Source organism: Macrobrachium rosenbergii, chromosome 10, assembly GCF_040412425.1.
Source record: "Macrobrachium rosenbergii isolate ZJJX-2024 chromosome 10, ASM4041242v1, whole genome shotgun sequence".
Lineage (NCBI taxonomy): Eukaryota > Metazoa > Arthropoda > Malacostraca > Decapoda > Palaemonidae > Macrobrachium > Macrobrachium rosenbergii.
The window spans coordinates 5,432,823-5,504,911 of NC_089750.1; the positions used below are offsets into that span (position 1 = coordinate 5,432,823).

General features: G+C 38.0%; 3 protein-coding genes across 8 annotated transcripts; 2 read left to right on the top strand and 1 right to left on the bottom strand.

Annotated features, from left to right (window-relative positions):
• Positions 1-13,336: 13,336 nt before the first annotated feature.
• On the bottom strand, positions 13,337-14,758 carry LOC136842977 (ELKS/Rab6-interacting/CAST family member 1-like). Its single transcript, XM_067110980.1, has one exon. The coding sequence runs from the start codon at positions 14,756-14,758 to the stop codon at positions 13,337-13,339; it is 1,422 nt and encodes a 473-aa protein (XP_066967081.1).
• Positions 14,759-16,267: 1,509 nt separating this feature from the next.
• Positions 16,268-16,633, top strand: LOC136842978 (uncharacterized). The gene has a single exon (XM_067110981.1). It carries the CDS (start codon positions 16,268-16,270, stop codon positions 16,631-16,633), a length of 366 nt encoding a protein of 121 aa, XP_066967082.1.
• A 23,574-nt stretch (positions 16,634-40,207) lies between these two features.
• On the top strand, positions 40,208-68,857 carry slmb (beta-transducin repeat containing E3 ubiquitin protein ligase slmb). Of its 6 annotated transcripts, none has more exons than XM_067109802.1 (13): positions 40,208-40,229; positions 48,498-48,852; positions 49,739-49,925; positions 50,053-50,137; positions 50,441-50,551; positions 51,308-51,385; positions 55,088-55,279; positions 55,443-55,586; positions 57,790-57,908; positions 58,475-58,585; positions 60,406-60,484; positions 60,638-60,798; positions 63,348-68,857. In XM_067109802.1, exons 2-13 carry the CDS (start codon positions 48,504-48,506, stop codon positions 63,349-63,351), a joined length of 1,620 nt encoding a protein of 539 aa, XP_066965903.1. In that variant the 5' UTR covers positions 40,208-40,229; positions 48,498-48,503; the 3' UTR covers positions 63,352-68,857. The 6 variants fall into 6 exon arrangements, with proteins under 6 accessions (XP_066965903.1, XP_066965900.1, XP_066965899.1 ...); XM_067109799.1 differs by lacking the exon at positions 40,208-40,229 and adding an exon at positions 40,570-40,867 and having other exon boundaries at positions 51,308-51,376; XM_067109798.1 differs by lacking the exon at positions 40,208-40,229 and adding an exon at positions 40,572-40,867.
• Positions 68,858-72,089: the final 3,232 nt, after the last annotated feature.

A 72,089-nucleotide genomic window follows, 5' to 3' on the forward strand; every position in this document is an offset into this window, starting at 1 on the left:
TAACATATAAGCAAGAGCCCGTGCTGGCACAAAGGCCAATCTAAATCTAAAACAACAACAATGTACATTTATCTCAGTAAGGAACAACCAATAAACCAGTAAACACCCAGCCAGTATGTCACTCATTGCCCAGTCCTTACATACTGTTGTCGAGATATTTACAGACAAACGTTGCTACCCTGATCGGATTAATTTATTTATTTTTTTTTTTTTTGTTCCAGTGCATCGTGGGAAAGGGTGGCTGGAGAATTTGTAACATGTTCTGTTATTTTCATCTTAAAATATAAACATATGGCCGATGCTGAAACCTGATTGGAACTGGAATAAACAATTTTGGCCAAATCCTAAGCACTGGGACCCATGGGGTCATTCAGTGCTGAAAGGCAAATTGTGAGTAAAGAAGGTTTGAAAGGTATAACAGGCGGAAAACCTTGCAGCTGCACCATGAATCAACTGTTAGAAGAAGGTGGAAAGTAAGAGGGAAGAAAGAGAATACAAATGGAGTCACAGTAAAATGAATAAAAGGGGCTGCAGCTACGGGCTGAAAGGATGCTGCAAAGAGCCTCAAGTAATGCCTACAGCGCACTACATCAGGTACACTGATGGCACTATTCCCCTAAGGAAATGAAACCTGATTGGTGGCTTTGAGTGTCACCAATTAAGTGAGATTTTGGAATTCAGTCATTTCTCGAAAAAACCAGCTTCAGTTCTTAGTCATGGCTCCTTTGGTATAGACATGTAATCTTTGTTCAGTGAATTATTTCAGCTGATTTGAATTCTTTTTTTAATGTGTTTTGAACAGTTCTGCTGTTTATTTTGGTAACAAATTAGTAGCTTAAAGACACTGGCACCCTTTATATCCTGCAATTGTGGGGACTAATGCGGGAAACGGGTTTCTGGGTGAGGGAAAATACAAAAGACTGCAGTACAAGGATGTATTCTGACACCCCATGATAGCCTAATTCTACGAGTTCTGATTCTGATTAAGGCAAAGTTTATTAGATGATTTTAACGGGACACCAAGCATTAAACGAATAAGCACCTGGCGCCCTACGTTAGGTTAAGTTAGGTATGTTAGAGTTAGGTTACAACCCCATTAATTTTAATTTACAGTTGAGGTTAGGTGGGGAGTCCAAGGGGGGTGAAGCTGCCAACCAGGTAAGAACCCGGCACCCTATGTTAGGTTAGGTTGGTCGAGATTGCGACCCCATTATGTATTTTAATTTACATTACCCCAGAATAGGTTAGGTAGGGGGTCCTGGGTGATTGCAGCCTCCAGTCGGGTAAGGACTCGGAGGCTCAGTTACTTTGGGTTAAATGTTACCTGGTATTTCATTCGTTTCGTGTTTTTCCCCACCAAGAATCCGTGGTTTTCCATAATTGTAGGATACAAGGTGGGGTCAAGTATCTTTAAAACAACTAGTTTGCTACCGAAATGAATGTCTGGAACGTTCAAAGCTAGCATTAAAACACGCGAACAAAAATTATTTGCGAAATGCGGTTACGGTATAACGTAAAACCTATAATGAAATGAATAGCCTACCAAAAGCGAATTTCAGCTCGCATAATCTTTGTGATCACAATTCCTAGATAACTTCCTAAATGCTGCTTCTTACTAATGCTATGGTCCCTATTTCAGAGCAGAATCAGCTGGTGTCCCTTCGGCACCTCAGATTTCTCGAAGCATAGTCTGGTATAGCCTAGGTCTACACCTCACGAACTATAAAATGCAAACCATTCGGGATACCACACCCGAGACAGTCTTTAAGAAATCTAGATTATCACAAGAATCAATATCCAATGAAGAAACCAATCTTAAGGCACTAAATAAAATGATAAACTTTTACAACACTCACGAACGTGAAGCTGTAATCCGCGAAAGAAATCCCCATAGTCCAACAGTAAAATAGCCGCAAGTCTCAAACAGCCCAATCTTCCACCTGAAATACAGCGACAAATCTGTCAACTCCGTGGCAAATCTCACTCAGTTAAAGAACGCAGAGATGCTATCCTCAAAATAAATTAAATAAATCACCATAATCCACCAGAAACATAAAGACGACGGTTAACACAATCCTGGAAAACACAATAGCTTAGTTTGTCCGCTGTAAACTGGTTACGCGCTGACCATCCCTACGATTCCTCAACGAATAAATTGTTTACCCCTCGTTAGCTGTTGCTCCAGAGATTCAAAAAAATCTATCTCAACTAAAATCATACGCTGCTTTATGAGCAAGAGCCCGTGCCGGCATAAGACTGGCTTTAACCAAAGCGATGGCTGAAGTCACATGGTGGGCGTGGAGAAATTATAGTACTAAGCCGTGTTTGTTTGCTTGAGAAATGCAAATTATTTTTTTAACATTTTAACATTTAGCATTGCCTGGTGGCCCTTAAACCGAATTAATTATTTTACGACATTTTAAGAGCGTAAATGTAAGCGCTTAGGTCAAATATGTCATGACATGTATTTATATTTCTTCTATGGTATTGTTAAGAAATGTACAAGAGTACTTCCAACTTTATTATTATTATTATTATTATTATTATTATTATTATTATTATTATTATTATTATTATTATTATTATTATTATATTATATTAGTATTATATTATTATTATTATTATTATTATTATATTATTATTATTATTATTATTATTATTATTATTATTCAGAAGATGAAACCTATTCATATGGAACACGTCCACAGGGGCCATTGACTTGAAATTCGAGCTGTCAAAGAATTTGGTGTTCATTAGGAAGAAGTAAGAGGAGATAAAAGAAAATACATAAAGAAGAGATCCCACTTATTAAAGAATAAAAATAAAATGATAAATTAATAAATAGATAAAAATGTACTAAAATGCAGGGAGAATAGTATTATATTCGCATAATAAATATAGCACGACTGGGATGATATTACTGAGTATTTTTTTATATTTTCTATTCAAATTGATGTTTTTCTTGTTATTTTGGTTGTAATATCTTCATATTTTAGTAGTAAGTAAAAAAAGAGGCTTATTTAATTTTAAGTCACGGACTATGATTAAAGAATATGGAAAATAGGATGACGTATCATGCACCTCATATGCAGAAAGAAAGCAAAGGTTTTATGGCAACAAGGCAGAGGTGGACAGTGCAATCAAAATAAACTGAAGTAAATGCTTTGCATTCATTCTAGAGACACGCACACGCTATAAAACCTGTGTGCTTGTGAATCTGCGTTCACCAGTATTACACTGGATAATTCGTAAGGTGAAGGACTTTCTGAAACATCATGAATATATTGTGACAATCATTTCACTATTTTATCGTATATTACGCTATGTGGGTGTTTTCATGGTATTAATTATATTATTTAAAAATTTACTCAGCATGGCTTCAGAACCTTGTACTCCTTTGTACCCATCAGTCCTGACTGTTTGCTAACAACCGCCCCCACCCCAACCCCTACCTCCTCACTGGGAACCCCCCTTCCCCAACAGCTCTCCAGGAATGACATGAGTCAACCTCACAGAGGCCATGACTCTCCGAGGCTATCTGCCGCTTGCTTCCGAGTCGGACCGTGGCCACTGCAATGGTGTAAGAATTTTTACAAGCCATTTAGATAAGTTATACGAAACTGGGCCTGTTGAACTAATGATTGGTCTATAGGGTTATTGATTTTGTGCGTCTTGACTAAACCGTAGAGATATGGTAGGGAGGGCACTGAGTGGTAAACTGTTTAATTAAATGGTCAGAGCCCTTAAAATGGATTTAATTTGTTTGCTAAAATGAGAGTTAGCTGTCTGTGTGGGATCTGACCTCAGTTTCGTATAAGTTTCACTATCATTCAATAATGCCATTATTTTATTTACGTAGTCACTTTTATTCATTATTACCACTGCATTGGACTTATCTGCCTTTGTTACTTGCAATGTTTCTTCTTTTTTTTTTTGTAGGCCTGGAGAAATCATTGCAGGAACATTTGGGGACAAGGCCTTGGCCATAGCACCATACACAATACCTTTACAAATATTGATGTCATCAGGACACAAATCATGACTTAATTTTTCCAAATAACAAAATGATTTTGAAATGTTAACATAGTCTAGGTTACCGTCAGAAACACCAAAACTTTAGGATATGGATTAAGTTTTGGTGTTTCTGACTGTCATTTGGAAAAATTTAGCCATGATTTGTGTCCTGATGACATCAATATTTGTAAAGGTATTGTGTATGGTGCTATGGCCAAGCCTTCTTCCCCAAATGTTCCCGTACGATTTCTCCAGGCCTACAAAAACCTTAAAAAAGAAGAAACATTGCAAGTAACAAGGGCAGATAAGTCCAATGCAGTGGTAATAATGAATAAAAGTGACTACGTAAATAAAATAATGGCATTATTGAATGATAGTGAAACTTGTACGAAACTGAGGTCAGATCCCACACAGACAGCTAACTCTCATTTTAGCAAACAAATTAAATCCATTTTTAAGGGCTCTGACCAATTAATTAAACAGTTTACCACTCAGTGCCCCTCCCTACCATATCTCTACGGTTTAGTCAAGACGCACAAAATCAATAACCCTATTAGACCAATCATTAGTTTAACAGGCTCAGTTTCGTATAACTTATCTAAATGGCTTGTAAAAACCTCTTACACCATTGTTAAAACATTTCTAATACGAATATAACAAATAATGTCGACTTTATAGACAAATTGAATAGTTTGAATTTGAAATTTGATTTTACTATGGTTAGTTTTGATGTTTTCTCTTTATTTACAAAAGTGCCGGTTGATGATTTACTGGAATTTTTAGAGGAAGAATTAGTAAGTTATGACATTCCCTTAACTGTAGCAAACCTCACAAAACTTATAAGGTTATGTATCAAAGATAGTAAATTTTGTTTCAATGGGGAATTTTTTGTACAAAAGTTTGGTATGGCTATGGGTAATCCTTTATCTCCTGTCCTTAGCAATATTTACATGGAATTTTTTTAGACAAAATTCTTACCAAGAATTTTGCCCCGAAAAGTTATATGGTTTAGGTATGTAGATGACATTTTTTGTATCTGGCCAGTTCACGAAAATCTCCAGGAATTTCTCGTTAAGCTAAATAATTTAGTCCCTTCTATAAAATTTACTGTAGAGGAAGAAAGAAATTGTAATTTGAATTTTCTTGATGTAACTGTCCATAGACATGATAGAAATTTCACCTTTTTCAGTCTTTCGAAAATCAACTAACATTGCCTCTTTTGTTCATTATTATTCCAATCACCATCAGAATGTTAAATTCTCTGTTTTTTCTGGAATGTTCTTAAGGGCTTTACGTGTTTGTAGCCCGCAGTTCATTGATGCTGAGATCAAAACTATTTATGATATTGCTTTGAAACTTAAATACCCAAGGACCTTTGTAGATGTAGCATGGAAAAGAGCCAGGAAAACATTTTATTTAACTAATAACAAACTTGAATTCAGTAAGCATAATATTCTCAAATTACCGTATGATGAAAGGTTTTTACAAATTCCTAGAATTTTAAAGCTTTTCAACATAAATGTTGTTTTCAGTCATTTTAATGTAAAGTGTTTAGTGATAAAAAATTCTCCTAAAGATGTTTCTGGCTGCATCTATGAAATTCCTTGTAAAAAATGTGATAAAATATATTATGGACAAACTGGAAAACCACTTTCACAAAGAATCAAACAACACCAATATTCTGTGAGAACTGGCCAAATATCGAATGCATTATTCGTACATATGAGAGATTTTGATCATCCTATTAACTGGAGTAAAGCAAGACCTTTAGTCCCGTGCAATGACACGGTTAAAAGGAATATCATCGAATCTTGTTTTATTAAGTCAAATAATGAAAGTGTTCTAAATTTAAGTCTTGGTTTATTTAAACTTGATGCTTTAATAATTAAAAAAGTTGTTGATAAATATAAGCAAAATTAATATACATGTTTCTGCAATTTGAATGTGTAAGAAGTCGCTTGCCTTATGGTTAAGTATATATTTGGATTAGTTTTTGACCGCGTGATCCCGGATTTACCGTGGATTAACCTTTTCTGTTTAACCCCTGGCAATTAATCATCTGGTATTCAAGGTTATGTTATGCACTTGAGTTATCAGGTTCATACCTGCTATCTGAGAATTCCTCCTGAGTGGCTTCTAGGCTTTTAAAAAGTAGTTTGTCTATCTTCTTCTATTTCTTCTATCATTGAATTTCTACTCACTGTCCTACCCTTTAGCATTAAATTCTATTTCTATCTGTTGGATGTCTACTTCTTCAGATGAGGCTGTCTCAGGTAAAGTGATCAAGTTTATCTGAAACTGTTCCTCTTCTTCAAGAGAGCAAACATTTCCTCTATCAATTTCCTTGATAGTTACTCTTCCATTGCTACAATCTAGTGTAATTCCACATCTTTTCATAGCCTGGAAGGAAAATAGAGCTTGAGCTGGAAAATATTTCTCTTCCAACACCACAAACTCTTCCCTATATTTCTTATTTAGAATTTCTATCTCTAAATTGACATTGCCTATAGCCCTTATTTGCTTTCCAGCGATCCCCTTTATGGTCCTATAGGATTCTCTCATTTGGGAAAGCCCACAACCTATATGTTTTGTTAAAGTGCCTTTATCTATGATACTTACAGTACTGCCTGTATCCAACAATATGGAACTCAGTACACCTTCTAAGTGTACTTGTATGATTGGCAACTCTTCCTGACACGTATTAAAATTCTTTACAGAAAACACTATTTCATTACTTCAGAGTAATGTCTGTTGAGGACACATCCTTATTCACTGTCACTATTTCTTTCTGTAAGGATGGACCTTTCTGCTGCACTCTCTGTGATTGTCACTGAGAATCCCCTTGATTTGGGTTACTGGGGAGGTATTCTGATTATTAGGCTGAGTACTTTGGTTATTTTGAGACCCTGAGAATTTCCCTGTTTGTTGTACCAACAGTTTTGGATCAAATGTCCTGTCTTATTGCAATTCAGAACACCATTTGTTTCTTCTACAATTCTGGGTTGTATGGTTGTTATAACCACAATTTCCACAACTTTGTCTCTGCCTATTGAACTGTGGCCTATTATTCCCTGAATTTTGGCCTTGACTAGCTCCCCTCTGTCCAGGAGTCCTGTTATTTCCACTGTTATTTCCATTAGTTCCAGTGGTATTCCCATTGTTACCTCTATTTGGCGGCCTACCTTGATTGTTTCTATTTGATTGATTAAATCTCCTATTGTTGTTCCCACCATTTCTATCAAACAATTTCTATTTCCCTGATACCTAGACCTAGCTTGCCCTGATTGGTTTCTATTGGACTGATTGCTATTATTTCTTGGGTTTCCACTAGCTACGGTTCCCGTAAAATCTGCACTACTACTTGATGAATTCTGTTTTACTTTCATTTCTATGTACATCAAGGTTTGTACAATTCCATCATTTGGCTTCCTATCACAGTACTTCTTTAAGGCTACTCTTTCTTCCCTTACCCAAAGCATCGTAGATTGGTCCTAATGACATATATCTAAGTACCTTGGATATACTAGCTAAATCTGTTTCATCATCATCAAATTCATCCTTCCTTCCAACAACAATTCCTACAGCTTTCATATCTGTCGTCACTCTATCTATAGCTTCTTCTACTCTAGTGGCTAAAACTAAGTGATTACCCTCATATTTCTGATGATGGAAAGTTCTATGTTATACCATGGATCTTTCTGTGCTTCTGGTTGCCAAAATTGTAACACTGTTTCTTGAATTCGTTAAACAGAGTAATATTCCTAAAAGTACTGAATGCAGAACTGTATGTGCATCACCATGTTCCATACTAACATACAAGAGTGCTTCATCTATTTTCTTTCTCATCTGTGATACCAGCAGCTGAAATTCTGCTTTCTGTGTCTGCTATCCATCGATTTACACCATATTCTTCTAATCTACTTTTATCTACATTACTTGGGTCTACCGTTCCACAAAATCTAGTGGCTTGGGTTATTACGGCGGCTTGCGCCATGTTGGGATTTCTAGGTACAATGGAAGTTATTGGGTTAGTGGTTACCACTGAAGGGTTAGGCGCACTCGGTAAACTAAGTGGGGACCTTGACTACGAGAACGTCTGGGTCTAGTATAACTAGGATCAATTGGTCTAGAAAGTCGTTCAGGTACAGGTCTTAGGTTATATGGAGTCTGGTCTTCGCTTCTTGTCTGTTGCAGTCGGGAGATAACTTCGTCCAAAGTGTTATTCATAGTAATTCATAAAATATTCAATGATTCCAAGAATGAAAAAAATGAAAAAAATAAATTTGAGAATCAGGTACTTACTTCAATTGCATGTTTGCTGAGTTGACTGTATCCTCTATACAAAAAAATTCAAATTTTTCTAACTCATTCCTTCATAGGACTCTCTCACAATCTGAAAAAGTCTGATATTAGTCTTATGTACACAATTGTTTGGGTTCCACTGCAAAATGCTGCATCAAGTGTTTAACAATAAAATTTATTATGATAGAATTATTTAAACAGACATTCATGTCCTCAAGTTTTGCTCTCAGACAATGCTGCTGAATTTACTAGTGACATTCTAACAAAATTGTGTGACTTTTATGAAATACAGAAATGTCAAATAACAGCATATAAGCCAAGCTCAAATGGAGCAGTAGAAAGAACAAATCAAAGATAAAGGATGTTCTGAAAACATTGGTAACCCCTAGCACTGAAGACTGGGACTTGACTCTCGAAGACATACAATTTACTCTAAACAACACAGTAAATGAATCAATAGGAGAAACTCCTCATTTCCTATTGTATGGCTACCAAAAGAGAATGCCAAATTCACTTTTGGATGATGCCACACCACCCAGACGTACGTACAACTACGAGGACTATATTGCTTGGAAGACAAGACGTACGTACGAGACCGTTAAAGTCACCAGGGCTAGATTAAAGGAGTTACATAAAAATCTAGTAAGTATTACAATAACAGATCCACCATACCCTCGTTAAAAGGTAGGACAACAAGTTTATGTACTCAATCATGTTCTTGAAGGACCTAATATTAAAGTATCACCAAAATTTCGAGGTCCATATAGAGTTTTAGAAGTTTTGAAGTTGAATAAATTCAAGTTAATGCATGAAATTACCTTGAAAGAATCCATTGTACATTGGAACCACATTAAAGTAGTTCATTCAGAACCTTGGTCGTCTACCCAGTTAAAGGATTTGTCCAATAAAGATAAGATAGATAACAAAATAGAATCTTCAATGACCCCAAGGTATAATTTGAGAAGAAGGTAATGGCAAGTGCAATGGTAAACAAATGTAGTTGATAAGATTTTTACTGCTTGATAACATTATTTCAGCAAATGGATTGTATGGTGGTTGGCAGTGAGTCAAATTGTGAACTCACTCGTACAACTAAGGAAGGGAGCCATCATCAAGGAGCATGGCAAGGTAAAGATGATACAGGACCTAGCCATTGTTAAGATCCAGACGGACTCCATTATCGATCAGAGAGAGCAGTTAGTCCAGCTGAGCAATCAGATACAGGCAGGATTACAAAGTGTCCAAGATAGAAATTTGTACGACGTGCTCTCCAAGTTGCAGAGGGACATCGATAGTGTTATGCCAAGGAAAGTAGTAAAGCGATCACTCATACCCTTTATAGGCGTCGCTTTTTACATAATCTCTTTGGAGTGGCGACCGATGGTAACGTTGAAAGGCTAAAGGAAAGAGTGGCACAACTTGAAAATTGGGCTTCTGAGCAGGGTACTGTCTATAATAAAGTAATAGGAAATGTCAATCAAAATCAGAAAATGATCACAGTGCTGAAAGAATTTGTGAATAGTGCCCTCCATAATGTTTCATCAGAAATTGCTAAAATCCATCAAACAGAAATGATGGAGCAACTGCTCATAGAAACAAGTAATTTCCTTCTGGAATACAAGGAATTACTCAATGCAATCATGATGGCAGGTAAAAACCTGCTGTCGCTTTTTCTGATAACCCCTAGTGAAATTGAAGCCATTATTCAGAAATGTGTTGTGAACAATCACTTGAAGCCACTAGTAGAAAATATAGTGGACTATTATGGCCTGATAACAGTGAAAGTGATAGCCAATCAAATCATACTAGTGATCCTTTCAACAATCCAGACGTCAACTCATTGATGTCAGTCTATCCATTCCCAATGGTAGTAGATAATAAGTCCATTGTACTAGAAGGAACAATTCGACACTTTGCCTTGCAGCATGATTCTTTCCTAGTGACTGAAATTCCCGAACATAAATTCAGGGAATGTGTCATGCTTAATGATGGTGTATATGTTTGTAACATTGTGAAATTCTATGAACCATTGAGTGCTCTTCATTGCCTAGATGATCTTGTAAACAACAAGAATGGTAAGAACCATTGTAAATATATACCGTTTACAGAAACTTTCAAGGCTCAAATCATTGATGATGAAATTTTTGTGTTCTCAGCAAACAGATTGAATGCTAAGATTGACTGTAAGTCAAACAAAACAGAAGTAGTTTTCATTAACGTACACTCATTTTCATCTGCTTGTGAACTGGTCATTTTACATAATTTGTATTACAAACCAACAGTTTTCACGACATACAGTTTGAATTTCAGTAAAAGTGTACATCAGTTTGCAGTTATTAACGAATTTCAACTTTCAGAACTGGAATTGGAGACATTCACAAAGCTAGAAGAGGTTCATACTTTCTTTCATACATATAAGACCGAGATTTCTCCTATTATGTCATTCATAAATGTCATTCTTTTGGTACTGTTTGCTTTTATTTCTTTTATAATTGTTAGGAAATTGATACTGAATAAATTTGCACCATAATCAAGGACATGATGGACAGAATCCTTCCTAGACAACCAAATTTTCAGTGATAGCGTTTACCATTGACTTGCACTTTTACATGAACATTTGATGATTGATTTTTTTATTTTTACAATTTATGATTGATAATCAGAGAGTAATAGGCATTTGATATATTTACTTTGCCATAATTTTCTGCATTTAGTTTGAAAATTTGATATATAATTCATGCAAATATTGTTTGTGTTAGCACTATGATGCATTATAATATTTCTTGCAGTTATTGCTTGTTAATAGAAATTATTGAAATTGACGTAATTGACTATAGTCAAGTTGAGTTGGTTATCTACTTGCATTGTAGTCAATGCAGGTAGGTGACGTGACTGAGTGATGTTATGCAGTGAATAAGTATGAGATTCACTGATCGGGATTATGAAAGAGAGAGAGAGAGATGAGACACGATGTTGATAGTTTAAAATGATGAGTCATGGGACCAAGTAAATTGAAGACTAACCATAGCAAACCTCCAAGATGTGGGAAAGGAAGGAGGAGTTAGAGGATAGGTTATGAAGCGAAAAGGTCAGCAAAATTGACCTGATTTGTCCTTATAAAAGTGGGAGTTAAGATTGAACCATTAAGAGTAAAGTAGACGTCCTCAAGGAGGCGGAGTTTTATTCAACATAGGTCCAGAGTTCATTCTGATCAATTTTTAGCCAGAGTTACTTGAAAACCAAATTGGGTAGGATTGTGTCACTCGCTCCTCTCTTAACATCAAGAAATTTCTAAGTCCAGGGTGGCTGGCCGTGTGATATAGTAGAGTTAGAATAAAACTTATGAAAAACCATTGTGGCAATTCTTACCCCCTCCGGGAAAGTAAAAAATATTAATAGACAATTTCAACCTAACTTACCGAGTCCCCTGCGTTACTATCAAGTGAAGTCTACAGACACGGTCGTTCATATGTGGTGCAACGCAAAACAAATACAAAGAAGAGAAAAACTGCAAAGCATAATAGTTATACATGTTTTTGGATTTTGTAAGCCTAAACTTTAGTATTTCTTTTTGTGTGGTCTTAGGTTCAGTTTGTGATAGCTCGATCCGGGATTATCCTGGATTAACTTTCTGTTTATTACCCTTTGACAACTGACCTTCTGGTATTCTTGTTTTTTGTTTACTTTGTAAACTTCTTCATATTTTTTGTCTCATTCGTACCCCGATGATGCGTCAGTAAACGTGAAAGCGCTTGGTACTACTGAACTTCTGCCTGTCTTTTTCCTGTGGGATTCGCTTATATATATATATATATATATATATATATATATATATATATATATATATATATATATATATATATATAAATATATATAAATGTATATATATATATATATATATATATATATATATATATATATATATATATATATATATATATATATATATATATATATATATATGGGCCTTTAACGATCAAAAGCGATCTCACCCATAGGGCATCCTCGCCAACAGAGCTTCGTTGAATGGGGTTTATTTTTGCCAGGGTGGACCCTTCCCCATTCTCAGCTCCATCGGCTAGCCAAGAGAGATGGAATCCTCAGTAGAAAACAGATTTCTTGACAGTCCAAAATGCAGCCATTTCTCTGCTCACTGTTGGAAACGTCTGGTTCCTTGATGACATCCGCAATCCAGTCAGTCCTCTGCTACAGACAGGAAACTTTCGATCTCCAAATGCCACGACGGTGAAATACAGCGACTCCTTCGATGTCTTGGTGCCCCTGCCGTACTGGGATCAAATATTTTGCATATATAGAAGGCATTGAACTTACGGGTTTTTACGCCGCGCCAGAGGTTGCCACTAGAGTATATGCAAGAATTTGATCCAGTATGCACTGCATAAGCCATATTTTGCATATATAAAAGGCATTAAACTTACGGGTTCTTACGCCGCGCCAGAGGTTGCCACTGGAGTATATGCAAAAATGGAATCCAATATGCAATGCATAACCCATATTTTGCATATATAAAAGGCATTAAACTTACGGGTTTTACGCCGCGCCAGAGGTTTGCCACTGGAGTATATGCAAAAATGGGATCAATATGCACTGCATAACCCATATTTTGCATATATAAAAGGCATTAAACTTACGGGTTTTTACGCCGCGCCAGAGGTTGCCACTAGAGTATATGCAAAAATGGGATCCAATATGCAATGCATAGCCCAGTTCACATATGAAGTGGGCATGAAACTTACGGGTTCTTACGCCGCGCCAGTGGTTGCCTTCCTAGCATATGTGAGTGGGCATTGATACCCCATCCAGAGGGTATCATGTGGCAGTCGCTGTAATCTCTTCTTCGCCTAGGGATTCTTCCACAGCTGTGTCCAGGAATGATTTCCATCAAGCTTTCTCAGCATCAAAGTCCTGTCTTCTTTCTTCCACTAGCAAACCAGCCGTCTTCCTAAAATTGCGGAGTCCTCAAGTGACAGAGTTGATCTTGTAGAGATTTTTGACCATTTTAGCGTCTTCCTCCAGTCTTCATTAGTCTGGCTGCAGACTCCATCCTCATTGTCTTATGTACGTCTTCTGTACTTAGAGGCTTCTTGATTGCTGGAGTTTTAGCCAGGGCTTTTGCGCGTCTCTTGGTAGCAGCTGAAGGTTGCGTCTGTGCCCTGATTTGACGAAGCTCTTCCTCGATGCTGTCTATCTGTCGGTAGAGGGCTTTGCAGTTGACCTGAGGTTTCCTCAGACATCGAGTTTTACCCAGAGACTTTTTCTTTTCATCTTTCTTTCCTGAGGCAGACTGTTCTTCCTTCACTGTGCCATTCGTCTTTTCTTCTTTGAGCATTTTCACTTGACTTTCCAAGGATCTGATCTTCTGATCCTTTGCGAAGTTGTCTTCCTGGAGTCTTTCAATTTCTACTGTTGCCTCCAGCTTTTCAAACTCCATCGTGTCTAGGTCCTCTTTCATCTCAGCCAGTTCGAATTCCAGCTGGATTTTTCTCCTTGTCATTTCATTCAAATTTCTATTTTTCTTCTCTGCTTCAGCACTTTTCTTTTCGTTCAACAGACCAATGACCAAATTTTGCTTCTGGGAGCATTCATTCTCCAGTCGGAGAATCTCCCTATCCTTCTGGAAGTTCTGTTCTTCCAGTTTTCCTACCTCCTTCTGTGCCTCTACCATTTCCTTCTTACATTGTTCGAGCTGTTTCAAATTTTCGTCAGCTCTCTGAGAAACATTGTTGAGAATTTCTAATTTTTCTATTAAACCGTTTATCCTTACGTCTTTGTCTTCATTTTCCTTCTGCAGATTTTCAAAGTGATTCTGCTTCATTTTGTTATCTTGACGGAGTCTTTCCAAGTTCTCGTTCAGCTTGTGTAGTTGGATGTGGGTTCTGTTTCTATCACTTTCCATTTCCTTCAAATTGTGATATAACGTCTCCTTTTCCATCTCGAGAACTACTGCCGTACTTTCCAAAATAATTATCTTGGAGTCTTTATCTTCGTTTTCCTTTGTGAGCCTCTCCGTATCTTTCTCCTTGAGGGCTATTTCTTTTCGAAGACTTTCCATTTCAGCTGGCAATGAGCAGATTTGTTTCTCCTTTTCTTGAAGAAGTCGTTCCAGGTCTCTTATGTTTCGTTCCATGTGCAGTCTTCCTTCAGCCAGCCTCTCTACTTCCTCTTTCAGTTCTTCTATGATTCGAGCCTTAGCTATGTTCTCTTCCTCAAGCCTCAAGATGTTTCCATTTTTCTTAATTGCGTCGTCTGACTTTTGGTTGATTAATCGTGGCATTTCTTTCCATTCTGAATCATCGACTTCTTCATAGTCTGGACTGTCGTCTTCACAATCTGAATGATCGTCGTATTCGCAATCCGAATCATCATCTTCTATACAATCTGAGTCGTCGTCTTCTAAACAATCGAAGTCGTCGTCTACCATAGCTTATCCTTGTCAGTTCGAGAATCCTCCGGACGCCCAGAGTCGTCAGAGCCATGAAATAGGTAAAGAATTGAAGAATGTCCATGCACATTTCACGAAGTATAAATACTTCGATGAATAGCATAACAAGACTGATATAAAACGTAATCCCGCGGGGGAATCTAACCCCGGAGCCAAAGCACTGTTTGAGCACGAAAGTAAGCAAGCTTAGGAACAACATCTTTTGTCAAGTACAGATTAAAACTCTTCGCTCTATCCCTAGATTTCAAAACCGACAGGTGGCGGTGTCAGGATTCCGGAGGAATTTTGTGTCTCCGAGGAAGCTGCTACTTCCACCTTCAGGGATTCTTGGGGATTCCCTGGAGAAGCTGTTTTGTTCAGTGAGTGGTCATATATTTTGAATAATTCTTCTTCCCTCTCTAATTATATGTATATATATACATACATACATACATATATATATATATATATATATATATATATATATATATATATATATATATATATATATATATATATATATATATATATATATATATATATATATATGTATGTATATACATGTAAATATGCTTCCTCGGAGACAAAAAATTCCTCCGGAATCCTGACACCGCCACCTGTCGGTTTTGAAATCTAGGGATAGAGCGAAGAGTTTTAATCTGTACTTGACAAAAGATGTTGTTCCTAAGCTTGCTTACTTTCTGTGCTCAAACAGTGCTTTGGCTCCGGGGTTAAATTCCCCGCGGGATTACGTTTTATATCAGTCTTGTTATGCTATTCATCGAAGTATTTATACTTCGTGAAATGTGCATGGACATTCTTCAATTCTTTACCTATTTCATGGCTCTGGACGACTCTGGGCGTCCGGAGGATTCTCGAACTGACAAGGACCAAGCTATGGTAGACGACGACTCCGATTGTTTAGAAGACGACGACTCAGATTGTATAGAAGATGATGATTCGGATTGCGAATACGACGATCATTCAGATTGTGAAGACGACAGTCCAGACTATGAAGAAGTCGATGATTCAGAATGGAAAGAAATGCCACGATTAATCAACCAAAAGTCAGACGACGCAATTAAGAAAAATGGAAACATCTTGAGGCTTGAGGAAGAGAACATAGCTAAGGCTCGAATCATAGAAGAACTGAAAGAGGAAGTAGAGAGGCTGGCTGAAGGAAGACTGCAATGGAACGAAACATAAGAGACCTGGAACGACTTTGTTCAAGAAAAGGAGAAACAAATCTGCTCATTGCCAGCTGAAATGGAAAGTCTTCGAAAAGAAATAGCCCTCAAGGAGAAAGATACGGAGAGGCTCACAAAGGAAAACGAAGATAAAGACTCCAAGATAATTATTTTGGAAAAGTCACGGCAGTAGTTCTCGAGATGGAAAAGGAAACGTTATATCACAAATTTGAAGGAAATTGAAAGTGATAGAAACAGAAAGACCATACATCCAACTACACAAGCTGAACGAGAACTTGAAAGACTCCGTCAAGATAACAAAATGAAGCAGAATCACTTTGAAAATCTGCAGAAGGAAAATGAAGACAAAGACGTAAGGATAAACGGTTTAATAGAAAAATTAGAAATTCTCAACAATGTTTCTCAGAGAGCTGACGAAAATTTGAAACAGCTCGAACAATGTAAGAAGGAAATGGTAGAGGCACAGAAGGAGGTAGGAAAACTGGAAGAACAGAACTTCCAGAAGGATAGGGAGATTCTCCGACTGGAGAATGAATGCTCCCAGAAGCAAAATTTGGTCATTGGTCTGTTGAACGAAAAGAAAAGTGCTGAAGCAGAGAAGAAAAATAGAAATTTGAATGAAATGACAAGGAGAAAAATCCAGCTGGAATGGAACTGGCTGAGATGAAAGAGGACCTAGACACGATGGAGTTTGAAAAGCTGGAGGCAACAGTAGAAATTGAAAGACTCCAGGAAGACAACTTCGCAAAGGATCAGAAGATCAGATCCTTGGAAAGTCAAGTGAAAATGCTCAAAGAAGAAAAGACGAATGGCACAGTGAAGGAAGAACAGTCTGCCTCAGGAAAGAAAGATGAAAAGAAAAAGTCTCTGGGTAAAACTCGATGTCTGAGGAAACCTCAGGTCAACTGCAAAGCCCTCTACCGACAGATAGACAGCATCGAGGAAGAGCTTCGTCAAATCAGGGCACAGACGCAACCTTCAGCTGCTACCAAGAGACGCGCAAAAGCCCTGGCTAAAACTCCAGCAATCAAGAAGCCTCTAAGTACAGAAGACGTACATAAGACAATGAGGATGGAGTCTGCAGCCAGACTCCGAAGACTGGAGGAAGACGCTAAAATGGTCAAAAATCTCTACAAGATCAACTCTGTCACTTGAGGACTCCGCAATTTTAGGAAGACGGCTGGTTTGCTAGTGGAAGAAAGAAGACAGGACTTTGATGCTGAGAAAGCTTGATGGAAATCATTCCTGGACACAGCTGTGGAAGAATCCCTAGGCGAAGAAGAGATTACAGCGACTGCCACATGATACCCTCTGGATGGGGTATCAATGCCCACTGGTTATGCTAAGGAAGGCAACCACTGGCGCGGCGTAAGAACCCCGACGTTATAGATCATGCCCACTTCATATGTGAACTGTACTGATGCATTGCATATTGGATCCCATTTTTGCATATTACTCTAGTGGCAACCTCTGGCGCGGCGTAAAACCCGTAAGTTTAATGCCTTTTATATATGCAAAATATGGGTTATGCAGTGCATATTGGATCCCATTTTTGCATATACTCTAATATGGCAACCTCTGGCGCGGCGTAAAAATAACGTAAGTTTAATCCTTTTATATATGCAAAATAGTGGACCCATTATTTTGCATTGATATTGGAATATCGCAAAACCCGTTTTCCTCCATATATATGCAAAATATGTTTTATTTGAATTTACATATTGGATTCCATTTTTGCATATACTCCAGTGGCAACCTCTGGCGCGGCGTAAGAACCCGTAAGTTTAATGCCTTTTATATATGCAAAATATGGCATAAAGTGCATACTGGATCAAATTCTTGCATATACTCTAGTGGCAACCTCTGGCGCGGCGTAAAAACCCGTAAGTTCAATGCCTTTTATATATGCAAAATATTTGATCCCAGTACGGCAGGGGGCACCAAGACATCGAAGGAGTCGCTGTATTTCACCGTCGTGGCATTTGGAGATCGAAAGTTTCCTGTCTGTAGCAGAGGACTGACTGGATTGCGGATGTCATCAAGGAACCAGACGTTTCCAACAGTGAGCAGAGAAATGGCTGCATTTTGGACTGTCAAGAAATCTGTTTTCTACTGAAGATTCCATCTCTCTTGGCTAGCCGATGGAGCTGAGAATGGGGGAAGGGTCCACCCCTGGCAAAAATAAACCCCATTCAACGAAGCTCTGTTGGCGAGGATGCCCCCAGTGAGATCTGCTTATTTAAAGGCCCATATATATATATATATATTATATATATATACATAATATAAGTATATATATATATATATATATATATATATATATATATATATATAAATAAATATATAGTATATATATATAAATATATATATATATATATATATATATATATATATATATATATATATATATATATATATATATATATATATATATATATATATATATATATATATATATATATATATATAAAGCGAATCCTACAGGAAAAAGACAGGCAGAAGTTCAGTAGTACCAAGCGCTTTCACGTTTACTGACGCATCATCAAATACGAATGAGACAAAAATATGAAGAAGTCTTTACAAAGTAAACAAAAAGAACAAGAATACAAGATGGTCAGTTGTCAAAGGGTAATAAACAGAAAGTTAATCCAGGATAATCCCGGATCGAGCTATCACAAACTGAACCTAAGACCACACAAAAAGAAATACTAAAGTTTAGGCTTACAAAATCCAAAAACATGTATAACCTTGAATACCAGATGGTTAATTGCCAGGGGTTAAACAGAAAAGGTTAATCCACGGTAAATCCGGGATCACGCGGTCAAAAACTAATCCAAATATATACTTAACCATAAGGCAAGCGACTTCTTACACATTCAAATTGCAGAAACATGTTTATTAATTTTGCTTGTATTTATCAACAACTTTTTTAATTATTAAAGCATCAAGTTTAAATAAACCAAGACTTAAATTTAGAACACTTTCATTATTTGACTTAATAAAACAAGATTCGATGATATTCCTTTTAACCGTGTCATTGCACGGGACTAAAGGTCTTGCTTTACTCCAGTTAATAGGATGATCAAAATCTCTCATATGTACGAATAATGCATCCGATATTTGGCCAGTTCTCACAGAATATTGGTGTTGTTTGATTCTTTGTGAAAGTGGTTTTCCAGTTTGTCCATAATATATTTTATCACATTTTTACAAGGAATTTCATAGATGCAGCCAGAAACATCTTTAGGAGAATTTTTATCACTAAACACTTAACATTAAAATGACTGAAAACAACATTTATGTTGAAAAGCTTTAAAATTTTAGGAATTTGTAAAAACCTTTCATCATACGGTAATTTGAGAATATTATGCTTACTGAATTCAAGTTTGTTATTAGTTAAATAAAATGTTTTCCTGGCTCTTTTCCATGCTACATCTACAAAGGTCCTTGGGTATTTAAGTTTCAAAGCAATATCATAAATAGTTTTGATCCCAGCATCAATGAACTGCGGGCTACAAACACGTAAAGCCCTTAAGAACATTCCAGAAAAACAGAGAATTTAACATTCTGATGGTGATTGGAATAATAATGAACAAAAGAGGCAATGTTAGTTGATTTTCGAAAGACTGAAAAGGTGAAATTTCTATCATGTCTATGGACAGTTACATCAAGAAAATTCAAATTACAATTTCTTTCTTCCTCTACAGTAAATTTTATAGAAGGGACTAAATTATTTAGCTTAACGAGAAATTCCTGGAGATTTTCGTGAACTGACCAGATACAAAAAATGTCATCTACATACCTAAACCATATAACTTTTCGGGGCAAAATTCTTGGTAAGAATTTTGTCTCAAAAAATTCCATGTAAATATTGCTAAGGACAGGAGATAAGGGATTACCCATAGCCATACCAAACTTTTGTACAAAAAATTCCCCATTGAAACAAAATTTACTATCTTTGATACATAACCTTATAAGTTTTGTGAGGTTTGCTACAGTTAAGGGAATGTCATAACTTACTAATTCTTCCTCTAAAAATTCCAGTAAATCATCAACCGGCACTTTTGTAAAAAAAAGAGACAACATCAAAACTAACCATAGTAAAATCAAATTTCAAATTCAGACTATTCAGTTTGTCTATAAGGTCGACATTATTTTTTATATTCGTATTAGAAATGTCTCCTACCAATGCACCGGTCTGACACCACTTTCTCTCTCTCTCTCTCTCTCCCTACCAGTGCTGGAAAGCATAATAAGGGTAGCTGGGCTGTCCATCCCAGAAACTGAACAGCTTTTGCTGTATATATGTTCATTATTATTGTCCTAGTTAAGACAAACTAATCCTTTCCTTTGTAAGCGCATGGCGCATAGATTTGTCAATAAATATCAGCAAAGAATAATGAAATCGCCCAACCTTTTAGATGTACACGCAGTTTCATGGAAATTTCTCTTCGTTTTCTTTTCACAAAGTGTTAGGTTGGTACCCCAGCTTTGAGATGGTGGCAGACTGGTTGGTACCCCTGTCTTGAATGTGTTTAGGAAGCCTTTTCTTCGTTTTTTCTTTGCTTGTGGAAATGGATTTACTTGGAAAGTTTTGTCAACTCTTGGCAAAGGCAAGATAAAACATCCAAAAGGATGCCTATGGTGTTGCAATAAGAGAGAGAGAGAGAGAGAGAGAGAGAGAGAGAGAGAGAGAGAGAGAGAGAGAGAGAGAGAGAGAGAACTTTTTTTTTGGAACTAGTACTATAGTCGTTCTGCTGAAAAAACTTCATCTTCCAATGTAATTCTTCTTGTTACCTTGTTTACAGATTGGCTGATGACAACCAACATCCCCTTGTTTCAGGTTTGTGGATAGATTCCCTTACTCGATGGCAGACTTAAGTCTAATTGCCAATCTTTTTCAATGGTTCTCTTATTCAAGTTGTGTTGGATAGGCCTACTAGAAACCAATAATTGCTAGGCGGATTAGCAGGACAATGTCTGATTCTTCATTCAATTATACCCTGTTCATATATAATTTTTTGACTCCGGAATGCCGTTCAGGTCATCTAGCATATATGCCTGGTATTCTCGAGGCTTTTCTGCCTACTGAGACCAGTGTTAGGTCAGTGTCAAGGTTGACGTCATACTTAGCGGCCACTTGGCCAAGCCAGCCCAACTCTGGGCTGGTCCCAAGTCCGGATAAATAGGGAGTTTGGAGTCAGGAAACGTCTGTCAAAAGTAATTGTTAAATGAGCCTTTCTATGTAGAAACAGCTGGAGAAGGGTCATTATAAATAGCAACCTCGACTAGGGATTAAGCTCAGAAGAAGACTAAGATTAGTCTCACTGTTCTTCTTTAGTTTGGTGTTTGTAAGTTGAATATTTTTTTAATCTATTATTTCATGGCTCCTATCCTTTTCATTCTAACAGTAACTCGTTTGAACTGAAACATGCAAGACATTTTTTTTTTTGCGATTGTGCAACTCTCCACGGTAAATTCACTTGATCTGCAAAGGTCAAGGCTTCTAAGTATGCCTTGAATTTTCCATCTGATACATTTGTTTCTGAATTCATTTTAAACGGATTTCTTTTGAACCTAATCGTCAGAAAACATAAAATGTTGTCTGGAGTGAATTGAGATGCTGAACACAAAAATTGGCCTAGTTAGTACTAAACAGTATTTCAGAACACAGCATAATTTCTGTGAGTATATAGATATTTACGCCCATTGGGCCATACGAATTGACATGCCAGTGAACTAACTGTCTTAATATTACTTAAAAAAGAAAAAACTGTGACTTCACCTATTAGACCCACCCCATTAGAAAGTGGTTGCTCAGTGACTATTGTCTGACCTTAGTACTAACTCTGTCACAATCACATAAAACTTAGTAGCGTTATCGTAAATTTGAGAGAGAGAGAGAGAGAGAGAGAGAGAGAGAGAGAGGTCTTATTTTGGCGTTGGTTTTATTCACGGCCAACGAACTTATCCCACACTATAAATTAGATTCAAGAAGAAATTACCAACAGGAAGAGCAGTTTGTGGCGGGAGAATTATTCTCATTGCCTGTTATGTTTCTTTTTTCCACTTTTCGGCAAAACGCGTTATCTGTGAGTGCATAACTTTGTTCTCCCGAAGGTCAGAGATTGTGACAAAAAATCGCGACGGCTTCGGAAAAATGAGAAGAAAAAATAAAAAGGACTGCACGGGCGATCGCGACGCCTAACTTCACGCTGGTAGTAGGTTTCGTTACACTTCTATTCACGGCTTTGCGTAAATACTCGCCCGTGGTTTCCCTGATTGTAAAAGGTGGTTAATAGCTACCTGGACGCCACGTTTAGAGGACAATAAATTACCATATATATATATATATATATATATATATATATATATATATATATATATATATATATATATATATATGTATATATATATATATATACATACATATATATATACACATATATGTATATATACATACATAGCCTATATGTTTGTATATGTATACATATATGAATATATATATGTAAATTTATATATATATATATATATATATATATATATATATATATATATATGTATATATATATATATGTGTGTGTGCAATATGTATATATATATCTTTTTTTTTCGTGTTGGGTAGCAGCCTTTACCCAAGTTAGCCACATTTCCTGCCCAGTCAGGGCTAATGTCTATAGGGGCTACTGGGCACAAATGCTCAAATTCAGCGAGCGTGCCAAATTTCCGCTCATGACCCTGGCTGGGTGCCGCCTCTTCCAAGGTCAAAAGACTGGGCTATTCCTTCATACTACATCGTGCGCGACATAATCACTATTCAGTTCATTATTATTATTATTATCATTATTATTATTATTATAGAAGTAGTCGTCATAATAGCAATGATATTAATAGCCTTCGCAACACTGTTATTATTATTATTATTATCATTATTATTATTATTATTATATTATTATAGAGACGTAGTCGTAATAATAGCAATGATACCATAGCCTTCGCAACACTATTACTATTATTATTATTATTATTATTATTATTATTATTATTATTATTATTATTATTATAGAAGTAGTCGTAATAATAGCGATGATATTAATAGCCTTTGCAACACTATTATTATTATTATTATTACTATTATTATTATTATATGAACGATATAACAGCCTTCGCAACTTTATTATTATTATTATTATTATTATTATTATTATTATTAATAGCCTTCGCAACTTTATTATTATTATTATTATTATTATTATTATTATTATTAATATTATTATTATTATTAGCAGCAACAGCAGCAGCAGCGATGATATTAGTAGCCTTCACAACTGCCACATTCATTCAGCAATGCTAATAATTTAGCCGCTTATGCAAGAAACGCGAGTGAACGCCGCGCATGCGCCAGCGTAACCAAAAGCAGGAAACCGAGTGATTTCCCTTAAATATTCGTCCGAAATTGTTTTACGCACCAAGGGCACCGTCGAAACCTCTTCACCTTGTTTATCATTTCCTCGCAATTCCTCCTCGCTGCATATTCATGGTCATACAGTTATTTCTCTAGCAAAATAAAACTGTTTTCTATATTCGTGAAGTGTCATATTGCATTCTACAGCAAATTGTAAATATTATTATTAGGTGTTTGTAAACGCAGGCATCCATATGAGAATAGTAATAGAGAAAATATATGAAAACTCCAACTGGCCACACTAGTAGAAAAATCTTCTGGGCTTTAAATTCCAAAATGGCGGCTATTTTTCCAATATGGCCTCTTTTTTGCGTAGAGGCCGCTGCAGAGATTAAGAGTTGCTTTGGAACGTTCTTTGTCCCGTCGTGTCTCTATTGTAGTCCGAATTTCAAAGCTCTATTCCGGAGAGAATGAGAAGAGAAATAAAAGGAGTAGGTACAATAACCCTTCCTGTTTCACCTGACTCAACTTATCTCCCTTTAAGTAGCAGTTCTATGGCTTCCTACGTAAGTGAGCCTAACCATTCTTCCTTATTCCCTCCCTTCCTTCCTTCTCCCATTTTTCTCGTCTCACTTGGACCTGGGCAACTAAAGGACATCAGGTCGCACGTTCCACTGCAGGACTTCGGCCCCAAAGACGTTCCATTGCAGGATTTCGGCTCCAAAGGCATTAAACAGCAGGACTTCGGCTCCAAAGACGTTCCAAGGCAAGACCACGGCCCTGAAGACATTTCACAGCAGGACTCTGACCCTGAAGACGTTCCACCGCAGAACTTCGGCCCCGAAGACATTCCACAGCAGGACTTCGGCCCCAAAGACATTCCACATCAGGACTTCGGCCCCAAAGACGTTCCACAGCAGGACTCCGGCCCCAAAACGTTCCACAGCAGGACTTCGGCCCCGTAGACATTCCACAGCAGGACTCCGGCCCAGAAAACGTTCCACATCAGGACTTCAGCCCCAAAGATGCACCACAGCGGGACTCTGGCCCTGAAGATGCTCCACTGCACGATTTCGGTCCCAAAAACATTCCACATCAGGACTTCGACCTCAAAGACGTTCCACAGCAGGACTTCGGCCCTGAAGACATTCCACAGCAGGACTTCGGCCCCTAAGACATTCCACAGCAGGACCTCAGCCCCGAAAACATTCCACAGTAGGAATTCGACCCTGAAGACATTCCACATCAGGACTTCGGCCTAAAGACGTTCCACAGCAGGACTTCGACCCCGAAAAAGTTCCACAGCAGGACTTCGGCCCCAAAGACGTTCCACAGTAGGACTTCGGCCCTGAAGAAGCTCCACAGTGGGACTTCGGTCCTGAAGACATTCCACAGCAGGACTTCGGCCCCAAAGACATTCCACAGCGGAACTTCGGCCCCAAAGACGTTCCACAGCTGGACTTCGGCCCCAAAGAAGTTCTACAGCGGGACTTCGGTCCCTCGAAGACGTTCCACAGCAGGACTTCGGCCCTGAAGATATTCCACAGCAGGACTTCGGCCCCAAAGACATTCCACAGCAGGACCTCAGCCCCGAAAACATTCCACAGTAGGAATTCGGCCCTGAAGACATTCCACATCAGGACTTCGGCCCTAAAGACGTTCCACAGCAGGACTTCGACCCCGAAATAGTTCCACAGCAGGACTTCGGCCCCAAAGACGTTCCACAGTAGGACTTCGGCCCTAAAGACGTTCCACAGCAGGACTTCGACCCCGAAAAAGTTCCACAGCAGGACTTCGGCCCCAAAGACGTTCCACAGTAGGACTTCGGCCCCGAAGAAGCTCTACAGCGGGACTTCGGTCCTGAAGACATTCCACAGCAGGACTTCGGCCCCAAAGACATTCCACAGCGGAACTTCAGCCCCAAAGACGTTCCACAGCAGGACTTCGGCCCCGAAGAAGTTCTACAGCGGGACTTCGGCCCCCCGAAGACATTCCACAGCGGGACTTCAGCCCCAAAGATATTCCACAGCAGGACTTCGGCCCCAAAGACATTCCACAGCTGGACTTCGGCCTCGAAGACATTCCACACCAGGACTTCAGCCTCAAAGACATTCCACAACGGGACTTGGACCCCAAAGACATTCCACAGCGGGACTTCGGCCCCGAAGACGTTCCACAGCAGGACTCCGGCCTCAAAGACATTCCACAGCAAGACTCCGGCCCCCTAAACAAGTTTAAAATGATGATAACGAGGTCTGTAGTCCCTGGATGATAAAGGCGCGGTAGGATACTTGCTCAGCGGACCGTAGGAACCCTCGGCCGCTAACGAGGTCCTTCGTCGCTCGTCCCCCTTTCGCTCAAGTAGGATATCCTAGCGACGTCCATGATCTCTCACCTGCGGGAGGATGTCGGGGCATCCTGTGATTTTCCTAGGTGTCCTACGCCAGGCTAGAGAGAGAGAGAGAGAGAGAGAGAGAGAGAGAAAGGAAAAATGTCTTGTTCAAGTATCAGAGTAGTATAACTAGAAAGAGAGAGAGAGAGAGAGAGAGAGAGAGAGAGAGAGAGAGAGAGAGAGAGAGAGAGAGAGAGAGAGAGAGAGAGAAAATATCTTGCAGGTAAAAATATCTTGAGAGAGAGTATCAGAGAGAGAGAGAGAGAGAGTATAAGTATCAGAATAGTAAACTAGAAAGAAAGAGAGAGAGAGAGAGAGAGAGAGAGAGAGAGAGAGAGAGAGAGAGAAAGAAATATCTTGCAAGTATCAGAGTAGTATAACTAGAGAGAGAGAGAGAGAGAGAGAGAGAGAGAGAGAGAGAGAGAGAGAGAGAGAGAGAGAGAAGGAAAAATATCTTGTGCAAGTATCAGAATAGTATAACTAGAAAGAAAAAGAGAGAGAGAGAGATCAGAGTAGTATAACTAGAGAGAGAGAGAGAGAGAAGAGAGAGAAAAGAGAGAGAGAGGAAAATATCTTGTCAGAATAGTATCAAGAGTAGTATAACTAGAAAGAGAGAGAGAGAGAGAGAGAGAGAGAGAGAGAGAGAGAGAGAGAGAGAGAGAGAGCGAGAGAGAGAGAGCTTTACCTGATGAACAAAATGCATAACAAGAGTCACCTCATTAAACTATTTATAGATCTCAGAGTCTAAGCATGAAACATGGAGAAATATCCAATCATAAAAATAAAAATATACAGAAATGGAAATGCGAACAGGAAGACAGGAGAATGATAAGACAATAAACAAAGAAAAATACACAGAATGAAACTAACTATAAACATGAAAAAGGAACAATCAACGTCCCCAGAAGTACGTAAAAGAGTTGTCAATCACGCAGCGTCAAAACTATAACAAGGTAATGCTCGTGCGCTACTGAGAGAGAGAGAGAGAGAGAGAGAGAGAGTGGAGAGGTAGGGAAATTCCCTAGGAGCAGGAGGGGGAGGAGGAGGAGATGAGAAGAAAAGGCGTTGAGGAACATAATGATTATAAAGGCCCCCTGTTATTGATCTGTCTTCCACTTCTTCTTCTTCCGTTTTTTTTCTAAAGTAAAGATCCTCACTCAGTGTGAGTCTCTCTCTCTCTCTCTCTCTCTCTCTCTCTCTCTCTCTCTCTCTCTCTCTCTCTCTATATATATATATATATATATATATATATATATATATATATATATATATATATATATATATATACAATTTCCCCTCGATAAAAAAAAAGTCAATACAAAGTTACGAAGAGAGAGAGAGAGAGAGAGAGAGAGAGAGAGAGAGAGAGAGAGAGAGAGAGAGAATGCTACATTCCATTAAATGACATCCTCTTTACCAATGTGATACTCTTATCGTACTTATCATGTCTTTTTATGCCCCATAAAAGCGTTGATGGGGAGAAAATAAAAGTACCAAATAAGGTGATTAAAAAAAGGTTATCCGGGCTGGTCCACTGCCTTACCGAAGGCTAGCTAGTCACTGAAGTCAGAAACTTAATGATGCTCATTAAGTTGGTTAACGAGCATCAGCTATGGATTTCAGTAAAGTGTGTTGGAAAACGGATGAATAAGACCACTTGAAAGTAGAGATACGGCCAGATGTAGCTTCCTCTGAAATAGTAAAAAGCGGCAACGCGAAAGAGAGAGATTAGCGGGTGAGGAGAATTAGACTCACCCTAAGCATCGTAAGAAATATCAATATTAATGACATGAAATATCTAGGAAGGCTTGTTTTGTTCAATTTTCAAGAATATGGATCGCAACTGAGCAAAATTTTTAAAGGATATATGACCCAGACCTGTGAATGGTGTGCCGATATTAACTCATCGAACACACGATAAAGTTTCCAAGCTAAACACTGTCCGAACTATGCAGACTCTGTTATGTTCTTGACAAGTGTTCACTTTTTATTCTAACAAGAATGATCACTCATTTTCAGTTCCAATTTACAATAAACTGAACATCATCACGAGCACCTTGTCTTCGTCATAAAGTAAGGTTATGGAAAGTTAGATCAATAGAAATTCAGCTTACCTAAATGTGATTTACACGGTGTACAAAGTAAGAACCAAGAGCCGTAGCCTATAGTCTCATGTGGGGAATCTCATTATTCCCTTCTATCGTTTCTTTACCTTAATTGACTGTGTGGTCAGAGTTTCTTTTTCGTGGCCTCTGAATCATAACGTATGTTATATTTAATTGTCTCACGCCGGATGGTGGCCAAAAAACCGGTTTAAAAACTCGTGCGTTTGAGGTCTATCGGTCTATCTCTGGAGGGTACAGTACACTCAACCAGTGTCTTGTTCTCTGCATAAAATTGACTTATAACAAATGTATTCTCTTCTGTGAAAGCTCATCATGTTTGGGCATGGCATTTCTGTCTTTTAGATGAGAAAAAAGCACGTTAAAACGAAGATGATGAGAAATTACGTTCGCATTGAATAGTTATAATTATGAAGTACTAATTATTTCATAAGCTTTGTCGAGTATTCAAACTTTGGACAGTTCATTTTGAGGCGAGAATGTCATCCACATTCCCTTTCTGAATTACAGTGTTATGGTATTTGAAAAGTTGTTTAATATTACTTTTTGTATTTATCATCTCTTGTGTCCACACTCTTTTTCGTTTCGAGTAGATATCTGTGTATTAGTCTATTTCGTTCATGTAACTTTAGGTTGACATGCCAGTTCAAATAAAAATGAATTGTTGGCCCTAATTTGGGTTTCTTAATAAAAACTGATGTCCGCCTACATAATTTTGTTGTTTCTCTCTTTAAATAAGCTTAGATACGACCAAGTGATTTACAGGAGAACAAAGCTTTGCGTCTCCTCAAAATATAACGGAATATACCCAGCTGAAGCTCTCTTTTCCTTACCAATTCGTACAGACAGACAGACGAGCAGTAGACAGAACTCACCCTGTGCTTCACGTGTCTAGCTTCCCCCTACGGCTAACTAACTGTCTTAATCTTCTTCTTCTTCTTCTTCCCGTTCCCCTTCGCTCGCGCTTTCTCTCCCTCCCTGACCCACGCGTCGTTGTTAGACGTGATTTGTCACGTTATGTCTTCTTGTGCTTTTACACGCCAGTGCCCTCTCTCTCTCTCTCTCTCTCTCTCTCTCTCTCTCTCTCTCTCTCTCTCTCTCTCTCTCTCTCCCCCCCCATTTAGTTTTCGCTGATGCACAGAACACCTTTCCATTTATAGACCGGGAGCCCGTTGTGTGTGGAAGCAGGTATGTGCAGTAATGGTGCGTTTGTCTGTAGAGATCATATATAATTATAAACACATTCAAATTTAAGTAAGATTAAGTGGTTAAGATAATCGCCTCTAGCGAGAGAACCCGGGCTGGATTTGACTTTGAATACCAGGCGGGGACAGAGCGGCATGGGCGAGTTCTGTTGAACTGTATTGTGCTTCTGTGGGTTTAAGCGGCAAATAATTTACCCGGTGAATAGACGGCTCTGGTTGATGGTCGTCATTGTGAAATAGGGCATAGGGGTAGCAACCCCATCCCAAAATGCAAAATGAAAATGGAACACCATCTTCCTACCATTGAGAATTATTATTATTATTATTATTATTATTATTATTATTATTATTATTATTATTATTATTGCTGGTGATATGAGTGTCCTGAGAATTAGACCACGGAGATGACGATAATAATAGTAATGATATTCTTCGGACTTGGACTGATGGCTTGTCGTGTAATCGATACAGTGGAGATAATAGTTTGCAATTTACATAATTATATGTACATTAGGCAGCGCCGTTTGTCATCCATCTTCAGATTATGTGACCAAGCTAATAATAGTGACTGGATATATCTGATAACTATAGACTGACTCGTAAAAACGGGGAAAATAACCATTAATCGTGATTAGCATTATTTATAAGTCTATATTACGGTAACGCCGCATGAAAATCGGCAGACATCATTTATTTATCATCACTTTATGTCATGAAGGTTTCTGTTCATCAGAGATATTGTGTAAATAAGTAATTTTTAAGGTGTACAGAACAAATACATTAGCAGAGTGTTTGCTCGCAGTCTCCCGTTACTGTTACGTAACAAGAACCATTCTTCCTATTCGAGTTCACACCCCTGGATTAGCCTAGCCAGCCCGCCCGCTCGCTTCCTTGGTGAGACCCACTTCCTGTTCATCACCCTTCCTGACCTCTAATAACCCGTTTTTTTTTTTCCTCGTCCGTGATGAATGCAACGCCACAGTCATCTCTCTGTGTCAATTGCACTTGGTTGCTCCAACAGACAATTGAACGATTTTGGGTTTTGTTATCGGTCTAAGCGCCCTGACCATAGGCCTACTGGATGCGTAGCCTAACATGTATTGCCGTATATATTTGTATGTATGTATATATATATATATATATATATATATATATATATATATATATATATATATATAAATAAGGGAGAGGGTGTTGCTAATAAAAAGCAGGTTAAATGCGGTACTAATGAATAATGATTACTCTCAAACCCGGAATCCACTTAATCAGGAATTCAGTCAGAGATGAACATGTGCGCTAGACTACAAAAGAGTATGTCAACCTTTGAAGAGAGAGAGAGAGAGAGAGAGAGAGAGAGAATGAATCACGGGCATTTTACCATTCGCCAAAATAATCATGACTCATGCATCTGGACCGCGTGCTATCACACGTTTCCGCTGTTAACGAATCACTGCCTCACTCACTCTCTCTCTCTCTCTCTCTCTCTCTCCTCCGCGACCGATGGCCCGGCGATCGATACAAAGACGAAGACTTAAATCTCGGAAAGAAGAAGAGGAAGAAGAAACCCACCTCTTGTCAAGCATTTGTTTTGCTAAAGGCAGCCTGTGCCTGTGAGCGATGGGAGGAACTGGATACTTCTCATTTCCAATTCAAATGGGATCCTTGACCTAATGATTTACCTCTGGAGCAGTTTGGCTGGGAGAGCCATTACTGCTTTCTTGGTGCAGTTATTCTTCTCTTGATTTTTCCCGGTGATGCGGTTGTTGTTTTATGACATTTCTTCCGTGTTCTTCTTCTTCTTCTTCTTCTTCGTCCGAGTCAAACCTCACGGCAAAGTGATCAATGACGTTTCCCGTTTCGATTGCTACGGCGATGTCAGCGATTACTAACATACGATACACAAGGTAGGACGTTTCTCATATATTTTGTTAAATGCTGATAAAGTTTTCGCCTTCTTTTTATTTTGCTCTAAATGACGTTCATTAGACTGACACGTTTGCAGAATGAAGTTTTTACTTTTCTTACTGTTTCATGTTTAAAACTGTACTTGTAATTATCTTTGAAGGCTGTGGAACTTCTTTTATACTTTTCATTCATCCCTAGCTGGATTTTGTTTAAATATGCCCTTCTTAGACTCGTCACTAAAAGAAATAAGTAATAATAACAAAACAAAAAAAAAAAAACCCTGGCAGTAGCCTAGACTTAAGTACCTATCGTGCCTGATGTAGCCTAGACCTATGCCCATTTTTCTGATAAGATTATTCTCTGAACATTACTTCGTAAACGACGAGAACTTGTTTAAACAATTCGCGACGCTCATCTCGTGATGGATGAACATGACTGGAATAGTTAATGAGCGATGCGTATGTTTTACCAATCGTTTAAACTTGAGCTTTTCGTAGCCAGGCTTGGCTAGCGGAATCCACAAGAGGGTCCAGACGATCAATACATGAATGATGTAAGCTTTTACTCCGCTAATGTATTCATTTATTTCTCTGCCTAACGGAAGTTTATCACCAGCAAACCGGTGTTATTCGGAGGTCCGGCAAACCGTGGGACCTCAGCGGGGGTTGTGGCCAATTGGAGACTGGAAATAGGCTGACAGCCTCATCACAAGAAAATGTTTGAGGAAAACCGGAAGGTTAACGCCTTCTGGAGCCACCTCTGTTAAAGGGAAAATTGTTTATGGGTAAAAATTAAACATCCTAGTGCCTACCAAATTTTCGATCTGGGGTGTCCCATTCTTTTGTCTCTTAAATTAATTTTCATCCCTCAGTGTTGCTGTGGGATCTTCCCCTCGCGTGGTAGGGTAACTGGGTCTATTCCATTCGACCTGGTAAGAAATCGTCTTATTCATCCACTCTATTTTTAGAGAAAATTCTCCTTCCCACACTGTTCGTTAATCTCCTTTTATGACGCATTGTTTTCAAAGCTCAGGTAACTAAGGAGAATTGATAAACATGACGGGTGGAGATTATCCCCATCCTTAATCCCATATTGGATTTAAGCCAGCCTCCGAAACGTATCACATCGTTAGTCTAATAATAATAATAATAATAATAATAATAATAATAATAAAACAGGAAGTGTAAGGAAAAAAGTGTTAATCAGTGACTCTGATAATGTAGACCACACATCTCCAGAGCAGATTTTAACATTAACCAATCCCAGGTAAGTGCAAGGAGCAATAGGGAAGCGATGTTTCCGAGTGTGGCCTCCTGGCGGTGCTGTCGTCGACGTCTCCTAGCGACTATGTCGCTGGGTAGAACGGAAGTTTCAGCAGTATGGTGGGGCTGGTTGGGGAACCAACCGTTAACCGGATATTGAAATAAGACATTTTCAGCTCGTGTGCCCTTGCTCGCTCAGCCTTTGCTGTGATCGTAATGAGACGTTCTTGAATTTCATATTCCTTTACGATGAGTTACGAGGAAATGCACTTGTAATGAATGGTGTGTTATGTGAACCTAAAGTATGGTTGAAGGGGTTTATGCTTGCTTTTGAGTGTAAAAGGTAAAAAAGAACAGGAACACATCTATATTATGCGACTGCTTTCTCTGTGTGTGGACTAGCAGATTTAAGAATCTTTATGAAAAGGGAAACTTTCGTCTGCTCGAAGGAAAGCTAAACTATTGTGGATGGTTACTGAAATGTGTGTATGGAAATGAAACAAAGTTGTAACTGATGATTTTGTCAGTATATTTGTTTAATTTCATCAATGATAATATAACCATTTTGGTTGTTTTTTTTATTTTTGTAAACTGTAAAGCATAATAATTAATAAAGAAGAAATTACAAGGAAATGGGTTATCTAGGTGAGGCCTGAATAAAAAAAAAAGTATCGAGACGAACCTGCGGCATATTAATAAGTATCGGTAAAGAAGGAAACCAAAAGGAATCCTTGAGATATTTAATGTATATGTACAACATAAAATCACGAACTTTATATTCATATATAACCCCAAAACTGAAACCACCTGGAGAGAAAATTAACTCGGAGGAATATTTCGCGCGCCATAGGTATGTTGAATAAACCAAGTGAATGAACCTTCTTTGTCGTCTACAGCCTTGAATCGTATCCGGAGTGAGAAGGCCAATTTAGCCTCAATAAGAACTTGCACGAGGTTTCCCTCAAGGTTAGGAACATTTTCTACGTATACTTTTCATAAGTCTGTTTGGCTGATTACCACTAAACTCATCATGCGCGTGGGAGTTCTTACGTGAGTCTAATGTTTTGTTTGCGCAAACTAGGAACGTCCTTGAGAGTGCTTTGCGATAAATAGTCTTTTTTTTGTTTCATTTACTTTGCTGTCAATTCATTTTTCAAATATATATGTTGTATGTAATGTTTTTTCCTTGTTATTTGAGATACGGTCTATTTCCGTAGGTCTAGTGAGACCTCAGTTCTGATTATCAGATTATTGTTGAAATATACTGTTGCTAAACTACTACTACTATTACTACTGCTGCTGCTACTTATTACTACTACGCTGCGATGTTTATATCAGTCAGTCCTCACGGATCGTCACAGCTTAACATGAGTCTAGCTTGTTCCAATTTCCCACAAGTACTGCGTAGAATTCTCTGTCTTAGTTTCTTTATCGCAGTGTCACGCGAACACGTTTCCAGCATCTTTTAGCATTTTGAGCCAAATATGGACCAAGTAGGCAATAACTGCTCATTTAATCCCATGAACTAGATTCGCGGATTGGCCTAAAATGATGTACAGAAATGACGTTGTGTAAGTTCGCGCTTGCGCGTCATCGCTGCAACGAAAATACGCAGCTGTGATTGTAGACAAATATGAAAAATGACATTTGCTACTTCGTATAAAGTTTGACGACGGGATGCTAAAAGATGCGGAAGCTGTGTTCGTGTGACACGCCTTTAGTCTCATGATGCGTGTTTTGACATTCTACTGCAGTATTCTTGCTCGTTTCGGTGCTCGCTTTGCGGCTTCGCAAATTTGCAAGTTACTTCGGTGATCCTCTCTCTCTCTCTCTCTCTCTCTCTCTCTCTCTCTCTCTCTCTCTCTCTCTCAATAAACTTTGTAATATCCCTCTCACTTCCGTTATTCCTGGCTTACAAGGCTTAGCATTTAGTAATGGATCTTTTGCTTCCTCATGGATTAAGCACCTCACTCTTGTTTGCAAGTTACTTCCGTAACCTAACCCTCTCCCCCCCTCTCTTTCTCTTTCTCCCTCTCTCTCATTTTTATATTTACTATTTCGGCTTTTGTAACTTAAAACGTGTTCCGCTCTCTCTCTCTCTCTCTCTCTCTCTCTCTCTCTCTCTCTCCTCCCCCCCAGCTTTGTAATTCCCCATTGCTTCCGTTATTCCTGACTCCTGTCATAGCATTTACAGTAGTGAAGGATCTTTCGCTTCCGGAGAGATCAAACACCACCCCCAACCCCCCTCTTTTATTGACCCCACTCCCACTTTATTATACCTATCAGCAGAAATAGGCTATTTTCTGAGAAGTTTTATCCGTTCCGACTATTTCTGAGTAATCTGTGACGAAATGGTCCTAGTATGCACGCATGCCGTTGTAAACGTCTCACGCTCATAATTATTATTAGTACAATATTGTGTTTTACGTAAAATTCAAGCTTCTAAAGAATATGGTGCTCATTAAGAAGTAAGGGAAAGTAGAGGGAAATACGGAAAGAGATCTCGCTTATTAAAAAGAAAAAGTTAAATAGTAAATTAATTAATAGATTAAACAAGCACAAAAATGCGCCGTCTTCGGCCCAGTCGACTTTTCTGTACAGCCACTACAGCGTATAATCAAGGCCACCGAAAATAGATCTATCTTTCGGTGGTCTCGGTATAATGCTGTATGAGCCGCGGGTACATGAAACTTTAACCACGGCCCGGTGGTGGCCTATCCTATATCGTTGCCAGAAATAGGATTATGGCTAACTTTAACCGTAAATAAAATATAAGCTATTGAGGCTTGAGGGCTGCAATTTGGTATAGTTGATGATTGAAGGGTGGATGACCAACATACCAATTTGCAGCCCTCTAGCCACAGTAGTTTTAAAGATCTGAAGGCGGACAGAAAAAGTGCGGATGGACAGACAAAGCCGGCACAATAGTTTCCTTTTACAGAAAACTAAAAAAAAAAAAGTATTAAAATCCAAGAAGAATAGCATTGAACAGTCCAAAGTATTACGTACATTAATACATGCATTGTGTATAAGCATCCCCTTATACTGTACACAGACTTATATAAGTGGGACTATGCATACGACATGTATAAACATACATGCTTTTGCAAGCGTGCATGCATACACACCATCCTTCCTCGCACGGGTGAACGACAATACACGTAAATTGTATGAAACTTTCACATTGCAACGTTTGCAAAAAAAACTTTCACTACACGAGGTTGCTTCCTCTTCCGCGTTAGAACAGTGGCACAGCCAGCATCCCCATGCTTTGTGCAAATTCACACCACTGTAATGTAAGGGTACCATTGTCTAGAGTCTTGTTCGAAATAGGTCACTTTAATTAGATTATTATTAATTATTATTTCAGTAGATGAAACCTATTCAAATGGAACAAGCACACCAAAGGTGCCATTGACTTGAAATTCAAGCTTCCAAAGAATGTTGGTTTCACCCTCCCACCGCGGACCCCACACTGCAGCAGTAACTGATCATGATACAGAGCCAGTGATTTTTCATCGCGCCGGGGGAGACGCGAACCCGCGACATCTGAGGGGCATGTCACGACACTAACCACTATGCCAGCGGACCACCTAAAGATGTGTCAAATGAGTTTTTAAACAAAGTTTAGACGATACTTACATAATGTGGTAACTTATTGTAATTTTTAGTAATTTTTACCTTCCAGTCACTTTTAGTAATCAAAGTAGGTACTCTCTGGGGCAAGATTCAGAGCTGGCATAAGGCCAGATTGATCTAATGTCAAAAGCTATCATTTTAGGTGATTTCTACTTTATTAATATCAAGCATTATGTCATTAATATCATTACTACCCACATTACGTCAGTTATATTATTATTATTATTATTATTATTATTATTATTATTATTATTATTATTATTATTATTATTATTATTTAACCGGTAATTACATACCTCTTCAGAACATTCCCTGCAAGCGTTTAAATGATGAAATTGATTGAGGACTGTGATAGCAGATAAGAATCACAAAAGACAATTAACACTCTGGAACAACAGCCAGTATTTTAATGAGATAATGACTGGCCGACATAGTTGTGCGTGTATATTCTCTTTCGTCCATGTTGATTTTGCCCTCTCCGAATGATTCATAGTGCAACTATGAAGTTTTCCTCCTGTTACACCTTTCAACCCTTCTTACTGCCAATTTCCGTTTCAGCGCTGAGTGACCTCATCGGTCCCAGTGCTTGGCCTTTGATTATCAGCCCTCACACGACTGGCCCGAAGGATTTGTTTTTATTTTTATTTTTTCATATTTATGTTTTGTTAATTAAATGACAAGATTCCAACAGCTGTACAACACCAACTGAGTTGAATTGAACTGCATATAAAATTTAGGCCACAGGCCAAGCACTGGGACCTATGAGGTCATTCAGCGCTGAAAATTAGTGTTGAAACAATTGTAAAGAGAGAGTGGAAAGTAAGATGGAAGAAAGAGATATGAACGGAGGTATAGTAAAAGGAATGAAAGGGGTTGCAGCTCGGCGCCGATGGGACGCTGCAAAGAACCTTAAGTAATGCCTACAGTACACCGCGTAAGGTTGCACTGAGGCACAACCCTCGCCCCCCTCCGCCCCCAGGGCGAAGACCAACTGAGTGTGACTACCAATGAACGCCCATAAGGAAAGGTTATCTTCAGTCTAGGATGTACAAGGACCCACTAAAACAAGGACAGTTCTCTCTCTCTCTCTCTCTCTCTCTCTCTCTCTCTCTCTCTCTCTCTCTCTCTCTCTTTTTGAGGGTCCTATCCGAAATGGTCCATATACCCGGAGCAGACTTCCGCGGCCTGGTTACGAAAATAAGGTGTCCCTTCGCTGCTTACTTACTATATCTGCGGTGGCGCCCAAAAGGTCATAGAGTGAACTGCTCTGTGCCGAGCGGCTTTAATTGTCTTGGTTTTTTTTTTCTCTCTCTCTCTCTCTCTCACTTTTTTCATGCACGCACACACACACATATATGTATGTATATATATATATATATATATATATATATATATATATATATATATATATATATATATATATATACATATATACATATATATGTACAGTACATACATATATATATATGTATAGTATATGTCATACATATATATACATATGTAATGTATGTGTGTACAGTATATGTACACAATATATACATATTTAATGTATGTGTGTATATGTGCACACACACAAATACAGTATACATATAAATAAATATAAACTCTTCCATAATATTATTTAGTAAATATCCAATGGAAGCCGTAAAGTAGAATTTTGACTGAGGAGGTAAGACACATGACAGCAGGATTGTTAAGGCAAGATATTGTGATTTGACCACGGAAAAGAGCGTGTGGATCAAGTGTTTGTCAAGAAACAGTTAGATGAAGGATTTAAAAGCAAATAGGAAAAAGCTGTTCCCTGAATAGTGTGGTCTTTCCTATCCGAAACCTCTAGGCATTATTCTCCTCCTTCCCCCAACACCTCTGAATTATACGTTCGTTCCACCAACATATCTTCGTCCATTCTTTCTGCATATCCGAACCATCTCAGTGCTTTGATCCTTCCATCTACCTACACTAGCCTATTAACCTCTTCTTTTATGTAACTATACATTTCTCATGCTATAAATTCTTCCTATCCCGTTCATTATACATGAACAGCTCATCTCAACAGTTTGAACTTTTTGTTATATTTGCACTCAACATCCACACTTCACTTCCATAGGGAGAATTGGGTCAACAATTCCTTCATACCTTCCCACCTTGACTTCTACAGATAATTCAGGTCTCTTTCCCATCTTTTGCAAGCACCTTGGTACACCTTTTTGCTTCGCCTATTCCGCAGTACACCTCTCCTCTCATCCAGTGATCAGTCTTTATATTTACATCCATATTATTAACATCCATCTTCCTACTTTCCATTTGCCCTCACAACCCTCCACTTGTTCGCATTTACTCTCAACCTGTTCTTCTTCTAAACACTTTTAAACTCTTTCACTCATACCTGCAGTTTCTTTCACTATCCCTAATCAACCAATTTGCTTGTCTCACAATTTTGGACCTGCTTCTAACGTTCTTTTTCTGGTTTCTAGTATCACTCTGTCCATAAAGACACTGAATTATTATTCAGAAGATGATCCCCCTCAGCCATGGAGAAGTGAGACACATTCTTGTCTCAGAGCCACTTTCACACCAAACCAGTCACTCCCCTACTTACATACTCCAACAAACAGTATGCTTTGCTTCCATTGTAGCAGTTCTTAATCGCTCTCGGCAACACCAGCCACGTTGCCTTGTCACCAGTACCATTATAAGCTTTTTTTATAGGCATATGCCTAACACATATAGCATTTAGTTTTCTGTAAAAGAAAACTATTGTGCCAGCTTTGTCTGCCTGCCTGCACTTTGTTCTTTCCGCACTTTTTTCTGTCCTCCCTCAGATCTTAAAACCTACTGAGGATAGAGGGCTGCAAATTGTTATGTTGATCATCCTACCTCCAATCGTCGAACATACCAAATTGCAGCCCTCTAGCCTCAGTAGTTTTTATTTTATTTAAGGTTAAGTTAGCCATAATCGTACATCTGGCAACGATATAGGATAGGCCACCACACAGCCGTGGTTAAAGTTCCATGGGCCGCGGCTCATGCAGCATTATACCGAGACCACAGAAAGACAGATCTATTTTCGGTGACCTTGATCATACGCTGTAGCGGCTGTGCAGAAAACTCGATTGCGCCGAAGAAACTTCGGCGCATTTTCTACTTATTTCATTCTGCTTTTTAACTTTTCACATCAAGGTTTTTCATAATCAAAAATCCACACATCGTCTTCCTCATATCACCTCACTGTTCTTTTCCTATAAGTCGTTCTGCCATCAGTCTTATGTTATTATACACCTTCCCTGGGATGCTAAGTAAAGCTATATTCTATAATTCATACAACGGACAATTATTCCATTCACTCATTCTCACAAAGCCTTTCTCTCATCTATATAATTCAATATATTTCACAAATTTTGTTTATGTAGTCACATTATGGCCACGGTAACGCAGTTCTCGCTGGTAATCCCATCAATTCGTGAGGGCGGGGGGCGGTGGGGGGGAGAAGGGGATTTTCCAGCGTTAAGCTTCTTCATTGTCCTCCTTACGACCTTAACATCACATCCCCAAGCATTCGTAACCTTCCGATAACTCTGGCCAGTCTTGCGTCATTCAACAGAGCATCTTCTGCCTTCCGCATCATACAAAACTTCAAAATCCGTCCTCTCCCTATTTCTCTCTCTCTCTCTCTCTCTCTCTCTCTCTCTCTCTCTCTCTCTCTCACACATAATATATATATATATATATATATATATATATATATATATATATATATATATATATATATATATATATATATATATATATATAACAGTCGAATTTTGTTCAAACTCTAATAAGGATGAATCTCCAATAATGTAATATTGAACGGTAAAAATGTATGAATGTATACATACACACACACGTACAGACACGCATATGTGTGCGAGAGAGAGAGAGAGAGAGAGAGAGAGAGAGAGAGAGAGAGAGAGAGAGAGACGGAGTGGCACGTAGCCTGAACGTGAATATCATTTAAAATCCAAGCAGATTGTTTACTCCCACTTAATGAAATGAGATAATTAAAGAAAACGACCTTTTATTACCAGAAATAATAAGTGGAACAGTAGGCCGAAACTTATTATTACTGCGGTTTGTTTAACCGACACCAGGAATAAAATGGGATGGAAAACCGAAAATAGGCTAATCTGCGTAACACTATTGTTTCTCGTAACTTGGAAAATAGCATTTAGACGAGAATACGACCATTTAAGTCTTTGTTGACTGAGAGAACAGTAGAAAGTACTTCCCCTTAACACGTCTTGCCTCATTTAGGAAGTGAAAAACAAGAAACGAGTAAAATAGGTCGATCAGGTGACTATCACTTATCAGTTATAGCTCCTCTTCGGTATTATTTCCGAGGTAGAGCGAATTGGGTATTAAATGAAACTGGTAGCTTAGTGTTTGCGTATATATAAAAAATGTCACGGTGACGTGATAGAAACTCATAGGTGTTTCGTATAGTCGCGAAGTCGCTGTAAATTGGGCAGTGAATGGGTAAATACGCAGTACGATCCCATCCGTTGCGAATGCGTACGCGAGCGAGATCTTTTCGAGCTGGGGGGAGAAAATATTGTGACATTTATAATTATTTTGAAACCAGCGGTGGATTTCCGCGCCTCCAAAACACTATCATTTTGTTCCCGTGACGTCACAGTTCCTGGGGTCTCTTCCTGGGTCCCAACCTGGTCCTAAACGATTCCGAGTGACTAATATAAATTAGGATTTAATGCCGTAGAGACGACGGAATGAGGGAGGGAAGGGTCGGCGATGCCGCGAGCGGGGGGATCGGCGTCGACCGGCGGCGCCCGACTGTCTTCTGTTTGCCAAGTCGGCCGCGGGAGTCTCGCGTCTATTGTCAAGCGAATGGAGGAGGAGATTTTCTCTCCCGAGTTCTGTCAGCGGCGATGGAGACTGAACCTCTTTTAGATGACAGCCTAGATTCAGTGGAGGTACGGTGCTTTCGGGTCGTCGTCTCGACCCTTTTCTCTGGCGTTTGGGCGACGGCGGGCCGCCGAGGGGCCTCCCCTTCGGGCGGAAATAGTGCGACACATTGGCCCCCTTCGTGCATAGGTTTAGGTTTCCCAGGTCCGTCTCAGACGAGCGAAGGTCAATATTTAACTTTCTTTTCTCGTTTCGACTTTCTTTTCGCCCCCGTGGAAGGGAGTCGCGGCCACCTTCGGCAGGAGGGTTTTTTTTTATTCCGAAGGGCGTGTGCGTATATGTTGAGGGTGAATAGGGCGTCGCGGAGGAGAGAGAGAAGTGCACAAGGAATTTACGAGGTCACGACGAATTGTGTGGTAAGAGAGAGAGAGAGAGAGAGAGAGAGACCTTGATGGAACGGGTTAATCGCTTCCTAGTCGTCGTTATCGTAGCATAAGTTTCCCCCTTCTTGGTCGTGGTGGTGGTTTGCGACAGGATCCGTGTGTCCGCTGGTAGAAGGTAAGGGGCGAATTTGGCCACGGGGTGTCCACTTGGTTTCGTGGGTGAAATTTGGCCCAGTTTGGCCCAGATTCCCTCCTGGTTCCTAAGGCCACTCTCATCTAGGCAGGAAGGACGGTCCTAGAGGGCTAGAACATGGCACGGAGTCTTTTAGGCTAGGCAGGTGTAGCCTATCGAAAGCAAGTGGGATTTCCTAGCCTGGAAAAGCTCTAGCCTAGGCTAGCCAAATTTAACCAGTACCTTAGGCTAGGCTAGGGGTAAAACTGAAGGCTACTACTACGCTCATCTGGTTTGGTAACGACCTCTTTTTGTAAATCTTAAGACTGCTATCGTGGCCTGGTTCCCGACAGCCAGCGACTGTCATATTTACCACCTTTTGATTGTATTTTTATGTTTATTCCTTTTGTTTGCGTATATGATATTCACAGACTTTTTTTTTATGCTTTTAAATTCATCCCCAAGGGACTGGAACTAAACACTGTGCCCATTTTGCATGTAAACTGATATTTACTGAACCAGAAGGTTGAAGTCGGATTCAGTTTTACCCCTTGGGAATGTATGTAAAAACATAAACAGAGGACGGTAAATATCATAAACATAAAAAGAAAAGACAAACGTAAATGAAACCATAAAGAAAAGACTGTAAATATCTCTTATCAGCGACTGATGGGAACCAGGCTGCGATAATATTCTTCAGTTTTACCAGGCTGAATATTTTTGTTTAGGCTATGCCAGGTTCCAAGCGATTGCATTTCCCAGGATGCAAATTACAGTAGATCTTAGGGAGCTCGTTCGGGAATAGCCTAGCCTACAGTTTGTCAGGGTTAGTCAGATGCAGGATCGTGCCAGAGGCCTTCCTCTGACTCGGACACAGTCAGACCAGTGATGTACAAGACTCTTCACTTGATGTGGCACTGCTGAGAAACCATATTAACAATTATAAATCAGTTTAGTGTTTTGCTCATAACGTGGTAGGCTGTTTTATTATTTAGATGTCTAAGTTAAGTATATCTTAGTTTAACCAGACCACTGAGCTGGTTAACAGCTCTCCTAGGGCTGGCCCGAAGGATTAGACTTATTTAAAGAACCTTTTTTAAGCAGGCTGTGGAATCAAATTAGCATCAGATCTTTTCTTCTTTGGTGACTCGAGTAACAGCATGCCAGTCTAAAGCTCTACCACTCCTCCAAAGACGAACTAATTAGCATCAGATCTTTGAGTAGAATGTAGTACGCAGCACTATGCATCACCCTCGTAACTCTCCTGTTCAGGTTTATTGAAATGTGCTATCTCCCCCTGAAACTGCATCTTGGTGGAAGATGGATTTTACCTTGACCATATGACACAAAACACCTGAAGCAGGCTATTTATGGAGGCTTCACTGATTATTTCTATGGGACCCCATCACTGATTATATTCTAAACATTTTATTTCATGTATAGAAGATACAGAGGAAGATATATCCTAGGCTAGTTTGGTTACAAACATTTTCAGTGGTGTAATTTGAAGACCTAATGAAAATGTTTGAAAGTGTAGACTGTGATATTTATTTTTGTAGCCTAGGCTGTGTTGATGATTTTGTGAATCAGTTTCTTAGTTGTATTTTAATTGTTAATGTAAAGGGTTTGAGATTTAGAAAGCATGGTATGTCTTAGGAAACTTTTTGGTGCTATTATGGCTGCTGTTAAATAGTTGCCTCACTTGAAAATATATTCCTCCAAGATATGTTTAAATACTATACAATAGGCTATTCATACAGAATTATTCCAAATCTCTAAACTTTGGGCATAATTGGGGCATAATTGTAGAAAATTCCAAGAGAAATTATAAAAGTAGACAATTGGCTTTAGATTATGGACCTCATTCTTCTTCTTAGGTCATGTCTGGTCTGCTATCAAGATGTCATTGTCTTGCCAAGGAACACAATATTACATAGCCTTGCCTGTTAAATAAACGTGACTCACCTAACATAACCTGACCTAACCTCACCTAACCTCACTACCATATGTTTTCATAGCTGTGGGTTTGTTCACAGACCTTCAATGTTTCTCACAGAAATGCACACAACCTTCAGGCTGTTTTTCTTCTCATGGATGGTAACAGTTCATACTTACATTTCCATTGTGTAAATGGGGGACCTCTCCTACCCATGGCAAGTAAACCTGGGCCTAGTTGCGTACTGTGCTGATTAAGTATAATTTTTTGTGTAGGTTTAATAAAAGACACAAGCCTGCAAATATTTTTTCAGAAATTTCACTTTCAGATTTTTTTTAATGACAGTATACAATGATTGTTGTTTTATTATGTTTTTTTTTTATCAGTTGGTGTAGGCTAACATGGCCTGTACAGATATATACATCGTAGTAGGCTACTGTGATATCTTTTTCATGTGTTTGTGTGTGGAATTGTGCTAGGTATATCCCGTTGATAATTGGCATAGGGTTTTCAAGAATTAAGATTTTTGGTTTGGATAGGTGGGATCTTGTGGTATCCTTTGGTGCAAAAGTGAGGGGGATGTTATGTTTACAGTATATATTCTTCAAATTTTTCTATATGGCAAAAAAATTACCCAACCTTCAGGTGCATTTTGTAGTTACAGTAATAACCTTGAATTAAAAATACCTTTCATGACTATTTTTGGCACAAGGTTGACATTAGGAACCACCTGTTTTGACGTTTGCTTGCACTTACAGTTTTGACTTGCACAGTTTTGATTTCGCAAGTGAATTATGACGTAAGTGAATCACGTGAATCTTGAGATTCAGTATCATCTTAGTCTATGACTCGTCTCCTTCGCCTAAAGTACTATGTGGTGCAAAGTGCCTCTGAAATCTGGGTACTTATTTATTTACTGTGCTTTCATTTTCACAAAAATTTGTCTCCTGTCTCATGAATCTCATGTAAGTAGGTGCAGGTATTTTGACACAGCTAATTGTTGCATACCATTCTCTTACGATTAGTGCGAAGGACATGTTCAACCCATTACATCCTTCACTCATCAATATTTCCTCTACCTATGAAACTTCCATGGTTCTTATTAAGGTATATTGTCTTTCTGTCCTGCTTTCTGACGTATGATGTTCTTCTTAAAGCTTTATTTTCAGCTTGACAAAAGTTTAGATATTGTTTCCAAGTCATACCATGATTTGTTCCTGTATAGCAATACAGATTGTACCTGAGGGTTTAATATTTGCCATGATTTTATGTTAAAGAAGCTAATTAACTTTTGCTCTTTTGTGTTATAAACCAGTGTTTTTTTTAATGTTATTGGATGTTTTGAGTTTTGTCAAGTTTCCAAGGGGGTCAATTTGAGAAACCTTACTGTATTTTTATGTAATATTGAGGAATTGGAAAACCTTGTTAAGTGCAGAGAAATTGATCTGGAAATAGAAAGTTGTGCCATCAAAGCTGAAGTTGAATCAGAAGCCTTCATGGTTGCATGAATAGTTAAGAACTGTGAAGGCCACTTGCTGTAGATTGCAGTGTGTGTGCAGTTAGTGTGTAATGAAATCTGAACGTGTTGTGGTACCTGAGGTGTTTAGTTCTTGACATAGTGTACATTGAAATGAAAAGAAATTTTAAGGTTTGGGCTGTCTTTTACAGTAGGTGGAAATAAGTCCTGATTGCTTACATCCTTGAAGCAGTGATTTAATTTGCTTAAGGCCTTCATCACACTGTAGTATCACTAGAAATTGCTGTTCACATGCTGTTTATTTTTACATACCTTTTTCCCATTATGGTTTGTGTTTTTCTTTTTTAATTTTGACATAGTTTGGGGAATAGCAGTTTGATGAATAGCCAACCTTTTTCTTGTGATTTTTATGCTCACAATGTTAAGTTATTCCTCATAGTATTTAATTACTTCATTACATATATGTGTACTTGATTACAGTACATTCTCTATTTTCGACTCCAGCAGTGAAGAACATATTTCACAACGGGGGTCGTATTTTTAATGTCTTATTCTTAATTTGCTGCCACTTTGTAGAATCCAGTGCAGTTCTTGAGGGACTGTTTCTTTTTAAAAGTATTTTGTGCCTTTTATTGTGTTGCAAGGTGCCATGAGATTTGTAGGAAGAACCTGAACACTTGAGGTGTTTGTATAGCACACGACTACGTGGCAATGAGGGAAACCATGCAAAAGAAGGGTACAAAATCAATGAACCATACAAAACACTGAAGCTGCTGAGTCAGGGATATAGGATGCAGTGTGATTCCAGGCAGTCGTCTGAACCGTTTCCTATGGATAGGTGGTTTTCCTTGAGGCAGAACAACACCAGACTTGAGCAGGGGCTGTCTAGAGACAGATTACAAAGTCCCTGGATTAGATTTGTGAGTAGGCTACTTCTTTTTATTGTATGGTGGTTATTCTGATTGTAGTCCATGTCCAGCGATTCTTTTCACTGAACAGCGAGGTAGCAACTTCTTGGAGAAGCACCAATTAGTCTTGAGGATTTTAACGTGCCAATAGCAGGATCTGGGTATATACCCTAGGCATCCTTTGGATGGAGACAGGTTAGTGCTTTAGCAGTGCATGATCAAGGAAGCTGGGAAGAGATGCTTCCTGTCAGTGTGGCTGAGAGAGGATGGCAGCAGGTTGTAATTAGTTACTTGAAATTGATTTGAGACCATCAGATATTATTTCCAGACTTGTATTGGGGTTTGCTTGAAAGATTTAATTTTAGAGGTGGTAATTAGAAAAGGAAGTTGCAAGCCAGGTCTGAAGACATTGAAGGGAAAAGGTGAAACGTAAAGCACTGATGTAAAATACGGTGATTTGGTGCAGAGTGCCGCATTAAAAAAGAATTTGTTCTGACAGGAATATACAAACATGCACTTTCATAGATGGAGTACTCTATGCCATGGTGCGCTGTGGCTGTTCACTGACATATAAAAACAAATGCCCATTGGGCATATAGTATTAACTTTTGAGATGTGGGTAGCTCCTCCATTTTGCTCACAGTAAATAGCTGGTCGGTTGTCTGGTGAACTTTCGTCTCATGTATGTGAGATTTGTTTGTGAGTGTTACATGTCCGTACCCCTTCTTTGCCTTCGCTGCAGGTTCATGCCCTTCCAGTGCTGTTTTTCTCCCCATATAGCCGTGTTGTTACGATAGTGCAGTTTGTGTCATTCATTTTTAGTGTCGAAGGTAACCTTAGTGTGACCTGACCATGTGAGTGACCTTTGTCTGACCTCGTGTGCTCCACATGGGGCATCCATCGTGAATTCCTTGTGTCTTACAGGATACTATTTAGGGTACAACTTCATCGTTGCCAGAGGCAAGTTGTAGCAAGTTTATGCCTCCCCAACTGGGGTAGATCTGCAGTCTGTGTTTTCGTGTCGGGAATGTGAGTGCACAAAAGAAACCATGTGTGAAGTGTGTGTTGGTTGGCTTTCTCCTTAGTGGTCTCTCTCTGTGAGAAACGTCATCAGAAGGGTAATTTGTAAAGAGAGCATACCCTGAACTCTCCACCCTGCCCTCCTGAACTTCCCTCTTCTCCTAGGCCTTCTCTAGGAGTAACGTCTCATATGGCAGCGCCTCCTCCTCCTATGCTCATGGCAGAGGAAGGACCTGAGACAGAAGATCTCAGGAAAGTGATGGACATCCTGGTGAAAGGCGGCATCCCTCTTCAGCAAGTGTTTGCAGATGACCTTCATAAGGCTGCGACTTTGTTCCTTCAACATGTGAGGAACGGCTCTCCACAAATGGGTCAATTTCCCTATTCCACAGAGGTGGGTAAAGTGGACAACAGCATGCCTAAGAAGAAGTCGCAAGCAGATTATCTTGGTCTTGTCAGTATCCTGTCTCTCCCCATCCTGGAGATCAGTGTCCTTGGTGAGTTGTAGGAGAGGATCGTCACTCAGCAGCAGCAGACCAGAGCGGCAGAGTTCTTCGAAGAGGTGAGCCTACCCTTGGGCTGGTACTACGTACAACCTGGAACAAGCTCATGATCTGTCCATGGACTGTCACAAGCTTGGCTACACCTTCCTGTTTTTATTGGCCAGGGCCTCTGAGCATGCTTGGACCAGCCCATGCACCACTTGTTATTGCTCCCCACAGGACTTGCATGGATTGGTTAATGGGACCAACCTGGTTGGCTCAGCCTCAGGCTACTAGGCAGGTAGTGAAAATGTTGGCTTGTGTTTACCCTTTAGAGCCTTTGAATTTTGACTTGGTGTCTGGGACTTCTGTAGGTACTTGTCATGATGTGAGAAGGCACAGGGTCAGGCTGGTTTGCCTTCACCCTCCACCCAAGTAGAGAATCCTCAGTCACTGTGGGATTCTGCTGGACCTGAGGGTCCCTTCCCTTTAGTTTTTTGAGCACTTTTTTTTTAATCTGTTATGATGGTTCTTGGATTTTACCTGCCCAAGACAATGTTCGTTCTTATAAATTTCAATGAAATCTTCAAGACATGCAGGAATGATGCTGCCACTTTCATACTTCATTCTACGCAATTATTTTTTGTGGAAAAATTGTAAAATTATAAATATATCTTTATCTGACATGTACATCAGTTATTAGAAATTAAAATAATTCCAAAACATAATTCATTTAGGAATAAACAGTTTTAAATTCAGTAAATCTCAGCACTTTGTTTTTAGCTGGAATATTCCTTCCACCTTAGGACAGGATAAGAACTAGCAAAAATAGTAGCTTCCCCACACTAATGTTCAGTCCCACAGATGCAGGTCGTTTCAATGCAGGCATATCGATAGAGATGAACTATTTGCTCAGGTTGCCTGCTCAGGCAGAAAAACTGTTCAGGTTGTTCAAATTAATGTTCAGGTGTGCCTGCACAGGTTACATTTCTGGTGGCCTTTTAAGTTTTTACTCCAGTCTGGTTCCAGCAAAAGCTAACCTCAGGCAAGGTGTTAAAAGGCTTAGTGTAATTTTTTTTATGTGAATTGTAGTATTATCAAACAGACAATGAAGTATGAAACTTAACATTCCTTATGTGGGGTTTCTGTTACCATGTAGGGTTACAGGACCTTATTAATTTTTTCTAAATGTGTATAATGTTTATTGAAATTGTAATAAAGCAGCATTTTACTCATAATGAGTGTTAGGAAATTATTCTTGCAATTAAGTCTCTCAAATATGTTTTTATCATAGCGTTTATCATATTCTGCTAATTTCAGGCACCAATGACTGTAATTTATGACAACAACACGTCACCCATGAGTGTCACAACAAGCACCGGTATTCGAGGCGTGGACGGGGCTAGCGACAATGAGGACCCAGAACCCATGACAACCATACCCTTAAACCAGTCGTCAGGTGGCGGTGGCGGCGGAGGGAGGAGGAAGAAGGAATCCACGGCTCAGTACAACAATGAGAGGGAGATGTGCCTTCAGTATTTCGAGAAGTGGAGCGAACAGGACCAGCTGGAATTCATGGAGCACCTTCTGTCTCGGATGTGTCACTACCAGCACGGCCACATCAACGCCTTCCTCAAGCCAATGCTGCAGAGGGACTTCATTACCTTGTTACCAAGTAAGGCTCCTGTCGTGATCTTGTTAATGGGGTGGTGTTCATTGAAATGTGATTGTGTGTGCATGTGTGGATGTGTTTGTAATGCACATATCACTATTTTAGAAAAATCCTCATCATGTCATGACTTTTGAGGAACAATTTTGTTTGAAGGTGTTTGACAAAATATTGACATTTGAGCACTGGTCTGTATTTGGTATTATGTCTTCATAGTAAAACTCTCACTGTAATGTAGTCTTTTGTTTGGATGTATAGTTGATTTTGAAGTGGAAATGTTGTTTGAGACATTTAGCCATTACACATTGTACATAGATTATAGAATCAGAGGTTCGTTTTAAAAATTGGGGGACCTTATACATTATTTTCATGGGTAATCTTTTTTATTTTATCTAGTCCATTTCTTTTGTTAGTACAGGACTAATTTCCCCTGTGGGAGAGAAGGTATTAAGGTTTTGTAAGACTGCCTTGTTTCCGGAAAAATGATTATAGTGTCTACTGGCCACAATTAATTTCTTCTTGAATTTCAAAGTTTTATGTTGAAAGCATATCCAAAAATAGGAAATTCTAAGAGCATTGTGGCTGATATAGTACAGAAACCTGTACAATGTTTTCCTTTGCACATTGTTTGTATACTTTAGTGAATTCACAGTCATTTGATAAGCCTTCTTATCAGTCAACTGACTGGTGCTGCTTTTTATCAAGTTGGAGTAGTTATGAAGATTTGTAAATCATTGTTACTTCTTAATGACACACTGATTTAATTATATTGCTTGCAAAGTGAGCTTTGATAGGAAAGAAGATAGCTGTTGTGTAACTGACCTTGGTTTTAGTGTGGTTTAAAGATCCTTTAAGTTGATGTTTAATTGATGCTGAATGTGTTGTATTTCAGAGAAAGGACTAGATCATGTAGCAGAAAAAATTTTAAGTTACTTGGATGCCAAATCGTTACGGGAGGCAGAGCTAGTTTGTAAAGAATGGCACAGAGTAATAGCGGACGGTCTCCTATGGAAAAAATTAATAGAGCGGAAAGTTCGAACAGATCCCTTGTGGAGAGGGCTGTCGGAACGTAAAGGATGGTGAGTGCACATACTTTTCGAATACTTCTCTGTGTTGGTACATGAGGAAAATAATGATTTTTGGTGTGGAGAATACATAAATTCCAGTGTGTGAATTTTCAGTAATCCATTGATTGACGTCTTTCAGGGGGATGTATTTGTTCAAACCAAGACCAGGTGAACAACATCCTGGGCACTCCTACTATCGTAAGCTTTACCCTAAGATAATCCAAGTAAGTTTTCGTGTGTTATTTATTGTGGCGTAGTTCATTTGTAGCTTTTGTTTTTTACTATTGTAATTATAAGCGACAGATGTGCTTTGCAGTGAATTGGTGAATTTGTCAAAACTTATCGTATCTTTATGTTTAATAATTTAAATATGTGTTTATAAGGAACAGATATTGCTTATTTCCTGCATTTTTAATTTTAATGAGGAGCTGTGGTTACATTGCATTTACATAAAGTATTTGGTACTGTAATTACTATAAAAAGTACATCTGCCTAGACTGAAAATATTTATTTTATTTTATTTTTAGGATATCCAAACCATAGAAGCTAATTGGAGAATGGGTAGACATAATTTGCAGAGAATAAACTGCAGATCAGAAAATTCCAAAGGAGTCTACTGTTTACAATATGATGACCAGGTAAGTTTATTAGTCCTGTTTTGCAACTTAACAAACGTTCAGTCCTTGTGAATACGTGAGTAGTTAACCAGACCGCTTCGTATAACATCATAAATCAGAAGTCAGTCAAATGGCACTTATTCTACACAAGCAGTTTATTTTCCTTTGGGATGACACTGGTTGTGAGTTCTGTATTCCAACCACAGTGAGGGTTTGCCATGTAATGTGGATCATGTATTTTTTTGCAGCTTTGCTGTAGTCTAACTTTCATAATTCAAATTTCCAACTCTGTCACGAGTAAATCCTTGAGGTGAGTCTTAACGTAATTCTAGAATTTTGTCTTGGCGGTCTTGGTAAATTACTCTGGTAATCATATAAAAGAATTCTTTTTATATGATGGAAGTTATAATTTCGGAGATGACTTTTTTGTGAATATCTGTTTATATTTGATAGATATATGATGTCATTCTGTTGGGAAGTTTTTTATATGTTACATAGGATAGATTTATTTGTGTAATTCTTCAAGATATTTTTGTTAGGTTATGAATAGATTTCATTTAATGGTAAAGACATTGCCTGGCCTAGAGATGGAAAGCATTCATTTGTTTGTGTGTGACAGAGAAATGTATCCATGTACGCAAAGATTTGCTTTACAAATACTGAGAATGGCTGAAAAAGCATCTTTAAAAACATTGGTTTTTGTTTTAAACATTCAAATTAGTTTTTAATATCATATATAACATATTTACAGATTTCATGTGTCTTTTGCCTTTGCAGAAAATTGTGTCTGGCCTTAGAGACAACACTATTAAAATTTGGGACCGAAGTTCGCTCCAGTGTTACAAGGTACGAGGGGTACGTGGGATCTTCCTTTCATGTTTTTAGATTCATTACGAGTCAAAATCTAATGTAGAAATGAAGGCACAGTTATCTTATTGATAGAGTAAATTTGATGTTGCATTCCTGTCATCATTGATAGTTGAGTCATAGCATTTATGTGCAGTAAATTGGTGCTTTGATGTGCATTCAGAATTTTGTCAGTACTGTATGGTTGATTGAATTTTCAATGATATGTAACCATTAATCACTGATGGCAGAAATGTATTGTACATATTCTTTCGTGCCATTATTAGCAAAGATCATCTTTGAGAGAAAATTCATGTTTTTGTTGTTGAAGCTCACTTTTGCAAAGTGCCCTTTTATGAACAAGAGTTTATCTTTAAGCATCCAAACTCAATCACAGTTAAAATTTGGACAAATGAATTTTCTCTTAGTTTTGAATTCTTACTCGATTAGCAGCTTCTGATTTTCTTCAGAGGATTTGGAGTAGGTTAATTGGCAATTTATTTTTTTTTCTTATTGTTTACTTTTTCTTTCCATTATCATTGACTGGTATATCTTCTTTGTGGGGGTGTCTCACAAACCACCAAGCCAGACTGTTGCTACTGTCCAGAAAGACCGAAGACTTAGAGGCTTTGATCACCCGAGAGAAAATGAGAAGCCGGAGAGCGCATGTATTTCTAGAATTGCTTACGCTGTGGTGACCTTGGTGCATTTGCCTTACTGTTAAATTTCTACCATTGCTTTTGATTCCTCAGATAATGTTTATAGCCATTGAGGTACAGTTTCCTCTAAAACGTGTTTGCCTTAACACACCCGATCATTTTTTGTTTTATGTGGTAGGTGTACAGGCCTGGTGAAATGTAGCGTAGCCAATCCAGCTCATTTGAACCGTAGGTATTAAAGATTTAGGTACTCTAGTATAGCTGCTCCATGCTGTAGTTTAAGAGAAATGAATTCCGGCAGACCTTCAGGCATTCGAGGTGAGCATAAAGTCTGTGTAAATAAATGGTTCCAGTAGTTTTAATGTTACCCCCAGAGATCTTGACCTAAACCGTGGTGTTTGATTTCAGGGTTTGGTTTTCAGTGCATATTGTTTATTTTAATGTAATTTAAGTTAAGAGGATAGGTTTATATGTCACCAACCTAGGTAAGAAAGAAGCATGACCACAAATGAATTTTTAAGTAGATTAGATAAATTAATGAGTACAATGGATCAAGGGGAAAAATATATAAGCAAAACAAATTTAGGTCTAGTTGATCAAGTAAACTATGCATTGCATTGTGCAGTGTTTAAAAACTAACATATATAAGTTCTTTTTATTGTTGTTTCTGTGTTGATCTTGAATTAATTATTTAGAGGATGAAGTTATGTCAATTGAATTAATTATGTAGAGGATGAAGTTTTGTCAATTGGAAATGGTCCTCAAAATATTAGGCTGAAGCCGAGAACTAAATTTGACACTAACCGACAAACAAGAAAGGGAATATTTCTAACAAGCATAAATTTAAACTGAAATAAAGAGCTAAATGCTTTGAACTTAAAATTATGAACAAAACCTTAGGGCTTTTACATTATAACTAATTACTACCAAAGTAGGACACGTCCACTTCTGACATTGGTTCTGTTCTTAACTGCTGTGGGTCATCTGCTTCCTTGAACTTCTCACAGTGACTTGAGCAAGCTTTTTGTACCTGATATTTTAGTCTCTTAGAAATTAAATTTGTGAAATCTAACCTTTACTTTTGTGTTGATAGTGGCTGTTCTATTTATTTTTATGTACTGCACCCTTCAGGGGGCTTACCTACCACTTGCCAAGCTGGTTGTAAAAGGTACAAAAGTTCTTTTCAGCATTTCTTCTTAGGTCTCGGTTGCATTGCTCTCTGCCTATTGCTTCTCATTTATCCCTGTTGATCTCTTCGCACCTAGCTGTCCAACTTCTTTACTTTGCTCCTCTTTTCACCTCTCATTCAAGAACAAATCTTTTTGGTGAGCCTTGTAAAATATAGAAGTGAGACTCAGTCAGTGGTTGGTAATCTTATTTTTATAATAATAAACATACAGTTGTTTGCTCTTTTATGGAAAGTGGTGTTGGTTGGACTCATTGTTACTTTGTTGGAAGTACTCTGTTGTTAGGCCTTAGGTTATGCCTTCTCAGTATCTTTTTACTTGGTTTTTAACTCCTTTTCCTTTCAAAACAAGTTGTCGATGAGAAGGGAAGTGTGTACCACAGATAATTTTCTTATTCCTTATATTGCATATCTTGACAGTTTTCTTAAATAGTTGTTTGGTCTCTCTCTCTCTCTCTCTCTCTCTCTCTCTCTCTCTCTCTCTCTCTCTCTCTCTCTCTCTCTCTCTCTCTCCAACACCATTTAGTTACCACATATTATATGACGAGCTTGATGGCGCGCGCTACGCTGCGCTGGAACCCAGCGCTGCCTGTCGTCTCCCCTACCTAACCTTCCCCCACCCATGGCAGACAAACAGGTTTGCAGGAGGGTGGATGTATCATGTCTCCCTTACCCTCCTGATCCCCTACCTACTCCACCCCCACCCAGGGCAGACAAACAGGTTTGCAGGAGGAGGGTGGATGTGTCATTCTCCCCTACCTTTCTGATCCTCTACATACCATGCCCCCACCTAGGGTAGACAAACAAGAAAGATCCATTCGGATTTTAATGTTATAGATTCTTCCTAAGTAATTGTGAATGGTGTTTTAGTTCAGTACCTATTAGTCTTGTTTGGAATCATTCTACCTAGCGAAGCGCATCATCGCCAACAAATATATATAGGTGATAAAGGCCTCATGTTGTTTTCCTTTGTAGGAATTTACATTTTTATCACGATAGTCCAGAATTAGAAGTGGTTATACTGTGGTTGTGTTTAGGTAGAATTTAATGAGAAATAGGTTTTAGTTAAGTTTTATTGTTTTAAAATTAAGGGGAGAAAAAAAAGGATGAAATGTTCCAACAGCAGAGATTTGACTTCTGCTGTTGTAGGGGTTCATGTCAACATCCTTTGAACTCGCCGTTTGTGTCTTTTAGTGTCATCTTTTAGTATGATGGTGTTTTAGGCTAGGCAGTTTTCTCAACTGTGCATTTATGTTTATTTTGATGTTTTGCAAAGAGATGTATATTTTATTTACGCCCATGTCTTACTTTCATATACATGTACCCTTTTTATTGTACACTCAGATTTTATGGGTATATGTGAAGTTGAACTTGTATACGTTCTTCCAGTGGTATTTTGAAAATTTTCTATGATGAAATTCAACCTAGAAAGTCTCCTTGAGTAGTAAAGGTTTTCTTCCTGTATATTTGTATCATGATGCATAATAGAAAAGTTTTGACATTAAGAAATGATGTGACTGGTGTAAGTATTTACGGACAGGTTTACAAGAAACTTGGATTTATAATTTAGACGTTGTAGACATTATATTTGTTTCTCTTATTTTCATTTAAAGAGATTATCTAGTACAGTGAATTTAATGTAATTATGAAATATTTGAGAACATTGGAATGTAGGCTGCTGTTTGACTTCTTAAGCACATGTTGGATTATTTTTATATCTTTTGAGTTTACAAGGTATAAAAGTTATATTACTTGGCTACATAAATTCTCTTGTGTAATTGTACATCATCACTGAAATGAGTTGTTTAATATTTTTGTTAGAACCTGATGGTATTAACCTATGTGGTGAACCCTTGTCTTTTACAGGTGTTGACAGGTCACACGGGTTCAGTATTGTGCCTACAGTACGACGAACGTGTAATTATTAGCGGCTCCTCAGACTCAACTGTCAGAGTCTGGGATGTGAACACTGGTGAGATGACCAACACTTTGATTCATCATTGTGAGGCCGTTCTCCACCTTCGCTTCAATAACGGAATGATGGTTACGTGTTCTAAGGTATGATGAGGGTTGTTTGCCTCAAACTATAGCTTAGACTTTAGTTATGCTGTGGCTTTATGTTGAGCATTGTGTACCAGTGCTATGTACATTAAAGATATATGTTTTTTTTTTTTGTCTTGAAATGGTATTATATTGTAAATGTTTCATTTGTATTTTCAAGGACCGTTCAATTGCTGTGTGGGACATGGTCTCTCCTACGGAAATCAATTTAAGACGGGTGCTAGTTGGTCACCGAGCAGCTGTTAATGTTGTTGATTTCGATGAAAAATATATTGTTAGTGCTTCTGGTGATAGAACTATTAAGGTAGGTACAGTTTTAGTGGCATCAGTATTGCTATAACTTGACCTTACAATATTTTATATATGACTTTTGTGGTGAAGTTGATTTTTTGTGACCAGTACGGAAGGGGTATAAGGATACAAATGTTAATCTCATACTTTACTGTGATACACGTTTGCTGAAAGCTGTTCTTGTCTTTGAAGCTTGGCAACAAGGTAGTCAACTATTGACGAGCATTTGAGAGGTTGGGTTTTCAACCCATCGCTTTGACTGTGGGAGTCTCCTTTTCACTGGTTGCACTACTATACAAACATCTTTGTTGCTTCAGGACAATTATTGTGACTGTTGTTGTTGTATTGTTTAATGGTTTTTGACTCTGTGCTGAAAACTACGGCTTTTCTTGTGATCATGTGATTGAATTTGGTACAAATGATGGTACCTCAATCTTCAATCAGCTTACAATTTTGGTACTAGTGATGTTACCTGAATCTTCAGTCAACTTAAATATGAAGGTGTGACAAGTGTTTGTATGCCATGTCACTTGTGGACTGATACTTATTTTAACTGTCCTTTTTACTGAAGGTAATGTGAGCTTTCTCCTTCAACTGCACTATCTGTCTGTCTGTCTAGGTTACTTGGCCAGAAGAAAAAGTTCAGGTACAATACTGCCAGTTTTTGGAGTAACAATTGCCTAAAAGCTGGGCTTGAGAGCTGGCATTTTCAGAGAGGAAGAATAGCACTAGTCATGATTTTGTGATAGTGATAATTTGCATTCTTCCTAGGTATTCAAACCTTAAGTCTAAGATATCATCAACTCTACACAAACCACATATTTGCCATTGAACAAAGGCTGAAGCGTTATATCAGCTGTTAAGTGAATAGGTACTCTTGTCCTCTTAACATGTCACTAGGCTTCAATAACTAGGTCAGCTTTTACCAGCCACATAGACACCTCAAAGTTTTATACTGCATCAAGAAAAAATCTTCATCTGAAAGTTATGATTTTCAATTTTTATTTCTTCGAAAGGCCTGAAATCAGGCGGTAAGAGAGCCTTTCCCTACCACAAACCATTGATATATCGGTCGTCTCTCTGAAAGAGGACAGCTGCTTATCTGTTATACTTTTCAAAGCCAGAATATATTCCATATTTTGAATTATCATCTGAAGCAAGTTCATCTTTATATTTATCACTTAGAAAATATTGTATGATTACTCACAGATTGTCTGCATTTTTGTCAGTTATGTTATGATTATTTTGTTGTGTTACTGTTTTAGAAGATTAATAGATGAATCTCTTACTTGGAATGTTAATTGCAAAGTAAAGGTTATTCTAAGTTGGCACTTGCAAGGAATTGCTGTTAGCTGTAAGATATCTGGAAAACATTTAAGTGCAGGCCATAATGCAGTGGACCCCTGCCTATTCGCAGATTTTTCTGTGGCACATATATATACATTGTTTGCGGCCTGTTTGTAATATTTTTCATAGAGAAATATTCACAAATTATTGTATTTTCATATTTTTGTGACTAAATGCATTTCTTCTGATAAAACTATTAAAATACTCAGGTATAAGCATTTTTAGAGGATTTATCTTTTTTTTTGGTGTTTGAACTATCAAAATAGGCAGTTATAAGCTTTTTTAGAGGTGTGTCAAGTATTCACGGATTTTAGATATTCGGGATAGCCGGTTGTGGTACGTATCCCCTGCGAATACCGGGGATCAATTGTATGGGGTCTTTGTTACTCATCAGAAAGTCAGACCCCCAAAAGTCATGTCAAGGTGAGATGCTGCTTAGGTTAATCTGACCAGGAGTTTTAAATACTTCTTGAAAATTGTAAGGGTAGCCATAAGTTTTTGCTTTTTTGGACATTAGTTAGGTATTATTAAATTGTACTTCTTCAAAAAGGTAATGTTAATATTGCCTACATGCTGACAAAGTTTTCTTAATTATAAACTGTCTTTGACATTTGCATTTTGTTGAAATTTGGAAATTTGTGTAAATTATCTTGAGGGTTTGTTTTGACCTGCAAGGGTGTAATTGTAAGAAGGGTTGGATGTGTCTAGGTATTTTGTTTTAGTAAAAATCTGTGTTTTTACATAATCATAACACTGATGATTTTTGTATCTTACAACCAATTACATTTTTTTCAGGTTTGGACATAATCCCACACTCTGATGATTTTTGTATCTTATCTTTGGACAAATCCAATTGACATTTTTCTTAGGTTTGGAGTACAGGGACGTGTGAATTTGTACGGACGCTCAATGGTCATAAAAGGGGGATTGCTTGCTTACAATACAGAGATAGACTAGTCGTTAGTGGTTCTTCAGATAATACGATAAGGTACGTAAACACTCTTTATTGATCTTTATAAAATTGGAGGCATGTTTTAATGATTTTAAATTTTGCTGTGTTGGTCAAGGAAGCACAATATGTGAACTCTTTTAAAGATTAAGGCTTTTGAGCATAATTTTTGCTTGAATATGTTTCAACTTTTATCTTAATCTTCTGTTAGTATGAATGTAAACTGTCAAAGGTCTCTCTCTCTCTCTCTCTCTCTCTCTCTCTCTCTCTCTCTCTCTCTCTCTCTCTCTCTCTCTCTCTCTCTATCAGGGGATCAGTGCCACTGCAGTGCATTACTGTTCTTTGCAGTGTCCTTTCAGCCTCTAGCTGCAACCCCTTTCATTCCTTTTACTGAACCTCCTTTTATATTCTTTCTTATATCTTACTTTCCATCGTCTCCTAACAATTGTTTCATAGTGCAACTACGAGGTTTTCTTCCTCTTACACTTTTGTAACCTTTTACTCTCAATTTTCCTTTCAGTGCTTAGTGACCTCTTAGATCCCAGCGCTTGTCCTTTGGCCTAAATTGTATATTCTCTCTCTTACTGATCATGGTTTTTTTCCAGATTATGGGATATAGAGTGTGGCGCGTGTTTAAGAATTTTAGAGGGTCATGAAGAACTAGTCCGCTGTATACGATTTGACAACAAAAGGATAGTATCTGGAGCATATGATGGGTAAGTACACATTTGACTTTATTTTGCAGTTGCATTGGAGTGTTTACCAAAATTGTGTAAATATAAAATCTCAAAAATTATGTGAGCTATTGGTAAACCATGACTTAGGAACAGGTTTTTCAGAGTAAAACCGAGACCATCAAGCATATATCTCCGTGTTAATGGTACAGTATTTTATTGTCAGTAACTCAGAGGATGGTGTATGTCCTACATATTTTATGATGAAGACTTGGAGATTGTTAACATGGAATAGTTACTTCCACTATAAAAGCTTGGTTAAAATCTCACAGCAGTTATTTTAATTAAAGCTAAAAATCCTGGAAAATAGAAGAGGTTAAGATGGAAATAATCTTCAATTTGCATGAGTGCAGACATGGATAGATTAACATAGCTCCTACTTAACATAATTTAGGTCCATATGATGGTCCCTGACTTTTAAGAAAATCACTGACAGGCTATGCTTCTCCATTGGTAACCTCTTCAATATTTGTTTTTCTTGGTTGATGGCATTTTATACTTTACTCAGTATAAAAGTTTTTATAAATGCCAGGAATCATGAAATTATTGCTTTACAGTAAAATCTTCGTCTAATTGAGTGCCATACAGAATATTTTTCCCATAAATGAAATAGTAATTAAACTGCAGTGTTGCCAGGTGTTTGTTTAATATATTATTGTCATCTATTGATAAATCTTCAGTCTTTTATTTATGAGTTAGGTTATTTCTGTTACAGTACTATACATACAACTTCATTTATTACCAAGAAATAACTTCATATTCTGTCATGCCCTTCTCTTCTGTCTTCATCCTCGCATCATAATTCTGGTTTATAATTATGCTTATGATACACAGTGTTTGACATCAGTTTGGATAAGTAGCACGGCACACAATTGGCCAATATATAAAAAATATTTGTAGTAAATAATTTTTAACATTTATTCTTATCCACGCACGTGAACTTCAAGGATATTTTACAAGTCTCAGAAGTGCTAACAGTAGAGATCTTTGTAAAATGATAATGATGATTGCAGTATCACTGTATAATAATATATAACTGAGGAAAAGTAATAACCTACTCTTACACGTAATTGTTGGCACTACTAGTTAATGTTCACATATTACCTTTACTTACCAGCAGCCAAAGCTGGTTTTTTACCAAATGCATAGCTGTTAAGTTCCATTGAATAATGTACTGATGATTTGGTGGACTGAGTGTGGTTATAATGAATATCTCATCAGATGATGTGGTAAGCTCATAATATGAAGTTTCATGGTTGGAATATCTGTATGCATTTTCAAGCATTCTCATATTTTTAAATTGTAAATCTTTTGTTATGTGGCATTCTACAGGTTTCTTGTAAATCCAGGTTATTCTCTTGACATACCTGTACATTTACTGGAGTTTTAATTCAGTTAGGCTTCATGGAACAGTCCACCTATGTAGGTCAAAGACTGGCTGTACATTTTACACTGAATGTAATATGCTTCACTAGGATATATATACTGTAGCCTATGTTATCTTGTTGTTGAATTCTAAAGGAAAGTAGTTTTTGTTACTCTGATTGAAAGTTAGTCCTTCAAAAGTTAGTACAGCACACTGAGTGATTTTTTACTATTTAGATCATATTGAATTATAAATATGAGGATAACACTAACTCGAATGGTTACATCACAAAGACCTTTTATTTATTCTTTTAAGTGAAACTTGTTGGGGGAGGTTTTAAGAATCCTCATCGTTTTTCATTGCAGTCAGGTTTGGTATTTCAGTATGCTGCTGATTTCGTTCCTTTTCTTGATTAATTTTTCATTTGGTATTGCAGGAAAATCAAGGTGTGGGATCTCCAAGCAGCGTTGGACCCAAGAGCACCAGCAGGCACCTTATGTCTTCGAACTTTAGTTGTAAGTAGGAGTTTGTATGCATGTGTTGTTTTTCTGAGAACCCATTCAAAATAAAAATGGGGAATAGATATTGTTATTCGGATGAGGAAAATGATGAATGCAGTGTGTCATCTGATTAGGCTTTCTGATGATGATGATTCTCTTCCCACCTAGGAACATTCCGGCCGAGTGTTTCGTCTGCAGTTTGACGAGTTTCAGATCGTTTCCTCATCTCACGATGACACAATCCTCATTTGGGATTTCTTGAATTGTTCCCCGCCTGAAGGATCTGGGCCAGCTGGTGGTCGTGGGTGCTCACCAACAGGAGATGCAAGGTGAGCTTTTCAAGTTTTTGTTTGGGGAAGCCTGTATTTTGTAGTGTTATTTGTTGAGCTTCCAAAAGAAGCAAATTAGATCCATTTAGAAAGAAATAATGCTATTTCTACATGGAACAAATTTGCCTCTTTTACACTGGGTAATCATCTTTTGTTTTGTGTTGAGGAGAGTCCCATGCTTGTTCTCTTGATTGCTTTATTTTAGGTTACTTTTGCAGCATGAAGGTAAACCACCTTTGCCTTCGCAGTTGTGTGTTAGTGTCCTCTCAATTCCGCAAACACCTTTCTTGGTGTTAAATATGTCACATTTTGTTAACACCATTTGATTTTGAATTGTAAATAGAATTGGTGAATGCAGTCCTATATTGATTGAGTTATGGCTTAAATTATGCCTTGCTGCATGCAGTGTACTGTAGGTAGCACTAATATTTATGATGTGTTTTCAACCCCTGCTGCATTGTTATCGACCTTTGCTTCCCATCCATTTCCTTTCATCATTGTGCAATTACACTAACTTCTTTGCCCAGCTTCAAATTTCACCTGATATTAAGGGCTAATTCTTTAGGGCAGGCTTGTAAGGCTTTGTTATGAAGAAAAGTGTAAATGGCTGTAAAGAAAAGGATTCTGCTGCTATACCAGTTGAGGCTTGCTTAACACCATGTGGATTGCTGCAACAAACTAATGAAAAAGAAGAGCTAGCCCAAGCATATAAAATTAAAAATTCATCAGTCAGAAAGGCATATCAAGAAAGTGTGATAACAAATGTAGCATCAAAAAGTGGCTGGTGTATTAGTACACGTTGGGACATTGGGGAAGGTCATAGAGTTTCAGAATGGCATGGTGGAGGAACAGAGATGTACAAAGAGACACTGACGAGGAGAAGAAACCTTCAAACTTTGGCTGGTATCCAAAGAGAAGGGAAAGGAGGCTAAAAGTCAGCTGGCATAGGTAAAGAGGAGGAATTGGAGTCAAAATCATAATGCAACAGAGGGAAAAGAGATTGCCAAGATGCAAAGGAAAGATGGACAAGCATGAAGGGGGCAAAGTATATGTATAGAAGATGGAAATGGGGGAAATTAAAGTTGAAAAGAAAGAGACATTGGACTGTTGTAGAGATTATTATGGAATCCTTCTGAATGAAGAAAATGAACATGATCTTGGGAAGATTGCATAATAGAATGATTGGTAAAGAATAAAACATATTAAGAGGTTAGAAGGACCCTCAGAAATATGAAAAATGGGAACGCTGGATGACTGTCTAGAATAACGTATAACAGCAGAAAGAGAGCCAGCCACCAATGAGCTTACAGGCAGCTGTTGATCGATAAATGTGTGATCATGCATGCAATTGAAGACTTCCCTTGACCAAAGTCTATACAGTCACCCTAGTTTAGATTTGTATGCAATTGATATGTTGTAGAAAATTTGTATGTACAGTAACTGATCTTTGTATTTGTATGTGTTTGTCTTCTGATACTCTATAACCATGTCTCTCTTTGATTTTTTGTAACTATTTAAGATGGACTTCCTCTTATGTATTAAAAAGAAGAAAAGAGAGGAGAGGAGATGCCAAAGAGATGACATCCAGAAATTATATTGTTTTATTAGTCTCAAGTTACACTCTGGGTCCTTCACACACCTGAAACACGTAAATTATTGTAAAAACACAAGTGGTGCTGTACCTTATAAATGTCTCCATAAAATTATTGATTTTAATGCTATCCATATGTATAAAGAAGTAAGGCTCATGCTATGCAAAGATGATGATTTGTACAATTTATTAAGAATTTGTTAGAGCTACTTGTTATTTTTCGGGGAGTTTACCTTTACCAGTTTTGAGTATACTTCATGTATCTCTGGAAACCTGCTTTTTTTTGTTATATATAAGCTGCATCTCACTCCTAGTAATTACCATACACTATTAATAGTATAGCGAAAGGAAACTTACGAGGTGAAAGGAAGTTGATTTTGTACTTAATGGTCATCCTACTCTAGCCAAGGGTCTTTTCTTCCCCCTGTACACTTGAATAGTTAAGTCAAAACAAAAATAAGAATAAATCCTTTTTTATTGTACAAATGAAAAATATTTGTCAAGTTGAATTGGGTACATCGGATGTTATCAGTTTATCTTATGCTTGCGGTGCTTTCTTTCAAAACACTGTAATTTTAGAGTAATAAATAAGCAAGTTAGGAAATAAAAAAAAAATTTACAAAATTTTCTATTTCTTAGAAACAGACAAAAAAGAAAGTCCAAAATGATTTTTTATCAGTGCATGACTGTTTGCCAGGAGTTTTAACTTTTGAGAATTTTACTAATCAATGATTATTTAACATGCATTGATACCATACTTAAGATTTGATGAAATTTGTAATAGTCAGTTATTTAACCAAGGTTACGTAAAGCCAGTGTTGTTACCTGAGAAGCCAGGATATCTGTTATTCAATGAAGCCTTGTTCAAGAAGAGGAGAGGCTTTTTAAATTTTTTGCTTAGTAAAGTAAGGACTGATATCTGTGTTGCAATTACAAATGTTGGCTTTTTTCTTTGCAGCTAATGGTATGGAGACCTAGTGATCTAGTGGTTATTTGTGTTCTGAAATTATTGGAATGTTCAGACGTATAGAGACATTCCATGTGAGGTGGTCTGCAAGAGTACATTTTGATGCTTCTCTTGAGGACTCGATGTAACTCAGTGCTGTTGTGAGACATTCTAGTGTTTGTGCACTGTTTGTGCACATGTGGCACTGGACCTGCATGTGCCTTGTGAAAGCAAGGCACCTCTGCTCCCCCGGCCCGTCCATTCTACTGTGGTGTGATAGGCAAATTAGATGACTTGGGTGCAAAGCCACAAGGAAAGTTTTCGCACCTGTGGTTATTGAGGTACACTTGTGTCCTCTGACTATATTTGCAACCTGGGGTTTAACTACAGTGTGTGAGTGAAAATTTTACAAATTTAAGTGTGTATATTGGAAATAACTCGAGGAAATTGTCGAACCGTCAAGTATGCTGCAAATTACATATTTTTTGCATCTAGTATGAGATCAGCAGTGCCTGTTCTATTCTGCACCGTTCATTTTTATCATCATCATTAACTCCTTAAGACTTGCGTCCTGAGTGGACTAATTTGTTAAAGGAATGTCCTTTAAGAAGAAACTACCATTGTCCTGCTTCCAACAGTGATTAAATAGTTAGAGATCAGTGACTTCGTGATGTGAGGAAATTTTTTGAATGAATGTTGAACTGAAAAGTCATCAACAGTTAATGATCTCATTACTCCAGTGTAAAATGGGCTTCAGCTGATTCAAAACTCTTAATAAGATGTATTAAGATTTGGATTTGAGTACATGGGGCCCAGTGCTCTCTCCTCAGCGGATGGCAGAAATGATGCTTCCGTTACCAGAGTGTATCTGGTAACAGAAAATGCTTTTGTGTCAAGTTTTTTTTTTTTTTAAGTGCAATAACTGAGTTTTAAGAAAAGAATTCCTCCTGAAAGTTTTGCAAAAAGTAAGGAACTATTTACTGTATTAAAGACACTGAAATCAAAACTCATGTTAGCTCCTGGGAAAGCTTTAATAAGTGGTCTCGTTTGTTACTGAAATTATTCTGCGTTTACTGGTATCATGTTATTGAACCTTGGATACATATTGTAAAAAGCTAATAAAGATTATAAGAGTATGTTACGTTGCCTAGTATACTTTGTTTTGTAAACTGTAGATTTGAGGCGGTTTCATTTGATGTAAAATTTTTACATTTTTCATTATTCTGAGTTTGTTTATTGTATTGTCTTTCTACCCGTATCTTATGTCAGGGTCAGTGACACCGCCAGCATCTTTTTCATCAGAACCAGGCTCTCCCCCTCATTTTTATTCTAGTAGAATGTATTTTTTGTCCCCTTTTTCCAGTTTTACTCTTTATATACAAAATGTATGTATATACACTGTATATATATATGTATTTACGTATATGAAGTGTAAGTCAACCGTGTGGATGTGCAGGTTTGGCATTGTACAAGGGGCCAATGTGGTTGTTGCGATACTTCATTCCAATGAGATTTTGTTATCCCGTAAGTCCATCTGATGTCTGGTGATGTCTTTAAAATGTGCTTTTATAGTTAGGGATATTTCTGTCAATAATGAAGCGATGTAATTCTTTTGTTGACAACTTGAATGTTGATTGGTGTATAAGGGGAGGGGGAATTAATCTCTAGGATTATTTTCAGTTGATCATTTTTTATGTCCTTTGGTGAATCATTCACTGGTGTGAGACATTGTGTGGATGAAAGTTATACTTGCATTTATGCAGCTATTCAGAGCCGAACACTTGCATACATTCATACGCTCTTACTGGTAGATGTTTTACAGAGGGTGCGGTTTATCTTCCTTTGGACGTTACACATCATTGAAAGTATTCGATAGCACTTGTTGCAAGCCTCACTTGTAAATAGACCTAAGCTTGGTTATCATTGAAGTTTCCTTTTGCATTTTTGTGGTATGTGTTACCACAAACCTAAGTTTTGTCTCTGGATTGAAATTTGTTACTGTACTGACAGTCTGCAGACAACAGATCGTGCGTTTTTTAACCTCACAGCAAAACGTATCTACCTTGCCTATAAACGGAAGAAAGCAAACCTTTATAATTACCATTCTTGTAGGGGCTAACCCCCATGTGTTGAATCTTTACAGTTTAAAGAGCAGTTGAAAGCTAACCTTTTCATAAAGATGTTAGTCGTGAATGTCATACGATTGGTTGTGGATTTTTGCAGCGTCTTTGGGAGACTAAGAATCAGCTGCAACGTAATTCATTGAGAATGTGTCAATCGCATTGTGTTTGAGTGTGCGTGTCATCGGTGTTGACTCTATCATAGTTCTGAACAGCATGGGTACGTAAAGTTGCACAAATAGAGCTTTGATGACGTTTTTAGAGATATGATTGGTTGCCAAGAATGCCCAGTTATGTTGCTTGAATACCATGCTTGCTCTTTGGTAAGATATACAGGTTTTTTATATTTTTTTCCTCATCATTTGGTACATTGGTAGGCTGTGCAATCAGCAGGTGATAGTAAAACTTGATAATTTCCATGCCTGAATGGATAATTTAGGGTTTTTTTTTATATAAATCTTCAAGTAAAGGGACTCCTTGAATTATGTCCTTGCCAAATTTTTAACTGCTTTGGTGGGATGCGGCTAGGCATACGAAAAGTTACTTAACACGTGAATTATTCTTCCTTTTTTCTCATGCTCTTTTCTTCATATTCAGTTGTCTGTTATTTGTAAAGGATTGTCATATCTTTGGGAACTTTAACAAAGGCACAAATAGGTATGAATACCTCATATATCAGCCGTAGGTATAATTTTTTTTCTACATATTAATGGCATTGATATTGTTTTGGATTTGTTAAAATTTTTTATTACTGTTGGTATCAGTTTATGATGAATTTTATGGAGGTAAGGTAATTTGATCATCATTAGTTTATCACATCATCATATCCCACACATAAAGTATTTGTTTCCTTTTGACATTGGTGGTTACAAGTGTCACTCGTACTTACTTTCAGGTGACTGTATATATGAGAGCTTTAAAAAGTTCCTGGTTATCTCATTAGCTGTTCTGATTAGGAGTTGGGGATTTTTTCTTGAGGTTTCTGATCTTAATGTCTGTTGCTGTTTTGAACCGTGTCTTGACTTCCGACTTCCATCCAATATTTTAGGAAGTCGTTGGCCAGATTATCAGACTATCCTAATGCTTGAAAGTGTATATTCATTATTTCCATGCCAATAATAGTCTTGAGATAAGTGTTCTCCTAGTCATATTTGCTTCAGGAAGATCTGTTGTGTCACCTACATAACTTACTGTCCTTTGTTTATTTTCAGTCAGTCTGTTAAATAATCCTTCCTTTTACTTTACCCCTGCATGCGTAACGGAGTGACATCTACGAGGTCAGAGTAGGATTCGTAGTTTAAGAACTTGGGGGAACTTCTATCCTTGACGTATGTAGCGTTGCACTGTTTAGAAGCTGTGAATGTATAAGAACAATTGTCCAAAGATTTCAGAGATCAGAGACAGGTGATAGTCAGGGGATTAAGAGGTTAACATGATCCGTTTTTCGAGAAGGGAAGCAACCTTTTAAGAAAATGAAACAGGTCTATGTTGTTACATCTGATCTCTCATGCAAATTCATTGCTTTAAAGACTTCCAGATGCATCCATCGGACTTCTTTGGCTTTCGTTCCTGGTTGGTTTGGTGGTACAATAGTTGGAAGTTTTTAATTCATGAATTGGAGTTTAGTATGGATGTTTTTTTTTATTTTGATGGATTGTTGTCCCCTGATGGTGTCATGTCATCTGTGTACTCACCCTGAGAATTGCAGAAAAGATAAATCTTGCATGTCTTAACTCTGACATAACATTTGTATTATTAGCAGCTTCAGTGAAGTAGCTAGACTGTATGTTCACTGCATATTGCAGTGGTAAGTGTGTGTGGCTACAGTTACAGTTAAGTGCAGATTCATTCTGTGGTTATTGGGCTCTTTTCATCTAACATGAAAAAAAAGATTGATCGAAGGAAGCCTCCATAACTCAGATAGGAGACTTTTGAAGACACAGGTACTAATCTGCCTCTATGAACATAGTATATATATGAAAATATAATATAGTCTGTCCATATACAAATATAGGAAGCATAGGATACCCCAGTATTGTATTTGTTATCGGCGACTGATTAGGAGAAAGCATTATTTTTGCATAGGATAAGGAAATGGATCGCATGAGACTCTGTCACATCCTAACTCATATTCTGTGTTTATTTAGGAGAATTCTCTTGGATTTGCGTTCAAAGGGAATTCCCAAGGTAGTATTATAATTTATGATTTAAGAAAACAAGGGTGCTCTTCAAACTCTCTGGACAAGCCCTTCGTATCTTAATAGTTTTTCAACTTGATCACATTAGAAGTGATGATATATACTTTCAAATATCCCTGATTCTTGATCTTGTATGCTGATGCTTATTGGGATATTCAGGATTTCTTTGATTCCTATTTTATTTGGGATTCACATTCAGTAACAGTAAATTAGTTTTCATTTGTGGGAGGGGGGAAGGTTGTACTGTATATTTTTTCTCTTCATTTGGAATACGTGAAGAATTGCCTGTCCGGTTTCTGTAGAAGTGATGTTCTGATCTTTTGAAGTGATGATATTGTGGTACAGATAAGGATTATGGCTAGTTTGGAGTTAATTTTCAACATGTTTCTTCTTTTGATTTCTGAAAACCAAAAAATCAGGCAGTAGTACGTAGAACCTAAACGGTCAACTCATTTTTGACATAGAACTGCATTTTTCTCTTGTTTTTCTAGGTATGTAAGTTTTGTTGTAAGTGAATGAATGAATGCTAGTATCTGTCACGCGTTCACGTTCATTATTCTCACCCTCATGCCTTTCATGTCATTTGGTGTACGGCATTCATCTGTACACCGTCTTCACTGGGCATAATCATGAATCTCCATTGGCTGCATAATAGAAGAAGAAATTCCATCTGTCATAAGTCATTTTTGCTTATTGCCTGTAAAACCTCATATATTGATTTTTTTCCCTTATTTTTTATTACTTTTAAGTTTGTGTTTCCCACTTCGCCTCTTCCAATCCTACTAGTCATTTCGTCGACAGATGGGCACCTTTCATTTTGCCAGTCATGTTTATTCATGCAAATTGTCAGTTGCATCGATTTTCGTCCAGTTTTGCTCATGTTGCCACAGTACATCTCAGTATATGTCACTCATCCCATTGACATCATTCACACATCAGATATCATCGTTATTTTTCATAGCATTCGTTTATATTTCTCGCAACATCAGTTTGCACTTTGACATCGGGCATGAAGGTCCCTTTCATAGCCTCATCAGTCCACGTTCTTTACCATCTCCAGGTTTCCGCCAAGGCTTTCTTTGCCTGTGCTATTATGTTAATATGTCATATTTGTTAGTTGTGAGTGTTTTAAACCACCATTACCCGTCATATTTTGTAGATTATGAGTCACTATGGATCACTTAAATAAAGACATTTCATGTAAGGAGAGTTTTGTTTGTCCTTCAAATGATCAGATATTTTTATAGATTGTTTTATCATTACAAATTTGATTTTATACTTCTGGTGATGATTTATGAAATAAATCGTCCCCAGATCTGTACTGATTACCATACAATTTATTTTATATAAATTATTTTTCATATATCAAGTGTTCCTCAACTAATACATGGAATGTTAAACTTGGAACTTTTGTAAGGATAAATGATGATTGATGTATTCAAGAGCTTTCAGGAGACTAAAACTGTCATAATCATAGGTAGGTATGATGTTTCATGGCAGAGAGGTATTTCATAAGATCTTGATCAAGATGTGAGATGGTGAATATTCCAAAGCCTGTTAGCTACATGTTACTCTTCTGAGGTCGAGCTTGGTGGCAGAATGGGATGGACACGTATGGGGTAATGAGTGTTGCTTGAATGGAATGTGCAGCATGTACGTGAATACCAGTGATAAACTCAGTTTTCTGTACTGCTCGCATCTCTGCAAAGATGATGTAGGAGGAGGCTGTTCTTGCACTTCATTTCAATTTTTTCAGATCCTCATTAGCATAACCCCTTAGGGGGTTAGTGCTGTCAGTGCCCCTTGTATGCTGCACTGTAGACATTATTTACTGTTCTCTGCGGTATCCCTTCGGCCCCTAGCTGCAACCCGTTTCATTCCTTTTACTATACCTCCGTTCATATTCTCTTTGCTCCCTTTTACTTTCCACCCTCTTAACAATTGTCTCGACATTATTTTCAGTGTTGAATAAGCTTATAAGTCCCAGCACTTGGCCTTTGGCCCAGATTTTATATTGCAATTCCAATAAGTGTAGCAGGTATTTTGTCAATGGCTTATTAAGTGACTTGGGTTGTTCACCTACCCAACTCCTTTTTGCTCACAGGAGACCCCTAACTTAGAGACTTACTCTGCTTGTGTAGTGGACTGCTTTTGTTGTTTTAGGTACTGAAGTAGCATATATTTACTATGGTATTGCTTTTCAACCAGGGATTTTTTTGAATTAACGAGTTTATACTGTAATCTTCCCCTTAACATTTCATTTTGCAGCTCCTTCAAAATGAGACGATGTTTTCGATTCTTTGAGGTCGCTGTGTACAAACTATTCATTGTTCCTATAGACTTACAAGATTTGTACATTCAAGTATCAGTCCATCCATATCTCTTCAAGTAGCCCCAGCTTGTTATGATGTAGGTTTTTTTTATGGAGTTCTGTTCCCAAGTTTCTCCATAGCTCTTGGGTCTTTATTCCAGTAAAGATTTGGGATACTCTTTGAAGGTTCTTGGATAATTGCTTCACCATAGCAGTAAAGACCTTCCTGATGCATCACCATCAGTTCTACCTCTAGTTGTTCTTGAGGTTAGGGATCCGAGTCACCAGAAATGTCCCACATCTTTCCATCCTGGCACCACCACCACCTTCTCTACCCTTGAAAAAGTGTGAATGTTGTGATGTTTGCCTTGTTACAGTGTATTCCCTGCAAAAGTAGCAAGGGTCATGTGACTTCTCTAGGATTGCAGTTTCTCTTGGAATGCCTTGATCACCTAAGTAATGATGTCTTATGAAATTGGGAGGTTGTATGACAAAACCAATGTCTGAATAATAAAGAGAATATAGCCTGTGTAACAATTGCCTAGAATTGAAGCCAGTTCTCTTTGCACTTAGAGCATTTAATGGATCAGATCAGGAGCTCTTATGCCAGACTGAGTTTGTATTTCAGGATTTAAATAAGAATGTGTATCTTCAGGCTATGGCAAATATCTTTTCTCTTCTGAACCCACACCAAGACGTTCTTTTTATACGAGTCGTCTTAAGATGGCCACCATTTAGAGGTGGTGTTCTCAGTGCACCTCTCATGGTGCACTGTAGGCATCACTTAAGGTTTTTTGCAGTGTCCCTTCTGCCTCTAGCTGCAATCCCTTTCATTCTTTTTACTATACCTCTGTTCATATTCTCTTTCTTCCATCTTTCCATCCTCTCCTAACAGTTGTTTCATAGTGCAACTCTGAGGTCTTCCTCCTGTTACACCTTTCAAACCTTTTTACTCTCAATTTCCTTTTTAGCACTGAATGACCCCATAGGTCTCAGTGCTTGGCCTTTGGCCTAACTTTTATAACTTTTATGTTCTGTTTGCTTTCAAGGTGGCACATTTTGATAGATCCTTTTGGTAAGGAGTCAAGAGGTTCATGGGAAACCCTTTGATTAAGACCTGTTTGAGACATTGCCATACAAAAACAAGTAAAAAATGCGCTGAAGTTTCTTCGGCGCAACTTGAGTTTTGTGTACAGCGTATAAAAAGGTCACAAAGAATAGTTCTATCTTTTGGTGGTCTTGGTATAATGCTGTATGAGCCGCAGCCCATGAACCTTTAACCATACCCCAGTGGTGGCCTGTCCTATATCGTTGCCACGTGCACGATTACAGCATAGCTAACTTTAACCTTGAATAAAACACAAACTACTGAGGCTTGAGGGCTGCAATTTGAATTGTTTGATGATTGGAGGGTGGATGATCAACATGCCAATTTGTGGCCCTCTAACCTCAGTAGTTTTTAAGATCTAAGGGTGAATGGACAGACAAAGCTGGCACGATAGGTTTCTTTCACAGAAAACTAAAGAACCCAGCAAGTGTTCCATTCCCAGACCCAGCATCTCAGAAATCTAACTCCTAGACACACTGTTATTGTGACTTGGGAGTTATTAGCTTTCCGATATGCTGTCTCCTGAATTCTATTGCCCTTCAAGTTCTCATATACAATAAACTAAGCATTCATAAATTATATGAAGCTGTATAAATGCTTAACTGCTGGTTCTTTGCAAATTTTAGGTTTTAAAGAAAGCATGAATGCAAATAAATTGAGCTACATTTTTGGACAGCAAGATGTAGAAATTTTCCAGTTTTTTTCTTTTTGTTACTGTTGAATTCCAATGCGATGAATAAATAAATGGTAGACATTACAGGCTGCTGTAGAGCAAGAGCCTGTGTCAGCCAACACAAGGATGGCTTAATTTAAAACAAACGAACAAATGATAGACATATGGAATGCATTATATAAATAATAAAGTTGATTGAGCTTACAGTAAGCTTGACTTTCTGCAGTACAATGGAACTTAATAACTTGAGTAGAGTTAATAACACTTCGACCCATTCCACACATCCCTATAGGGCTTTTGCAGGGTCCCTTCAGCCCCTAGCCGAACCAAGTTTTTAATCATCT

What these genes read in the sequence shown, in the direction of transcription:
- LOC136842977 (XM_067110980.1), bottom strand. Translation starts at nt 14,758, where the DNA reads ATGGTAGACGACGACTTCGATTGTTTAGAAGACGACGACTCAGATTGT.
- LOC136842978 (XM_067110981.1), top strand. Translation starts at nt 16,268, where the DNA reads ATGAAGCAGAATCACTTTGAAAATCTGCAGAAGGAAAATGAAGACAAA.
- slmb (XM_067109798.1), top strand. Translation starts at nt 40,664, where the DNA reads ATGAGGGAGGGAAGGGTCGGCGATGCCGCGAGCGGGGGGATCGGCGTC. An exon ending in CTTCATTACCTTGTTACCAA is followed by an intron (nt 48,853 to 49,738) that starts GTAAGGCTCCTG and finishes GTTGTATTTCAG; the next exon opens with AGAAAGGACTAGATCATGTA. An exon ending in GTATCTGGAGCATATGATGG is followed by an intron (nt 58,586 to 60,405) that starts GTAAGTACACAT and finishes TTGGTATTGCAG; the next exon opens with GAAAATCAAGGTGTGGGATC.